Below are 70,594 nucleotides of genomic sequence, written 5' to 3' on the forward strand. Positions count from 1 at the left end.
AGCCTGGAATGGGATCAGGGCACTGAGCCGCGTCCCAGGTAGCCTGCGACCGTTACTCTGATTCCTTGGACAAACCCTGAGCCTCCACAAGGCCTGTATCCTGTGACTGTCATGTGGAGGTGTGGCTCCCATTACCGTTCTCTGGAAACACGGGCTAAGTGTTTCGTGCTAATCTCCCTCCTGGGAATACACAGGCAAAGTTCTTCCCTCTTCCCCCTTCTCCTCCCACTTCTTCTAGAAGAACCCTATGTATCCTTCAAGAAGGACTCAGCTGGGAAGCCCCCGGTGTTCCAGGAGTCTGAGGTGGGAGCCCTCTGTCCCCACCCGCTGCTGAGCACTGGGCCTGCTTCCACTGTGGTGCTGTGGACCAGTCGCTGGAGCTGAATGGAGAACTCCTTGCTGTCTAGGTGGGTCTTGCCCATCTCTGGACCCCAGGACCTCAGCAGGCCCCAGGACATGGTAGGCTTTCTAAAAGAACTTGTTGAACCAAACAAATCCTGAAGCTGAATTCCGTAATCCGAGCCATCTTTTCTTGTTTGCTCTCATATAGTGCACAGATCGTGCCTCCAGAAATAAACAAGTTCAGCAGTTACGAGATCACAGGGTTGGGTCAGAAAGCGGGCAAGGGGCAGGGGCTGCTGCCCGCCTACCGGGCCGGCCCCGACTCCTGCAGCCTCACCGCGCTCGGAAAGGGAGCGCCACCTTCGGTCCCTGGCCACCCTGGGAAAGGTCATGGCAAGACCCTGGGCCCTAATTTGCCCTCCTCAGACCACGCCAGCTTGTGGAATTTAGCCACAGGAAAATCGGTAAGTCCCAGAACAAAGTTAGAGGACAGAGTCCATGTGCACTGCGTGCCAAGTTCTGGGCTCCAGACCTGCAGAGTAACTGCTGGTCTCCCCTCTGCTCTGTGTACAGACGCCTCTGACGCAACGGTGACTTTTAGTTGCAGTGGTTTCAACATCTCAAGACTATGTTTTAAGTGGCAGAGACGAAATTCACTTGTGACCCCTCACGCTAGTGAGGTTTCTAAGAACCCAGGGACACTTCTGATGCTCAGCGTGTGAGCCTGGCACCCAGCAGGAGCACAAAGGTGACACCGTGCCTTGCCTTAAATGGCTTCTGCTCGGGAAGGGGACAGCTGAGGGCCTGACAGGAGCCATGCTGGGAAGTTCCACGGAAGAGCAGACCCATGCCTTCAAGCGCAGAGCCAAGTCTGACCGTGGACTTGATTCCATGGGCCATTAGAAACTGTGGGCATGATGGGAGGGACTTCAGTATGGACCCCGTGCTGGGGAAGCAAGGGACTGTTGTAGATTTCAAACCTGCCAACTGCAATACCACGACGTCTAATGATGCCCCGGCTTGTTAGAGATGCAAGATCGAGACTATAGAAACAAAATGACCTGATGTCGTCAAATAATTCAGGGGAATGCAGAGAGGGCAGGGAAGCCGGGTGGGGACCTGGACTGCGGGACCGTGGGCGCTAGGTGGGCGGAGCGCCAGCTCTGCTCTCAGGGGAATGCTGGCGAGGTTCACGACGTCAGAAGCCGAGAGTGAAAGGGAGACAGGATCTCGCAGGTGGAAAAGGACAGGATGTCATGGTGGGACAGCCCAAGGGGGCCCGAGGGGGTGGTGCCTGGACTTCCCAGCCCAGGAGCCCCAGGTGCCTCTTTACGGCCAAACTTCCAAACGTGTCCCCCAGGTAAGGAGGGCCACCTGTGCTGACCTGTTTCTCAAGGATGTGGTAAGTACTTCTGCACAAATAATGCAGAACTCTCCACAAATACCAGGGCCTGCACTCAGGCTGAGGGGCAGGGGCCGGATGGCTTCCGGAACAACCTGTTTGTTCTTAGCGTGCTGGCCCTGACCTCAAGGGCAGCCCCCGACACCCTCCACGGCTTGCCGAGGGTCCTGAGAGGCCACACCCCACTCCATGGTACCTCCAGGCCTGTGGTGGGTGGGCGGCTGGGGACGGAGCCCTTGCTGAAAGGTTCTACCACCTCACCCCTGGGCCTGATGGGCCTCTGGCTTCTCCAAGACCACGGAAACAATGAGCCTGGCCAAGTCCTCAGAGTGGCCTTGGGCTCACCTCTCAGAGTAACTGCCATCGACAACCGAGAGTCATTCAGAAATTGCCCGTGGCTCCCTGGGTGAGGAGGGCGGCTCCTCTCCGCAAGCTTATCTCCACTTCGCAGCCCTGGTGACCAACTGCCTTGGGTTGCAAAATCAGAGAGAAAATATTTACAATGAGAGTTGACCCCAAAAGACTTCAGCAGGGTCAGCTTGGCCCAACCTCTTCCAATGAGGTGACATAGGACCAGGGACGTAATCTCTCTGCACCTTAGGGAGAGGCAGGGCTGGACAGTGCAAAGAGCAGGGTCTGAGAGTCACACCCAGAACTGAATTTTTTTTTTTTTTTTTTTTTTTTTTTGTGGTGCTGGGGATCGAACCCAGGGCCTTGTGCTTGAGAGGCAAGCACGCTACAAACTGAGCTATCTCCCCAGCCCCAGAACTGAATTTTGATCCTCCCTCCCCACTTGCCTGTGAGCTTGGGCTACAGAGTCATTCTCAGGGCATTTTTGCCTTGTATTTTTCAGATTAAATGAGACTTAGGCACGTGAGATGCATGTCAAGAGGGAGGTGGGCTCACCTCCTCCTCCTGCTCCTCCTCCTCCTCCACGCCTGCCAGAGTCCTCCTCTTCTCATTGAGGAAGTCAGAGACCACCAAGACCACCTTCAGCTCAGACCTTCGGCTATCCTGTGAAACCACAGTAGTCAGCCACTCTCCTCCGCCCACCCAGTCCTGCGCCCTGGGCTTGACTGTTAGGCAAAGCCACGGGCAAGGAAGAAGCCCAGGGGGTGTCTGAGCCCCAGTCTCAGGTTTCCACACCCCCTGGCCCCTCTGCATGTCATGTGGCCCCCCTCCTCCCTAACTCTGCACTCCCCTGGCAGCTTCCAATTAGGTAGAAATGACTCCTCAGCAGCCTGGTGGGGAGGATGTGCCCTCAGTCAGACCCCAGGGAACTTACCCAGTCCTCACGGGCTGGAGGTTTGGGGCCCATCTGCTCCTCAATTTCCTCGCCTCTCAAATGACAGCCTGTCCATCCACCCTTGGACGGCAGGGTGGGATTTTCTGATGGGGTTGGGGGGTCTTGTGACAGAGTTTTGAAAAGTATGAAGCCCTAGAAATATAGGCGGTCTGGTGACGACTGCAGTTTGGGTCTCATGCACTCAGGAAGGGACCTTCTCCAGTCGAGTAGGCTCCTGCGGTCCTTCCCCTCTGCAGTCAGAAGCTGGGGCTATCTCCACCTGCATGCTGACACCTGGTGACTTGGCCTGGCAACCCTGCCTTGGGAAGCCACCTTATGGTCTATCCTTTATCACCCTCCCATGACGCCTCGGCAGGTGGCCCAACATCCCCTCTACCCAGTTTATTCCTGCCAGCCAGAGTGAGTGAGTGTTAAAGGCACCAACTTTCATGCTCAAAAAGGTCTCGCCTAAGAAATTGTGGTCACTGTACCCTAGGCCGAGTGGCACCTTGGTGGCCCTGCCACCTGACCACTCCAGGTCACCTGTGCATCAAGGTTGTGTCAGGGTGGTCAGGCCCCAGAGATGTGGGCTATGAAAGGGGCGTGGCTTTCGAGACGCTCTCCCTCCCTCCTTGGGGAGGGGACCCAGCTCCCCGGCACCTCTTCCATCCCTCTTCCATTTCCTTATTGGAAAGCTTCCTCTGCCAGTACCAGCGTGAGGCTGCCCTGCCTCCCCTCACCCAGAGCTGCCCTGGCCCGGCTGTGGCTCCCCAGGCCACGCACGAGCGCTTTCCTCTGAGGACAGTCTTGCCAGACAGACCCAGGGGCCTTCTCCAGGCTGGTTGTCTCGGAGTTGCCGCAGGAGGGCAGGGAAGCCTGAAGGAAGGCCAGGGAGGTTGGGGCGCAGGGGACAGGGGTGGGGACGTCCCTCCTCGGCTGGCGGTTCTGTGGCTTTCTCACTGGTTGGAGAAGGCGATAGCACACCCCGGGCACCCCTGCCCAGATCTGAAATCGCACTGCTTCCTCGGCTGTGCGCCTTAGGCACGTCCAGGGCAGAGCACTGGTCCCACCGGACTGCTGGGGAAACCTCCCTGCTGCCTCCCCGAGGGCACAAGGCAGACTCCAGGGAGGCTGGCCCTCCTCACCACCCCAACCTCCATCCTCGCTCAGAGTCTAGCACTCCACCATTATCACTCTGAACTAAGACAGAGCTGTAGCCCCGCAGAGTGGCAGCAACAGCAGGGCTGTTGCGAGTGGCCGTGCCCAGGCGCTGCCTGCGTTAGCACGAGCAGCCTCCCAGCCCTGGGCTGCAGGCTGCTTAGCAGGAGGACCTATCGCAACACATCACAGGGGAGGACACTGGCTCAGAGGGCTGTGTGGCAGGGCTGTGCCCAGAGTCACACGGCTACTGCGTGAAGGAGCCAGGACTTAAACCTGGGGTTCAACTTTCACGTTATCTGCTCTGGTGTGATGGCTTTCTGGCTCTGTAGCAGGTCATCTGATCCAGTGCTTCCCACCTGGACAACTGCCACCAGGAGACGCTGAGTTGCCACCTGACCTAAAGGGGTGGGATCAAATAAGTTTAAGAAATACTGAGAACCAGGACAGTGGTTCTCAAACCTTTTGCCCTCGGGAAACTTTTGCATGCTTGAGAATTATGGGGATTGCCTAAGAGCTCTCTCTACTGAATCAAAGTGGAAGTTTAAAAAAAGATGTATGAATTTGTTTTTAAATAACAATAATGAACTTACTATATGATAACATAAATAAGGTATTTTTATTTTTTAAAAAAATGACATTTCCCAATATAAACAGTGAAACAAAGGGTATTGTTGTTCACAAACCTCTTTGGTATATGGTGAACATCTGGACTCTCGTCTCTGCTCCTGGGTTCAGTCCCTTGAGCTGTTATGTAGTCTCTGGAAAATTCCACCGTGTGCTCGCGGCAGTGAGAGTGAAACAGTGCCTTGGTGCTGTTTTGGAAAGAGTCCTGACTTCCCAGGCCCCTTGAGGAGCCTCGGGACCCAGGGTTTCTGCTCTACTCCTGGAAACCTCCATTTTAGACACTCACAGGGCACTTGGACCCGCACAGACTCCAGGAAGTCCTGCGGGAAAGAGACCATGCCATCCAATGGCGGGCTTTGCAAACTTGTGTGTGGAATATTTTTGCTCCTTCAGGTACCTGGTGACAACTTGTAGAACAGCCTCCCAGTGATAAGCATGTGACAGTCACCCATCTGCCAGCCTCCCGCCTCAGGCAGGGGACCCCAGAGCTTCAGGAGACACTTGCAGTTCACTGCTCTTGTTGCCCCCAGCTTGAAACGCCACCTGAGGCAGAGCCACCGAGTGGAGTAGGGTGGCCATAGACGTGGGGGTTGAAAATGGCATCTGCCACCTAACTAACCCTATAGTCTTCGGAAACACTCATCTGTGAAATGGGAATAACACCTGAAAGTGAAGGTGTCACCACCTCTTCGTATCCTCAGTCTAGACAGATGTTACCTCCACCATGTACCAGACCTTTTGTCCCCGTGAATCTGTCACTGGATCTCTCTTGGCCGCTGTCCTTCCTGGACGCGTCTTGCCAGTCTTGTTCACTGGTTCATGTCGTTCCCACTATCCAAAATACCTTTCAGTCTCTGGCCTGGGAAACCTCTAAGCATCCTTCAAAACCCTGGCCCAAGTTCAACACTTCTAGAAGGCTCTGCTGACCCCTCACAGCAGGGCTTTGCACACACGCCACCCTCTGAGCTCAGGGCAGTGGATCCTCATGGGGGTGTCCCTTCTGCTGAGCCACCTTGCCACCACAGTCTCCCAGTCCCTAGAGCTGTCCCGCCTTGTCCTGCTTGGTGCAGACACAAGGTAAACCTTCAGTGTCCCTTGAGAGACCTTGTCCTTTCCTGAGGGACTGAGCCACCAGAAGCCCTCCAGCCTCTCTTCACGAGCCACCTCTGCCTCTTGCCCTCCCCTTCTGCCCTGGTCCCCACAGGTTCTTGGCCTGCCCTGCCCACCTGGACATGGTCATCAGGCCTGCCTGGACTGTGCCCTCAAATCCAGGACCAGGACCAGGCGAGCAGGGATTTGATGAGATGTCAGCCACAGGCACCAATCCCTGGGGACCAGCAGTAGTGTCACCTGACTTCTCTCAGTTCCTGTGTGTTCCTGGGGCCAAATGGAACAACCAGCAGGACCCACCACTGGTGGGTGCTGGCCCACCCACGCCTCACCTCAGCAGACCCAGGATGGTGGCTATGCAAGGACAAGGTAGCTGAAGGCCCCACTGCCACCCCTTGGCTTGTCAGGCTGGACTCTTCAGCCCCTTGCAGAGAGGCCTGTGGCCCCTGGCTCTGCATGAGCTTCGCCTGCAGATTCTGCGAAGCTGCCCACGGACATCAGGAGGGCACGGCCGTGTTTGCTGGAGCTTAGGGGTCGCAGAAGCTGGGCAGTAGCCCCTCTAGTCGAGGGGCACAGCAGTGAGAAGGATGGAGCCTCAAAAGACTTGTAGGACGGCGTGATCGTGCAGGGCGGCGCATTAGGAGGTCGCTCTTCAAATCACATGTGCTTGTTCTGCTGTGACTTTGGACGCTTTGCCCATAGGTCAAGGAGACAGGAGGAATTTGGAACTCTGTCGGGCTTTCTGATGAGGTGTGTATGACTATTCCCTAATCCAGAGGAAAGCGCGAAGGCCCGTCCTCAAGGACTGCCCCAGTTAAATATAAATAGAGCTCCGCTTGGCACACGCGCACGTGGCACCATGGAAGTCATAGCTGCCGCCGCAGCACACCCTTCACCCCCGGCCAGCGCTGATGGAGCGCCGTATGGCCTGGGTCAGATTCGGGGGCACATTCTGGGAGGACCCCCCAGCTCCCCCGCTTCGTGGGAGGAGAGGCCTAACCAGGCCATCACACACAGAGAACTCCACGGCACACGGCGCTTTAAAGCTCGGGGCCAGACACACAGGGAAAGGCATTCAGACGGGTTCGAGGGAGGCCAGGGGGCCCCTCCGAGGAATAGCAATTGGCACCAGGCAGGATAAGACGGTGGTCGGTATAGGGGACCTGGAGCAGATGGGAGGACCAGCTCTCCAGGCGAAAGGGACAGAGCATGAGGAGGGTCAGCAGGTCCGCCATGCAGTGGCACTGAAGGAAGGTGAGGTGGCTCCAGAGGGACGGGGCACAGACTGCTGGGAGGAGAGCAAGGGCCGGGCCACAGAGGACCTGGGAGACCAACCAAAGGGAGGGGAGCTTTGGAGTTGTTTTGGTCTGTTTTGGTCCCTTTGTGCAGTGAAAGCCCTGGAGGGCTGAGCAGAGTGTCACGTCCAGTTTTGTTTCAGCAAGGCACTTGCACAGGATGGACAAGGGAGAGAGGAGAGACAGGCAGGAGGGCAAAGGCTGGGGCCTGGACCAGAGACCAGCGGAGAAACTGAGTTCTGCAGCATGCTCCCTGGGACCAGGGGAGACGCCATGCCCACTGGGGCATGCACGTGCAGAGGAGGGGACCCTCTGGTATCACACAGAGGGACACGCTGTCAAGGACTCAAGGGGCAGTGCCTCTCTGGAAACATGGGCCACCAAGGACTGCACTGCCCTGGATTGTGCTCAAGACTGAGGAAGTGGGTTGGCCTGGCCCAGAGAGAGGGGACAGAGCAGGATGAACCAGGGTCTCCTGCTCCGCCATGCAGCCTCCAGCACCCTGAGGACCAGGACCCTGGACAGGATGTCAGGCTCGGCCCCCAGCCCCTGGAATGGCACAGCTGGGAGATTCCAAAGCCAGGCCGCGGGACCTGCACAGACCTGCCTGGGGAGTCTGCTGCAGAGACCCCTGAGGTTGCTGGCTGCCAAGGTGTCCCCTCATGTGTGGCCTCAGTGAGACCAGGAGGTACCAAGGGCTGGGACCTTGTTGGTTCTTTGTATGGTTTCAGAGAGCCTCACCTAAAGCCAGACTTAATGAACCTATGCCAGTAACCAGCCCAGCCTCCCAGGACCCCTTACCCAAGGATGATCAAGGGACACACTGAAGACTCCCCACAGGGAACCCCAGGACAGGTGTGTGCCCAAGGCCAGCTAGTCTTCCAGGCAGGCCACAGGCCAGGCAATACCCTGGGAATAGCACGTGCTGTCCCTCCCCTGAGCCAGCACCCTCAGCACCCCTCCTGTGCTTCCAGAGGATCAGCCACCCTTGGAGAACATCCCTGAGCGTCATTGACTGTTCTGAACCCCAAACCATGAAAACTCAGGAAGCAACAGTTTCAGAGAGGGACATAGACATGCAGCTGTCCTGCAGGGTGGCAGGCGTTCCAAGAGGATCACTTTGGTCAAAAGCAAAAGAGGCAAGATGGCCAGAGCAGGCCGGCCGAGCAGAGACCCGCTGGCCCACACCGTGGGAGGGCCCCAGAGCCAGGGAGTCGGGGGCTGAGGGCTGAGGGTCGAGGGCACAGTCCCCAGCAGGGTGGCAGGCACTGGCGGGAGCAGGAGCGCCTCCTTCCTGGGACTTCCCGGAGGCCCATTCCAAAGAGGAGACGGGGAGCCCGGGAGCCCCTCTACCTGCAGTGTTGGATGTTATGAGCGTTCTTGAAAAAAAGGCCACTGCCCTGGGCCCTGGGCAGTCACGTGGGCTGTTACTCCCGAGTCACCTGGTCCCTGAGCCTCTTGGGGCAGCGCCACGTTCTGAAGCACAGGCAGACCTTGGCAGAGAGGCAGCCTTGACTGTGAGATAGCCCCGCTATTTTTGGAAACTAGTTTAAAGGGAAGGATTGTAAATTACCTCTCTATCACTTGAAGGGCATCTCCAGGTCTTTCCAAGGAGGTTGTGAAATAAAACCTTGATGGTTTCCTCCTGGTTGGGAACTTGTGTCTCTTTTCCAAGCAAAGCAACATCAGCCACATCTAATCTAGCTCAGAGGAGATGTAGGAGCTGGCCTTGAACTGTGAATTAGTCAGGTGGTTCCACGCAATTAAGTCACCCCATCGTGCTGGGACCTGGGAGGCCAGCACACCACCCCCTCGGCGAATGCAGAAAGCTGCTGATCTTCACAGACCCCACTGAGAAACACAGACTCGAAGATGACGTCAACACTCTGCCCTCGCTCCTCCCCGGAGGAGCACTGAGTGGTTGGTTTCAGATAAGAGGCCAGCGACTGTGAGGCTCCTGGACACCGGTTCTGCCCATCACCAAGAACCTTGAGGTCACCCTGAACTCCAAGAAACCTTTCCCCTTTTATTTTGGTCGTGTTTTGATTCTGAGTTTCAGACGCTGGGAACCAAATGACATAATGCAAGGGTAAGATCCAAGCCCTTATTACCCCGGGCCCTGGTCCACCGGCAGATGTTGCATGGATGAAGTCATCCGCAGGGAGTCACGGGGAGGGAGATCACCCACTAAGAGTGGTGCGATTTACCAGTGGCGCAAGCACCATTCATGGACGTGAGACAGGTGACGACATTTCGACTTAAAGCTCCTGTAGCTTGCAGGTAATGACTCGAGGATGTTTGGCACATGGAAGCACGGGGGAAGACTGAGGATGGAGATGAACCCCTCAGCCCCCAAGCTCCTTTGGCCTCAACCTTCTCCCTTACAAATAGCAGCAGGAGTTACTACCAAAGGGGTGGGGCCGTGCTCCATAACCAAGACTTGCTTAGTCACAGGAAGCGTACATGCAAAAGCATCTCGCACCGGGTTCCTGGTCTTCCTTGTCATAAGACAAATATCTAAGTGTTTAATGGTTGAAAATTACCATAGAGGTGCCAGGTGAGGCTTAGACCAGTCCCCAGAGCTTAACGGAGGACAAGGCGAATCCAGGCGAGCTCAGCGTAGAGAAGACAGACTTGAGGGGCTGGAGGGAGCTGGACACAACTGTCTTAGGGGTCTGGGACAGGCAGCTCGGACCATGGGCCTCCGTGTCTCTCAACTAAGAAATCTCAGCCACGTGAAGTCACATGCCCTCATGCGTGGATTCTGAGAAGGAGCTCGTGAGAGGGAGCCGTGGGTTTAGGAGGGCAAAGAGTGTAAAGGGTGCACTCAGTCACCTCCTCACCTGAAGGGGATGTGTCCCAAGATGCACAGAGGATGCCTCAAACTGCAAAGGCCACCAAGGCCTCTGTAGACCAGGCTCTTCCTCATGCCTTCCCTCTGAATAAATTTAACTCAACAGTAAGAGATCAACATCGATAACTAATAATCAAATAAAACAAAGCAGCACGCTGTAATAAAAGCTGGAAGCGTGTGCTCTCCTTCTCAGAAGGCCTCCTGTGTCATAGTCACATTCTTCACTGATGCCTCTGTGATGAGATGTTGCGAGGTGAATGACTTGGTTCTGTGACAATAGTATTGGGTTACTGTGAAGGGTCATTTGAAAGCAAGCGACAGCAGTTGACCCAGTAACCAAGAGACAGCCCTAAGTGGTAACGGGCAGGTAGTGTATACTGCATGGGTACTCTGGACAGAGGGACGATTCGTGGCGGGGGTCGGGGTGGAACAGGGTCCCTCAAGATTTCATCATGCATTCAAAACCTATGACTTGTTTGTTTTTGTAATTTTCCATTTAGTATTTTCAGACCACAGTTGACCACTGACAACTGAAACCACAGAAATGGAAACCGTGAAAGAGGTGGGGATTCCTAAAGTCAGAAAGCACCCTGGGGGGCACAGGGGTGAAAGACAGGGGATGCATTTGGGAAAAAAGCAAAAAAGAGCAGAAGGAGATGAGAGAGGATAGCTAAGGAGAAGAGATAAAAGGACCGAAGCCCCAGGCCCTGACCAAACCAGGAAATGAGCTCAGTACCCAGACAAGCCCTTGACTGCACCCGAGTTTACCCAACTGCACCAAGGATCACTGAGGCCATGCTGAGTCCTCAGGGACTCATTCACTCTTGTCCCCGATGGGAACCCCAGTCCATGAGCGATCTGACCCACAGTCAGCATTGACGACGACACAGCCATATCCTACCTGCCGCCCTGTCATGTGGTTCCAGGGCCCCAGGTGAATTGACCCCAAAATACAGATCTTTCTGTGTCTTCGTATTTTCTAAAACTACTGAATCAAGACATCAAAATATTCTCCAAATGAAACCACCTTTGAAGCAATTCTAACGCCTCCCGAGGAGAGACCCCACCGGCCAGGGCCCCGTGCCTGTGGGAAGGGCGAGAGTCGGGTCAGCTGGAAGGAAGACCATTCCAGGGAGGTTGGGTCTCCCCAGCCTAGAGCCCGTGGTGCTCCCAGGCCTTCCTCCCAGCAGAGGGCATCAAATAAAGTGAACTGCAGGATGGTGGACTTCATGGTGGGGTGACAGACACATCTGCCACTGAGCATTTGCCCTTGGGAACTGCATAACGGCAGAGGCTGCATCCACCAACCTTCGAGGGAAGATGCAGAATTAGACTGTGGGTCAAAGGGACCTGAAAGAGCACCCAAGTCCAAGGGCCCCTTCCTCTGGGGAAGGGGAAGAAATCCAGCAAAGTCAAAAGACTACCAAAGGCCACAGAGCTGGCCTTCAATCAACCAGCAACCTGCCTCGTCCTAAGTCCAGACCTCGCCTTCCCCGGTGGGCGGCCTGAAAAACCCACAGCCCTGCTGTGCAATGTGGCCTCCGGGGACAGCGGGAGCACACACATCGGCTCTCGATCGAGTGCCCCAGCGTCATGGCACATTTTCGGGACCGCAGCCACCATCCAGCTACCAGACAAGGCAGGACCAGAAAGGGCACCTGGAGCCAGGCAGAGGAGGCTGAAGTGGTCCAGAGGGGTGGACAGAGCCAGGGGAGGCTCAGTCCATGCCAGTGGGTGGAAGAGGCCAGAGGCAGACAAGGGACCCTGTTTCACCACTTTCCTGGATCTCGAGAACAAGCGAAGCTAATCCAGGGTGATTGCCAGAGAACTGAGGGATGTGTCATTACTCCCTGGGCAGGGGAGGAGGTGACGAGGAGTTCTCCCCCTTGAACTGGGATGCGGCACCCGGCCAGGCCAAGGGGGCTGTGTGGTTAAGGTCTGCACGTCCTATTGTGTGTAGGTCATGCCTCCAAAAAATCCATGGGGGAAAAAACCAGAATAGATCAAACCAGCTGCGGCAGGAGGAGGTGGCTGCGGCCTGCCTCAGTGCACTTTCTGTTGCTACAGTGGAATCCACGGGCTGGCTAGGTTCTGAAGAGGGGGAAGCTTTCTCACCCCTCTGCGGGTGGAAGCCAGGGCGAGGTGCTGGCATCTGGAGGGTCCTGCTTGCCACCTCCCGTGGGGAAACAGGCCAAGCCCAGGTCCCTCTTCTCTTCTCGAAGATCCAGCAGGGCCATCATGGGGTCCCCCTCACAACCTCATCTCATCCTGACCACCTTCCAAAGGCCACAGCTCCAAACATCATCGCGTGTGAGTGTGGGATTCGCTTCCAACACAGGAACTTTTGGAGGGTCACATTCAACGGCAGCTTTGCACTTAGAAGCATCCAGACGTAGCTCTGTGACTGCTGAGTTGGGCTCGAGGGGGATTTGAGCATCAGAAGGGGACTGTGTGGCAGGACTTAAGGCCCCAGGAACCCTGTAGCCCTGGACTCTGGAGGAGCCTCATGCTCACGTGGCCAGTGGCATCTGGGCTCTGCCCAGGCAGGGTCTCTCCCTGGGTCTCCTGGGGATGGGGAGTGTTGCTACCTGCCTGTGTAGACGGCTCCCTCCCTCCCCTTGTGTAGACAGGCTTATTTAAACATGGATTCACATGCCTCTCACTCTCCCCAAACTCTGCCTTAAAAACAGTTGGTGAACGTCCTTGTCCTGAGAAGGACAGCTGTAAACCCCATTGTTCAGTTTGGTGACATAACCAAACACAGGTTCAAAGAACTCAGCTCCAAGGTCACTCCATTTGAGAAGCTGACTGATCAAGGATTTATTCATCATAAAGCTGAAGCGGAAGGACTCACAAAGAACAAACACGGTCGAGCAATAAATCAGGGATTAGAGAGACCAGTTCAGACCCGGGGATCCTCCAGGGGGCTGCCCCCAAGAGCTGAGGCGGACAGGACCCCTGCTGAGCTCCACCCTGCACACCTGTCTCCATGGACTCTGTCAGTCTTCACTCCCACCTGAGGAGGAGACAAATTCCCCACTGAGCAGATGGGGAAACTGAGGTCCCAGCCCCTGAAGGACAGCAGAAGGATGGTCGACTGAGAATCCAAAGGGGTTCAGAATACAACGTGAGGCCGAGAGGGTCACTCACACTTACCGCCCGAGTCCTGAGCGGCCTCTTTTCTGGTGTCCTGATAACTATCAGCAGTCACTGTGTTTGGGTACACTTCCGCCTCACAGAAACAATGGACAGGGAAAGCCCCCGTCCATTGCCATTTTAAATCTGAGGAAATCAAGACCCTGCGAGGTTCCAGGGGGTCACATAGCTGATGAGCAAAATGCTGATTTTGGCTTCCTGATGGTCGGTTGCCAGTCCCTTCCTGGAGAAGAGAGCCAGAGTGGAAAATGCCGTACCCCGGTGCCCAGTGAGACACCTGCATGAAGCAGATGCTCAGCAAGAACTGGCCGAATGAGCGGCTAGCTGGATCAGGACTTGAACCACCAGTCTGGTCCAGACCTCAGCTCACAGTTAAATAATAGTGCAAAATCAAATATCCACCCAGGAAAGGGATGCGAGAACCCCCGCAGGTAGACGTGAGGAAGGCCAGGAGGGCTGCGGACGCCCGTGGGGTAAGGACCTGAAATCCTCCTACCTGGAGCTCAGGACAAATTGAGGCCAGAGTCACCTCTTCACACCTCTCCCCGTATACGGGCACCAAAACTGTGCCTTGGCAGAGTAAAGGGGCAAGGCATTGGTCAGTCAGGGCCCCTCGAGCGCAAGGGGGCCCTGATTTCCAGAGCAAGCCCAGCGGGTGGGTGGTTCTCGCTGCTCCTGGGCCACTGGCCTCCATGCCGCAGGTGTGATGGAGTAGCCGCCCCAGCTGCCCCCAGAGCTGTGCGTGTGTGTCCAAAGTCTAAATCCCAGACTTTGTGGCTGAGAGCGTCCCCCAGGTGAGCATCCACGAGCCCGGCTGCTCCCGGGTCTGGAAGGAGCACCCTAGGCGAGCTTCCCCTCCTCCTCTGCAAGGACCTTGCAGACATCCAAAAGGTAGATGCTGACTCAGCCCATCTGGAACCTGGCATCTCTAGCAAGCCTCTGGGGGCCGCCCTGCTACTGGGCCGCACTTTGAGAAACTATTATGTAAATAATGCTACTTTTGTGGCACGTTTTTTTTTTTCCCCAAAAACTTATTCTTCAACTCATCTTAAAGAAATAAATAATCATACACAGGTACAATGACTGACCTTCCATGTGGAATTTATTGGGGTGCTCACTGCTAGGTGAAGACCTCCCGTGTGGCAGGGCTGGAGACAGACATCTACAGGGAGACGGCTCAACCGGCAATCCCGCACAGGGGGTCTGTGCCTGAGAGAGCTCCCGGAGGAAGTGCCACCAAGCTGGCGGCAGGCAGGGTGCGAGGGAGCCCCGGCCAGGCCTGCCTCAGCTGCCCTTTCCAAGCCCCCGTGTCCCCCGTCAGACCTCCAAAGAGGGCGCCCCCTCCGTGGTCAGGGCCCACGCAGGAAGTGATGACACGTGGGAGGGGAGTGGAGGGACAGCCCACAGCCAGAGGGCGAGGGGCCGCACCCTCTCCCCCAGGCCCACCCCAGCTCCCCATCCGAGGCCCTGCTAAACCCGCTCGGCAGGTCCCCCCCAGAGAGACCACAGGGACCGCCACAGGCCACGGGGAGTGCGCTTTCTGGTTTTCAAGTCACTTTCACGGACGTTTTGTCATTTGAGTCTCATTGAGTCACCCCAATGCACGGGTGAAAGTTGAGCCCCGAGATGACTCAGCAAGGCCCACAGGCCGAGGCTGCCGGCGCCCTGCGGGTCAGCCTGCCGACCGCACCCAGGGCGCCGGGGCTGGATTCAGAGGGAGATGGCGGGTGTGGAGGCAGGACCCTCCCTTCCCGGGAAAACAAACGGCCGCTTTCCGTTTCTCTTCGGTGCCCGAGAGTCCTCCTGCCCCCACGCTCCATGGTGCCCCGGGGATGCCTGAGACCTTGGCTTCTCCGTGAAGGCAGCACGAGCCCGGCGAGCGGAGCAGTGGACATCAGGAAGACGGACGCGGGACGTGGCAGACAGGCCTGGCTGCAAGCGGGCTGCTTCAGGCTCTCCAGACTCCTGCTCGGCAGCGGCAGCCACAGGAAGAGAGCGGACGCACGAGGCACCATGCATCAGCCGGTCCGGGCACCTGCATCAGCCGGGCTTGGAAGGAGGCCACTTCAGACCCTCGGGCTAAACAATGCTGCAGGATCGCTGTGTCCACGGAGTGTCCAGTGCAGGACAGCCGTCAGCAACTGAAGAGGCGGCGGGTCCAGGGCGTTCTGCTCCTGCAAGTGTTTACGAACATTCTACTGCTCTTTTCAGCAGGAGCAAAACGAAGGCATGTGCGACTGCTCCAAGGGCCCAGCGTTCCCGCTCCGTCTGTACCTTTGTGCTGCGCTCACGTCCAGAGTCCAAGCAGAGAAAACTGTGTTCTTAAGTACGTTCTTGAAGGAGGGCCTTCTAGGAAGCTTCCACCACCTGCTAGAAGGCTCCTTTCATCTCAGTCAGGGCTTTAATAGAATAAATGGCCACCAGTGGCTGTGGAGAGGGAAGGGCAGGCGCTCGCGTTTAATGGGGACCAAGTTTCAGTTTCGGAGGATGGAAAAGTTCTGGAGGTGGGTGGCGGTAACAGGTGCAGAACTACGCGAATGCCCTTGATGTTCCAGACCTATGCCCTTAAAACTAGTTAAAATGGCGTATTTTACGTTATGTATATTTGACCATAAAAAAAAAACACACACACACACACACACACACACAAAAAGAAGCTTCGATACAACTTTAAAAAAATAAAAAACTTGTCACCATGTGAAAAGAATCTAAAAGGTTTTACAAGTTCATTACGCTGCTCTGTTTGGTATTCAGGAACAGCCCATTTGATTTTACCTAATTATCAACTCCGCATTCAAAGCACCTGGCTTGCTGCCCACATGTGGAAATCATGGACACCTGGGATCAGCGCAGCTCACGTGCCCCCAGGCTGGGCCTGCGTATGAGCCGTCCTCTCTCTGTCCCCTTGTGCTTCTCCCAAAAGTGCTCTGCAGTACCCCGCAGAGTGCCCACGCCCTCACGTGGACACTGCATCTGCCACAAAGGGCTCACGTGCCCAGCACCCCGCATGCCGGCACAATCACATCTCCCTCGTCGCTGAGGCTCTGACCAGACCTCCATGGGGCGCCCCAGCGACAGGCAGCAGAGAGCGGAAGCAGACAGGGCGGCACAGAGGCTGCACCCTCCCACCCCCGGGGCAGCACCCCTGGAGAGGCACAGATCAGAGGCTCGTGTCTGCACCCGGAGGAGGATGGGACCCAAGGATCCTTTCGCCCTTCCTCTCGCCTCCAGTCCAGAAAACATCATCCAAGCCCAGCTGACAGATCCAGTCCAGACCTGCTGCCCTCCAAAGTTCGGAGTCTGTCTCGCGTCCCACTCGATCAAGGAAGCAGAAGGAGGCAAGGGAAACGCCTGGGACGAAGAGGTTTGCATCGTGTCTCTAATCCCGAGGTCTCAGCATTACTGGGCTTCAGAAGCCCTTGGTGCTGTGAACACAGATCCGAGGCGTCTCCCTACCTCCAGGGATCGGACTCAGCACGCGTGGACAGGGCCTGACCATTCCCATGGCTCACAAGTCCCCAGGTGATGCTGATGACACTGGTCCAGGGCATGAGAACCTTGCTCTGAATAACAGAAACATTCCTGCCAGATGCCTCCAGGCGCAGAGAATTCACGGCTCTGCTGTTCGCGCCCCTCCTGCCAAGCAGGATCCAGCATCCAGCTTTCCAGACCAGACTGCTGGGACTTGGGGTCTCAGTGACCTGCCTCGTGGGGCACAGCTAACACCTGGTGGACCTGAAACTTTAACTCAGGTTGGGGTGACTGGAAGCCCCCTGGTTCACCTCCCTTCTCATCTTATTTGGAGACTCTGGAGCAGGAGCAGGGTTCCTACAGAGCAGGGGCTTCAGCCTTGACACACACCGACAAAGCCAAGCAGCCCACAAGCTGGTAGAAAATCCAACCCCACAGCCCGTGGACAGGCCAGCACCCACTGCAGGGCAGGCAAAAGGCTCACAGGCATTCTGGTCCCTTGGCACTCACTGACACAGGCCATGCACTGAGCTGGGCTGCAGAGAATCAGATGACAGGTGGACCCTGACATGAGACTTGTCCTCAAAGAGCAGCTGGGTTCATTTGAATCGCACCGCAGCTGGCTGTCCTTTCCTCCGGGTGCAAAGGACACTTGGCATGTGGTAGACAGTTATGTGCTCTGGGGTGGGGTTGGGTTGCCTGTGGCCCTCTGCCAACTCAGAGGAGATGGAGGGAAAGAAACCGCCATTGAGGGCAAACCCTATGAGCCGGACTCTGCCTCATTCCAACCATCCGTGTTAGGGAAGGCCGTTACAGTACAGAGAGGGTAGTACCTCGTCCTAGCCTGCACAGCAACAAGAAATTGGGAGATGGGACTTGACTTAGGTCTCCTGAAAGACAAGGTTTTAACTACACTCTGACTGCCCTCCCAGAACCTCAGGGTCAGTGTGGACCCTACAAGCCTCTGGTCCAGCTCCCCTTTAGGCAGAAGCGACAGGCTGCCTCGTGAATACTAGCATAGGCATGAGGCTCCCCTCTCCACACAGCACAGATGCCCTCCAGCCTGCAATCCCACCTGGGCCTCCTCCTCCAGAGGGCTCTCTCTGGGCATGCCAGAATGTTCCTGATACCCTGACACCTTCCCACCAAGAAGGAACTCAGCAAGGCAGGGCTCCCACCTGACCCACGTGGCTCTGAGCTGGCCGCCAACAGCCACACATGAAGGTCTCCCTCCCCTGCCACCTGCTTTCCTTGCTGGGGCAGAAGCAAGTGCTTTCCCACCCAGGGAGAGAGGGCTTTTCAGGAGGCACCTGCGCCCAGGTAACCTGAGCTGCAACTCCACTCGACCTAACTTGTGACAGCAGAGAACCTCCCGGAGTCACAAAGCACAGGTCCACGGGAAGCAGCAGAGCAAACAGGCGCACCTGCCCCCACCCCCAGCACCACTGCACATTCATCATCAGGTGCCTGCGGGAGGACGGCTCCCACCTGCAAAAGCCAGAGGCCATCCCGGCCCACGGCCTGCCCTGTCCCAGTCACTTGTTTATGCAACGGGGCTGCCCCCACCATCCCACGTTTGCAACAGCTGGGACCAGAGAAGCCCTCCAGGGCAAACTGGGCTCAGCCTGGACTTGCCCAGCGTCTGGAGGAATAATCTACCCAGCAGCAGCACGACAAAGGCTTCCGCCTGTGGTCCAGAGAGACATCTCTTAAACCCTGTGCTGTCCAGCCACCCAGGACACAAGGCACTGTCACACGTCACCATGGTGGCCCCAGGACCAGGGCACAGCTGGAGAAGACACTGTTCTCTCTGTGGTGGGCGTCGTGTCTGGCCTTGTCTGAGAGCAAGATGTGATGTGTCTCCACGCAAATGCCATGTGGGCAGCTCCGGCTGGGGCAGCAGCATTTACAGTCATGAGCGCGCACGGCCTCGCTCGCAGCTCACTGCTGCCGCACAGTCGGGAGCCGCCCTCCCAGGGCCTCAATCTGTCTGCACGGCTGCCACTGCCACTAATGGGAGCGAAGCCAGAACGCCAGGGAGACCAAGTCCCAGCATGCAGCGCTAAACGAAGTCAAGCAATTGTCCAAGGTGAAATATTGAATGGAAAGGAACCTGCTGTTTCTGGAGAAGACGTTTTTGGCTTAGGTCATTTAAGAATAAAATCCAACCCACACATCTGTGAAAGCCGAGGAAGGAGGATCCTGGAGAGGCCAGCCCACAGCGCCATCCTGCACGTGACCTAGATGGACCTGACTCCCCTGGGCCCAGATCTCAGTCTGTGGCGGTCAGGGAACCGTGGATGTTGTTACACTGCGTGTTTCACTGGGAGAGGATTGGAACTTCTCCAGAGTGACCAGAGAGGCCCTGGGCCAGCCCTCCCCCTGCCAGCTGTCTGTGGAAATCCTCCTGGTGACCCCTCGGTTACATGCACCCCCAACCAGCGTATCCCGGGGCTGACAGTGGACTCGTGCACTCGTTTCTAAAATGGTTGCTTGCATGCTCACCGTGCCTGAGAGTACCTGTCTCGGTCAGTCAGACCCCAGGGCCAGGCACTCCAGCTCATCTCCATACGTTCGCCCTGTTTCTGAGAAGTGAGAGACAGGGCGACTCTGGCCAGCCAGGAGAGAATCGGGAATCCAGCTGAAGTTGTCAGGCTGTGGACCAACTGACGGAGCTCAGGATCTGAGGGCAAAGCACACAAAATAGGAAGGGCGACAGGAACAGAGGAGTGAGGGTCAGACATGGCTCAGACCCGGTGAGGACCAAGCCCAGCCTTGAGCCAGCACCTGGGCAGCACCTCTGAGCGGCGCGCCTGCTCACAAGGCCTAACCCACAGCTCGTGCCTCCACCAAAGCCCACACTTCCCCCAGGCCCGCTGCTGACCCTTTACTTCAGCTCCCGCTCTGCACCGCCCGAGACTGGCCAGGACTAGAAAGACCCCAGGGCAGCTGGGCCTCGCTGAACTTCCTTCTGTCCAAAGAGGATGGCTGGTCCAGAACCTGAGCCCACAGAGCTGGGTAAGTCGCACCAGAAGGCAAGAGGAGCCACCCCGAGCTGGGAATGAGTGCTTGGCCTCCCAGAAGCCTCCAGCAAAGGCCGCCTGTCCTGAGTCCCCAGGTCCGGGCCACTCCACCCCCACAGGACAAAGCATCATTTTATTACTGGTCCCATGGTCCCTCTGTCACCTGGGGTCCAGTGCCACAGGCAGGGAAAGCCTCATTCTTAAGCCTAAGCATCCTTCCCCATAACTGTCCGCTCAGGTCCCACGAAATGCATCTCCCGAACGACTCCTCGGTTTATGCCTGGTCTTCAAGGACCGCCTCCAGGTACTTCCGAGCTCTGCGGTCATGCCAGGATGGCCGATGTCACCGGGGACAGCGGCCCAGGAGGGGAGATGGGCAGCTAACCCAACGTAGGAAGGAAGAAAGACAGGAGCACTTGGCCTCTCGCTGGACGGCAGGAAGGAGCAAGTGTTGCTCGCACAGCCCGGCCGTCCAGGGGAGCTGCTGCTCTTCCCAGGGTCCTATCCTGGAGATCCTGGAAGTCACGTGCGTGGGAGCAACTGCAGGGGCAGTGAGGAGCAGGGGGCGGCGTCCCACAGCGTCCTCGATTCCTGCACTGGGAGCGGTGGGGGTCCAAGACCAGACAGGGGCTATCGATTCATGTTGGTGGCTGGGTGGAACCAGATGCTAGAGTTGAGAGGTGTGCTTTACAAGGATGCATAGTAAGAGTTCATTTATTTTCATAAACTTACATTTAAAATTCAGTTTTAGCAGAATAATTTTCATTTACCTCTTGGACATTTATTCACTCTAATTTGTACTTTTGCCTTTCTGGTTTAAATATTTTATAAGACAAAATAACTTGCTTTGAAAATATATGTGAGAAAACACATTTTTGATGTTTTTGCATGTACTTTCACATTTGTGATGAAAATTTATTTAAATTGTGCATATTTCAAATACATTAACATTTTTAAAATCCCTTAGCTCATTGTTATAAATAGAACAAAATTATGTGAAGATGTTCATTTTAATGACAGGATTTGTGGTTATGATGAAATGAAGGCGAAAAATTAATTTAGAGAACTACAAAGTAATTATAAATTATGTGTATCTCTATCTTGTTAGTCATTCAAACAGAACAAAAGGACATTTAAATGTGCAGTAATAATTAATTCAGTCATCTTTGATATCTGCCAGCTGTGGGTCATGTGAAAACTATAGCTTTACACATTTTTCAATTTTGTCTTGAAATATATGAAAAAAAATATGTGACTATAGAGTTTTCAAAGTATGAGGACAGAACATATTTTGTTTAACTGCTTGTGGGCTTGGTTTGTGTTCCTGAGTATGAGCGTCAGAGGCAGATGCTACAGGCAGGCTCTGTGGTCTGGAAAGAATCGGTCCGATCACCCTCACAGGCGCGTTCTCTTCCAAATACGCACCTGTAGGCAACTTGGAAACACCTGCAGCTTTTATTCAAGAAATGTCCCTGGGCCTTGGCGGGAACTCCCCTCACTGGCCTGCACGCCCCACACAGAGACGCTGAGGCCATTCTGTTCACATTTGTTAAAGACCCTGGTCTGCCCCACACTTCTGCTCCTGGGAACGCCTCCTCCCATGTTGGGAGAGAACACGGAGCCCCAGCAAAAAGAAGCCTGCACTGTTTCTTCAGTAGCTGCCGAGACCCCAGCAGGTCTGTCCAGCTTGGACGTCACAGGGTCACATCCACCAACTTCAGCAAACAGCCACCCCGCCCCCCAGGCAGTGTGTCCCCAGAGACAGAGGCCAGACACTCTTCCTATGCCTCTTAGATGGTGCTGAGGCCACCGAGCCTTCCTGTGCTTTAGGAGGAAGAGAAGACCCAGGGGACAGCGACAGCCACTGTGAGCCCTTCACAGCAAGAGAGCCCAGAGGAAACAGCTCAGAGAAGCAGCCGAGCTTCCGTCGCCAGGGAAGGAGAGAGGTCTAACCACCTTCTTATCTGCACATAACACATCCACTTCTCCCAAACGGCCAGGTACGGTCTTGTCTTTGTCCCTGGGGGCCAGTTCTCCTGGACCTTTTGAAAAGGGCACACACACAAACTCATATTTATGGGGCACACTAGGGGGCATGGGTGACGGGGCTCCAACACACTGACCCCTGAGCACACCAAGCACCCACACCAGCCTGCGAGTTGAGAAGCTCTGTGACCAGAAGTTGCCTCCACTGACAGAGGCCCAGGAAGGCACCAGGAGAGGCCCGGGTAGCCTGGGACATACGACTTACCCGGAGAAGGAAGGCAGGCCTGCCCCCAGGACCAAGGAACCCGGGTCCTAGGAGGAGGGGCGAGCCCCTGGTCCTCCCTCTCCACACCTTTCCAGCAGGCGTGCTGCTCCTTCAGCGGACACCCTGCCTCCCAAGAAGCTGCCGCTACCACACTGGTATCTTCAGTCTCTCATCTCTAGAATAAGAGAGGTTTTTCCCCAGGAATTGCAGGATCAGGAAGTGGGAAGGTTCCTGTGGTGAGAAAAGAGAACAATACATCCCCTGTGGGAGGAACGAAGTGGGAGCTCCTGAAATCACTCAAAACCTTCCAGAATGGTCCAAGGCCACTGATTTGCTAGTGTTGATTAGACCATCTCTTCAGGCACTTCAATTAAAATAAGGCCCAAAAACATTTTCAAATATTGACTAGAAGTGAGCAGCACACAGCACGTCAACACCTGGAGCAGCCACTGCATGCACCCTGTGTGGAAAATTACTCACCCAGGAACCATAGCCAGAAAGAGCCATTGCGTTCCGCGTGTTCTTTAGCTTTCGAATAAACAATTGACAATTTAGAAAGAAAGGTAGATGCCAGTGTTAACAACATCAATAAGATAATGTATGAACCAAAACTTGCATTTACCAGACAAAAATGCTGCACCTCACAAGTCATACTCTGCTTCCCTGAGTTAAATTTTTAATGTAAACAAAATCTCCAAGCAGTGCCATAGAATGACAGAATTGATGCGGTCCATGTCTTTGTCTTTGCAATCCTGTGCTGTCACTCTCCCTTCCAAGTCTGCAAAATCGTTCATCTGTCCTTAGAGAGACTTTCCTTGTGCACAAATCACTTGTGTGCATACGTGTGTACATATGCACATAAATGCTGCCTTTTTAAATATTTTAAGTGTTCTGAGAATTGCTTACTTCCCTTAACGCTGCATGTTGGACATTGTACTATATGCCCCATATTAAGTCAGTATACTGATCTAACTTCTTATTGTTGATAGCTGCGTAACATTCCATTCAATTGATACAGCACTTTAAAAAAAATACGTTGTATTGAGGAGTTGGACGGGTGAACGACCTATAAAGTGAGGAGGGAGAGTTCCAGTCTTTTATGAATTTACTCTCAAAATGACCCCATCACTGGGCAAGCATGTACGGGGAGCCAGCTGCTTTTCAGAGAATGAAATGGCTCCTGAAGGATAAGTAATAAAAAGGCACCAGGAGGCTCACTCATGTTGTTAAAGCTCAGCAGTAACTGTATCAATTGTTGAGAACTTAGAACAAATGATTTCTCTCGGAGAGGGAGATCCTCTGCAGACACGGACACCTCCTTGCCCGGTGATGTAAAAAGTAGCCCCGGTGCGTGGCTGGCTGATTTCGCTCATCTTTAAGTTCTCTACACCGTGGGAAGACATGCCCGACCGCCCAGCACCGGCCCGCCCTCTCCCACTGTCTAAAGCACAAGCGCTCACCAAAGCTGTCCGGTCAACTCCCTATTTTGAACCGAGGAGACCAGAATGAAGTGCGGGGTTTCTCTGTAACACAGTCGAGTCTCCTGGGTATTCCTCCACCCGCTCAGTCCAGCAGCATGTCCCTGGAAGGCCAAAGGAACATCGTGTGGACGGCGGCACCCCAGGTCCTGCACAGGGGCGCTGGCCGCTCGCCCACCACTGATCCCACGAAGCTGCAGATACAGATAAGAAAACTGAGGTTCAGCAAGTCAAGTGAAGTGCCGGGGGCCCCATGGCCAGGAAGCAGCAAATCCTGCTCTCAACCCAGCTGGCTCAGCTCTGGACCTGCACCCCGGACCACTTGAAGTCGTGTGTGACCATTAAGTCCCCGACACTCCAGGATGGGTACACTTCTCAAGTTTATTGGCTTTTTCTCCCTTACTTGAGGGATTTGAGCAGCAAAATAGCACTAAGACTCTGGCAAGAAAGGTGGACTTTCCGTTCTCTTCATGACACCCACCTAAGAATGCGTCAGAAGGGGGCCCAGGGAGCAAGAGGCGCCGCTCTCCTCCTGGCCAGGCGACGTCCATGCGCCCTCTCCACACACACTCTGAGCACCAAGCGCTACTCGGGGAACTCCCCGCTTCCATTCTTACAGAGCCACCAAGGAAAACGTCCCCACCAAGAGGCAGTGGGACACACGTGGCCTCACTGGGGCCTTTGATGGACTAACTGGCCTTCTATGTGGACAACACCTGGCTGTCCCCACAAGCAGGAGATCTCCTCCAGGTATGCCCTGCTTCCTCCTCTTCCCAGCCAGATGCACCCGGTCTGGGGTTTGTCCACCTCTGACAACGCTGGCCGCTGGCTCTTCTGTGGAGTTGGCCCTGACCTAACTCTTCTATTTCCTCGACTGTTCACCCCAAAGCACAGCCACCTCCAGAAAGATTGGCAAAGTACAAAATCACAATTTCTGAAGCCGTCTGGTGGGTCCGGCACTCAAATTCCCCGACCAGCACCGCGGGCGTGTCTTCGGCTGCCCGCTGGACACTCACGTGTTCTGGAGACTGGAACCTCGAGCTGTGGAACTCAGACCTGTCCCCTCCGGTTCCAAGCTGGCCTCCAGCACAGCCTCCTCCCACAGGGCCCCTGGCAGGAGCAGCCCAGGGCTCCAGGACCAGATGCCGCGTGAAAACTGCCCAAAAGCCCTCGGCCGTCGCCTGGGTGAATGCAGGCCAAGAACGCTTCAGGTGAGGCCTCAACTGGAAAGCTGGGGCCTTAAAGGGTCTCAGGACTTTTTTCTTCCCTTCCCCTCAAGGGATCCATGGATGGCGGAGATTTCCCCCCTCCTGGGCGGCTGCTTCTATATTTTGTGCTCCATTCACTCAGAGCCCCTTGCAGACCCCAGAGCACCGTAGGAGCTTCTCTGAGAAGAGGAAAAGCAAAGTCCCCTCTGCAGCTGCCTTCTGGGTGACACGCGCTCTATCCTGCCCCCTGTGGTGACCGCCCTTCCCTCCTTCAAGCTCTGAGGTCACTTTCTCCAAGGCCAGACTTTCCTGGCCAGGAACCTTGACTGGAAGTCCTTGCTGCATTAATGGTCCAAGAACAACGTCCCCCCTCTGGTGCCTCCATGGAGCCTGCAGCCTCTGTCCCCCAGCACCCAGGTCATCAGAGCTGGTCCAGGAGCCCCTTTGCAACCCTGGTGAGGCTGCAAATCAGCTCATTTGAAGACTGGCTCTGTGCCCACCAGGCTGCTCTCAGTGGGCTTCCTGAGGAATCGGAGGTGTGGAGAGATGAAATGGCTTAGCCGGGGCCCCTGGGACAGCACAGGTGGAAAGCCAGTCCCGGGCACTCCTGGCCTCTTTGTTGCATGCCACCACACCTCAGGGCCGAGGTCGCGAGGAACCTGCATCTTAGACAAGGAGCCTACCTGTACTGAGAAGGTGGCAGGGCAGGGTGGGCGCTTTGGAGTCTTCACAGAAGCACCCTCAGCTTGGCCTCTACCCACAGCCCTTCACCAACACACCTTTCCCCTCCCTCAGGGTGCTTGTCCCACAGCAGTCTCTACCCCCAAGTCACTTAGGGGACTAAGAAACAGCATGCCCCACGAATAGCAGAGCCCTGCGCCCAGCAAATGCTGCGAAACTGCTCCTGAGAAGGATTCCTCACCTCAGCCTCCCAGCAGAGCCCCCGTGAGACCCGTCCAGGACCTCCCACCCTTCCAGGACTTCACGTGCCCGTCCAGTACCGAAGCCACTCACCACAGTGACTATCAAGCACATGGTTCAAACTGAGACCTGCCCTAAGAGCAAAATACCAGATTCCAAAGACAACCAGGGGGAAAAGAATGTCGAACGTTCTTAGTAATAAGTTTTATGTTGACTACTAAGGAAAAATGGCAATATTTGGATTCATAGTTTTAAAGACAAATAGCAAAATTAATTTCACCAGCTTCTTTTTTTTAATGTGGCTAGTAGAGAATCTGAAAATGCTTCTGTGGCGTGGGTTCCGTTGCTCCTGGACAGGGCTGTGAGGAGTGTTTGCACTCTACAAGAAGTGGGGACCACGGCCCATCAGCCAGCAGACGCTCGCTAAGCACGCAGGATAAAGCCAGCATGTCTTGCTGGCTCTCAGGCAGACAGGCTCCTGCTCCTGGGGGCTTTCATTGTCCAGGGACCGTCGGCTCCTACAGAGCCAGAGAAGAGCTGCCACTGAGGCAAAACCACTTGCTTTGGGATATATTGAAGAGGCAGGTTGGGAGGACTTCGCGGAGGAGAAAGAGTGTTCCAGATATCAGATTGGGGTCTCTAACCTGGTCTATAACCCAAAAGAAGAGTGGCATTTGAGAGCAAGAACCATGCTTCTCTGAGATGATTGCTCGACTCCTGAGAAGGATTCCTCGCCTCAGCCTCCCAGCGGAGCCCCCGAGAGACCCGGGGACTCTGTGGCAAGTGCCACCAATCCCAGGACCCAGGCACCTTCCAGCTACTTACTCTGCCAAGAAACCAAGTCCTGACACCAACTGCACAGCGCTGCCAGCAAGAAAGGCGGGAGGAGCAGTCCCCAGTCACATTGCTCCACCTGTCAGGGAGGAAGGCTCTCACTTTCAGGGTGTGCCCAAAGAAACCTCGGGGGCTTGGGGACCTTCAGAATCAGGGGAGCGCAGACATGGTGTCAGCTCGCGTTCTCTGCCCCTGAGGCGGACCTCGGTCGATGGAGAGAATCTCGTGGGTGGAGCGGGGGAAAGGTGCCGGGCTGCCAGGCCTCAGCGGGACCGGACCGGGAGCTGGCGTGCCGAGGGTGTGTGAGGAAGCCGTCCGGGAGGGAGAGTGGGGGCCCCTGGAATGTCTTCTTACAGCCCGGGAAGGTCTGGCTTCCTGAGCTGCTTCTCCAAGGCCCCAGGAACATGGAGGGCAAAGTCAGGGGCCAGAGGGCACGAAGCCCCTGAGCCTACGTGGGAAAGGGCAGAGGGGAAGATTTCTCCTGAGTGAAAGAGAGGCTGCCAAGCCTGGGCACCACAGAGACACCCCAGCCAGGAACAGGCTGGATGGTGGAGAAGACCGGAATTGCCGTCTCCCTGCCTGCCTGCTCCCGTCTCTGAGCCCCTGCTATGCCTACAGACTGACGTGACCGGTGCGTTTCCTGTCTCTCCCTCTCGCTAGAATGTGACCTGGACTGGGGCTTGCTCTGCCGACTCTTGCATCCCCAGCCCGTTGAACACAGCAGGCACTCAATAAATATTTTAGATGAATAAATGAATGATCAGCATCTACGATATAGCAATTTGGTAGCATCCACGAGGTACCTGGGAGTATGATGCTCTGGTGATAAATTATACCAAGATTGACCACAGACACAGCGATAATAGCAATCGCTGTACAAAACGTCCCCATTGGCCTGTGTTCTTAGCGGGACTTTCTCCATTGGCCTACGAAGGCACTGACCTCAGCCAAGCTGTTTCATCCCAGGTCACCAGGGGAGGAAGAAACAAAGCCAGAATTCACACACAGGTCTTCCAGCTCCACAGCTCCTGTTCTTTCTACCCAGTCTCTGGACTCTGGGTCAATCTCTCAGCTATGGATAAGCCCACAGCAGAAGCTGCAAGGTCACTGCTGCAGGTGATGAGATAGTCCATCCTCCTAAGGAGAAAGACAAGCTGGTCTTGACTGAGTCCTGAGCAGGTGCCAGGTATCATAGGTGCTTTCTGTCTGCTCCCCCCCTTTCATCTTCACGGTGACCCCACGAGATTGGGACTATCATTTAGTTCCATACAGAAGTTGGTAGAATTCTGAAATTGCAAATTTGCTTTTCTCTGGATGCCAGATCACTGAACCATCAGAAAGGAATCGGGTAACCCTAATTAGGAGCTAGAGGGGAGCAGCTGAAATAAGAGCGAGGCAGACGTGTGCCAGCCAAGAAAACACCTGTGGTGGCTAAACAATGCTGGGTCTCTACGGTAGGGGATTTAATGTCTCCTTATGCATTTTTCTTATTTAAAGAATGGTTTCAGCACTAACCCCTCCGACATCAGTGGCACGGTATGCATACTGTGCTGACATCTGGAAATAGTTGGTGGTATTACAAACAAATAGTTAAGGAGTTCACCCAGATAATCAGAGACAAATTTGACTCTAACCCAGATTCAAAACAGCACATATCCAGAGTGAGCACTGAGCTCCAGACTACACTACCCTCCTCTGTAACGAAACAAACATGGCGGGTTCGGGTTCCTGGGCCTGGAAGAGGTTGTGGGTCCTCAGCCTTTTCCCACTGGCTGGCTCAGTGGAATTCAGCAGAAGTGAGGCCACAGGAGCCCAGGCTGGGCAGGATTCTGCAGACAGGGCGATGACCTAGAAAAGCTGGAGGATGCTCTGTCCAGGAGCAGGGGCAGTGGGAGGGCAGCTGGGGACAAGCGTTAGGAAAGGGCCAGGACTGAAGGCAGTCCCAAGGACTAGGCCTACAGGGTTGGTGCTGGGTCATCAAGAGGACCGGCAACTGCTCAATGGCTGGGTCTTTGGAAGCACAGAAAACCACAGTCAGGACACAGGCCAGGCTCCAACGCCAGGTCAGGCCCTTGCTCTCAGGTGCCGGTGCAGTGGAGCTAGACAGGAGCACTGCATGCAACCACACAGGGCTGGAGTCCCGTGCCACAGCCTGGGGCCTCCTTGCCTACTGTGGCTGGACTGTCCCCTTCCCCGAGCGTCCCTCCAGAAGCCCAAGCTCATCCCACGCATCATCTGCTCCTTGCTCCAGCTCACACCAATGCGTCTCATCTGTCATTTCCAGGGTGGACAGAGATCTCAGAGTCTCTGGGGCACTCCCATTGCTACTGTCAAACTGACCCCAAGGGACACACTTGTCATGTCCAAAGCCCAGTGGTACCAAGGCAGCAGGATGGGTTGGTGAGAGACCAAAGAAACGGGTGCTGCTGCTCTTTGCCACGTCATTCTCTATAAGGCAGAAGATTCCGACCGTGGCTCCTCCTCTCTGGGGCTTGGCAAACAAATAGGCAAAAGCCAACAGGCCAAGGTGACCAAGAGCAGAGCTGGTGGTGGAACCTCACAGGGCAGAACTTGGGACCCCAGATACCCTCTGAGGAGGTGCATGCTTCCCTCTCTGACCCAGAGCCAAAGGGCTACTATTGTCTTGGCAAAAGCAAGACAGAAAAACTGGGGCTGGCTCAGCTAAGGACCTTCACCAACCACAGGGACTGGGTGTAAGGCAAGAGGGGCTGGCCCCGCAGGCTCACATGTGGCCTGTGGAGATGACGATGGGGACATTGCACTGCTACTCTCCTCTGAGCGCCATTGGGCTGGGCCTTGCAGGGCTGGGACTGGTTTGTTTAGCTGCCCGCCTGTGCGAGGAGCATCGTCCTGCCCTGCACAATGCCTGCTGGTGACGATGCCAGCTGCTCCCCTCTTGGCTGCCCCACCCTGGCCCCGCCCCCATCACACAAGGATCAGCAGACAAATCACTCAGGGCCCCAGCTCCCTCCCCTCACCCCAGAGGCCAGAACACAGCCCTGCCTTCCGTGGCTGTCTCCATGCCCAGGCCTGTGTGTTCAGGACTGGAACACTGGACCTCTGGACACAGGGCGGCCACTCTTGCTTTGAACGAGTTCACTCCACTGGTGGATTTGCACAGTGTTCCTGCATTTGCCTCGCTGGCCCGCCACACACGTGAGGGCTTAGAAAGAAGCAGATGCAGCTAAATAAGCCAACCCCAGCCCTGCAAGGCCCAGCCCAACGGTGCACGCTTGTGCGTGCCAGGTCCTGTGCAGTGGCAGAAATGGAAGACGGAGTGGACTTGAATAAACACCAGCATTTCACTTTCAAGTGGCATCTGCTCAGACAAGAGCACAGTGCCCCTCCTTTACCCAGCAGCCTCTGCTTCTCCACCCCACCCACCCCACAGGGACCACCTGAGTCCAGAAGCCAGAGAGGCCCAGAGCTGGGAAGGTCCTCGTTGGCATCCTGCTGGCCGTGCTCTGCAGAGGAGTTTGGCTCTCCGCATTCTCGAGTCCACAGCATGAGAACAGGAGGAAACGTTCAGCCGGCCTTCTTTAATAAAACAAAATAGACTCAGCCACCAGGAGTTTGGAAACTGCTCTCTGGGGAGCTGTCGCCCGCCTCTGACAGGCTCTCTGGAGACTCGTGTTTAAAAAAGGAGATTTAAAATCCACCGATAGTAAATGCACTCTTCAATCACATGGCCACAGACTCGCCAGACAGCTGCCACAACAGACCCAGGGCCCTGCCAGGGGTCTCCTCCCTTCCCACCGTGGCCCCTAAATCTTATCAGCTTCCTCGGGTGTAGGGTGACTGCTGGCTTGTTTGGCTCGGGTTTTCCCAGGGCATTTCAGTGACTCCTGCACTTGTTCCTGTGCATCGTGGACAGGCTCCTGCAGTTCAGCACAAGTAACCCAGTCACAAAGCACTGCTACCCACCTGCCCCACTTCTAGAAAGAGCTAAGGTAGACCAGCCTCCCCACCCTGATCCCATCCCACTCTGCCTGCGAAGGGGGGTGAGAAGAAAGACACGGGCCTTTTCTGTGGTAAAGACTGCTGGTGTCCAACCAAGCCAGGCTGCTGCTCCCCACAGCAAGCCCTTCTCCCCAGGGAAAAGGCCACCCGGAGCAAAGATGGCATTCCCAGCCTCCAGGTGGCGGGGAGAGACACAGAAGGTCCTATGGCTGTGCGTTGAGCTTCTTCTTCGTCAGCCCCTTCCTCTGGCCTGAAAGCTGGTGTCTCCGTCATGGCCCACAAGGACGAGGCCACTCGTTGGGTGGGCAGAGCAGTGTGGAAGGAGCTTGGCCCCGAGGCCTCAGTGGGTGCTCTGGACTTGGTCTGTGAGGAAATCAACTCCTCACGTGCTTATTTTGGGTTATACTGGGCCATCCGTACCTTGGAATCAAATCCCCCTTAACTTCAACCGTTCCGTCCCAAGACAAAGTCACCATTGAAGATGGTTAGACCCCGGCACGTCTAAAGTGAGAACCTAAATGTGCAAGTCACCTCCAGTCAGAACCTGAGTGACTTTAGGAAAGCAGAGCCGGTTCACCGCTCCTCCTGTCAATCGTGAGGACTCTGCGCCAGGCTCCCGGCTAGATCCTAGTGACACTGCCGTCAATCGGGGTCTGTCCTCCCAGGGGAAGCTCGCAGCTCACAGGGAAGAGACACCAGGAACAGGTGGGCGAGGTGAAGGAGCCCCAGGCAGCACGGGGTGCCGAGGGGGCAGAGCCAGGGCCTCGCCTGGAGCACTGTGCATGCCTGTGTCCACCCTCCTGCCCCTACCGGCCCCTCACCGGGGGGCAGAGGAGTTTGTGGGACGCGCAAGGGCACGCGCAGGGGCACGCGCAGGGACACGCACAGGGACACACGCAGGGGCAGGCGCAGGGGCACACGCAAGGGCACGTGCAGGGACACACGCAGGGGCAGGCGCAGGGGCACGCGCAGACGGAGGCAGAGGCATGCACAGGAAGCAGCAGTGCAGAGGCCCCACGGCCCTCGGAGGCGCTCACACCGCTGTCGGCTGGGGCTCCACTCCGGGCTCCGCACCTCCTCCTCACCTCATTCAAGAGCTGGGCCAGGCACGGGCAGCTCCCTGTGGAGGGCAGCACATCTCCTGTGGCAGACATGGTCACTGTGTCCCCATGGGCACCACCTCGCCTTGTCCTCCCACCCCCAGCTGCTCACCTGCAGTGCCACATGCAGGCCCAGCCCGTGACAGGAGCAGGGGCCTCCTCTGACTTCTCCCAGGGTCCACGCCTTCCTCCTCACCTCAGGCCCCCTCCGGAGCCTGACCTGTGCTCCCCCACGCATCCCCGAGGTCAGTCGCCATTCCTTTGCTCCCGGTCACTCTGCTTCCCACTTAAGATCCTCGCCGGTCCCAGAATCAACGCTGTGAAATTCCGAGGCAGGCTATGGATTGTCCCAGATGAGAGGAGACTAAAGAGCCAGGACAAGTGAGTGCCCTGGGACCAGGTGGCCCCGGGACATCTAGTTTCCACCTGGGGGACTGTGACACCTACAGCTGGACCTCAAGCTGCGCAGACAAATCTACAAGTGACATCTGCATCCAAAGGAGGAGGGAGCAGGCACCTCCAGGAGGTCCTGCAGCTTCCCTGAGGCACGACTCTTCCAACGCAGAGAGCAAAGGAAAAAGGAGACGATCATAAAACAGAGAAAGTAAGAAGGCGCCCAGGGCCAGGCACGAAGGTGACGCTGGAGGGGGCCTGCGGTCTCCGGCTGCTGCCCCGTCACAGCGGCTCACTAACTGTGTGTGCCTGCCACTTGTCCTGCAGCACTGGAGACCGCAGGGTGAGCCACAAGAACTGCATACACCCTTTTAACTTTTATCTCATGACAGGGTCTCGCTAAGTTGCTGGGGCCAGCCTCGAGCTTGCCCTCCTCCTGCCTCAGCCTCCGCAGTCACTGGGATCACGGGTGTGGCCACCAGGCCTGGCTCATGTGCCTGCTATTTACGGAGCAGTCGCTCCCCACAGGAGGCTCTGAAGTGGACACATTAGAGGAGCAGCCGGTGCCTCGCAGGAGCCCAACAGAGCATCTGTTTCCAAACAGCCCGTAAATGCCCTGCGGTCACATTTGCATGAAACAGGCCTGGTTCCAGAGCTGGCCTCTCCTGCTGGTGTGCCTGCACCTCAGGGGACGTGGCCCATGCAGAGGCAACCCTTCAGCCTGCAGGTGAGAGACCCATAAAAGACAGGGTGAGGACTGAGAAGGGCTCAGGTGTCCCGGGTCTCGGCTCCTCCACCTGTGCGAACAAGACCGAGCCAGCACTACGCACCATGTGCCCTGGGGAGGCTCCCTGTGTCCTTGCTTAGTGGAGAGTGCTCCCCCTGTCCCTTCTTATGAGGGCACCAGTCCTGTTTGATCAGGGCTCACCCGAGTGACCTCCTTTATCCCTGATCACCATGACGAAGGCCCTATCTCCAAATACAGCCACAGGGGGGTGGAGGTGAAGGGGTCACAAACATTCAGTCCTTGACAAGGGACACCCCTGCCTTCCCCCAGGTCCCTGAGCCCTTCCTTCACCCCCTCCTTTCAGCCACCCTTGGTCCCCAGACCCTCATCTCCTCATTGCCAAATGAAGTCCGTGGTGCTGCCTCCTGCCCAGGGGACGGGAGCCAGGCCAAGGCAGGAAAGGCGTGGGGCGTTGGAGCCCCGGCCCCCACAGTGCGGCCCCGAGGGCACAGACTGAGTGTGAAGGCCACACCTCTCGGCCGCCATGGGAGCACCCCGGGCCCCTTGGCTGCGCACTCCAGGATTCCACGGGGCTGCTCCTTGCACCCTGCCTTGCGCGTGAGTACCGTGAGTACCGTTCAGCTTTTCCGTCCCGTCCATTGTTGAACACCGACAATCGGGACTGTTCCCTTGGACCCGCCGGCGACCCGTCACGCTGCACTTCCTTTGTACTGAACGAGTGCTGCTTAACGGACAGCCTTGATTGTTCTGGAGACAGGCGCCTCCTGGAAGGGGCATGTGAGCCTGATTACATTGGCCTGCGTCCGTTATTATTTCTGGAAGCTCCTTCCTCCCGAGTGTAGGTGGGAAGTCTCACAGAACCACAGTGGGCGCATGTGAGACCCTTGCCCCGGCCAGCCTCTGGGCACCCTAGTGAGGCTGGCACCTGGGGTCCTGGAGGAGGCCATGGGGCGGGGGGAGGGCAGAGGCCGGGCTCCTGGGAAAGCCACAGCGGTGACACCCTGGGGAGCCTGCTGGCAGCCTGAAGCTCTGGAGACCCATGTATCGAGTTCCAAATGAAATTCCAGGGGCCTCTTGCCTTCCTCTGGCCGGGGCAGGCTCTGGCCCCTTCCTTCCTGTCCCCCGAATGGCCCTCCCCCTCCTGGCAGGCCCTTCCTCTCTCAGGGCATGTCAGCCTTCAATGGAAGAATGACCATTGTTCCCTCCCAGGGAAAGGAGGCCTTCCTCCGCCCGCCCCTCCACATCCTGTTGCTGCCCCAGGTCCCTCTGCAGAGTAGCAGCCGTTCCCCCACCTGAGAGCTGGAGCACTTCCCACCCACACTTCTTTCCACTCTCTTTGTTCTGGAGTCCTCTGGCCTCCCTTGCTGGCCTCCCTCCCTGGCCTCCCATCTCCTGCCTGCCCGGCACTAGACTTCCTTGTGCCCTCCGCCCTGCCCAGCCTCACCTCAGGCGCTCTGCCTTCTCCTTCCTCACCTTCACCCTCGCTGCTCTCTGGGCATGTTTCCCTCATCCTCCTGGCAGGCGTCACCCAGGGCCCAGGCCACAGAGGACCCCCAGGACTCCAGCAGGGCTCCAGCACGGACGCCCAAGGCCCCTCCCTGCGTGGACTTCCGCCCTGGGTCCGGCTTGGTTCCTCCCACCACGGCCCAGGAGCAGCCCTGCAGACCTGAAAGCGGGGTCCAGAGCACCCTTCACCCCAGAAACCCGCTTCCCCTCACCTCCTGGGAGCTCCGCCACCTTGAACCCCTGAAAAAGTCCACTGGGATCGTTTCCCCGCACAGAAAGGCCTTCGCACTGAAGCTGGACCCGAACCCCCGTAGAAGAGCAGCCGCGGGGTGCCCGGGGCCACGCTCCTCCTCAGCGCTCCGTCCTGCAGCCTCTCTTCCTGGCCTTGCAGTAAGCGCACTCACAGAAGGTGGGGACGGAGCTGTGGCCATCACTGCCTCCGCCCCGTCCACCACGCCCCGTCTCCAGGAAGAGCAGAGCCACCCGCCGGCCTCCGGGAGGTGGTCATTTCGTATCCCTGGGGTTGAGAAATGTCCTAACAACCCAGGCTCTACCTGCCTCAGAGGAGCGTCAGGAGTGGTCTGTGCCTCGGTGCACAGGTGGCCTGGGAGGAGGTGGTGTCCTTGCACGGTCCCCAGCAACATGGCTGCCACCCTGCTCCTGGGGCCTGGAGGCAGGGGCTCGCGCCTCGCCCAGCCGTTCCGCCGTCAGGGGCACTCCCACCTGCCCGCCGGCCAGGTCCCTCGAGGGGCTGCCCCTTCTCCTTGCTGCTGCCGCAGCACCTCCACCCTCCCAGAGCCCACCCGGAGCCACCGTCCTCCCCGCTCCTTCGGCACTGCTGAGCCTGCGGCAGCCCGGGAAGAGGCCTCTGCCTGCTTCTGCCCCTGAAGCTGAGCAGCTGGGGAGGGGGATCTTCACCCCTGGATTCATGGGGGCCCCTCCCAGATGGGGGCCAGAGTAGGTGCCACCCGCTTCCCAAGACAGAGCAACACTGTGGGCAGCAAGGCAGTGGCTCAGGGGCCATCTGAGACCATCTCCTTTCAGCCCCAGGGGTTCGGTCACCTTCTACTTCTGCATCAGAAGTCCAGCATGGACGCCCAGGTGCCAGGTCCCGTGGTCTCTGGGAAGGCAGGTGGGTCCCTGAGACCTGTGGGCCTCCCGTCCCAGTCCTGTGGAGCCTGATCCAGCTTCCGACCACACACGCTGGCTCCCGCCTGCACTCGTAAATGACCACCCCTGGGGGGACAGCAGTGTCACCTTGTGGGCTGCAGTGAGCATTGAGTGACACAGTAACCACGTGGAACGGAGGCAGGTGGCAGGTGCAGGCAGGTGAGCCCCTGGTACGGGGCACAGCCGCCATTGCTCCTGCCGAGGTCGTGGCAGGACACAGAGACGACCACTGAGCGCCAAAGCGCCCACGAAGCCTCAAGCGCTCTCTGGCTGTTGCCGGCCAGTGACTAACCACCCAGCGAGGGCAGGAGACCGAGGAGGTGGAGCAGATGCTGACGTCTTGCTGAGTCCCTGGATCCACCAGGTTAGGACATTCTTTTTTTCCCCACAGTCTTAATTTCTTTTTTTTATTTGAATTTTTATTTTTACAGACTGCACTTTGGTTCATTGTACACAAATGGGGTACTATGGTTGTACACAATGTAGATCCACACCATTCATGTAATCACACATGTACACGGGTGCTGCTGTCCATCTCATATCTTTCCTTCCCCTCCCCCTCCAGCCCCATGTTCCTCTACACCATCCAAAGTTCCTTCATTCTTCTCTTCCACTCACGCCAATCCCCCCATCCCCCATTATGTATCGTTATCCACTTATCAGAGAAAACATTCGGTCTTTGGTTTTTGGGGCTTGGCCTATTTCACTTAGCATGATATTCTCCAACTCCATCCATGTACCTGCAAATGCCATAATTTTATTCTTCTTTGTGACTGAATAATATTCCATTGTGTATATATACCACAGTTGCTTTATCCACTCATTAATTGAAGGGCGTCTTGGTTAGTTCCACAATCTAACTATTGTGAATTGAGCAGCTATAAACATTAATGTGACCGCATCACTGTAGTATGCTGATTTTAAGTCCTTTGGGTATAAATTGAGAAGTAGGATAGCTGGGTCAAATGGTGGTTCCATTCCAAGTTTTCTGAGGAATCTCCACACTGCTTTCCAGAGTGGCTACACCAGTTTGCAACTCCACCAGCAATGTATGAGTGTGCTAGGACATTCTTTTCAAGAGCAAACCCCAAAGTCAGATGGTCAGGCATTGCCTTATTAGTGAGGCTCAGTGACATGAAGTTTTTGCATCTTTTGCACTTTGACCCTCCAGTCCCTAAAAGGGATAAAAGTCCACTCACTCTCCATACTCAGGTCCCTGGGATCCCCTCACCCACTAACCCACCCCTGTTCTTTTTCCTTTCCACCTAAGCAAGGGTGTGGGTTGTGATACCGGAACTTCCTAGGGGACCTGGCATGTGCCTGCATACCCAAAGAGTGTGTGCACGTCTCTGGGCTCTCTCCTGCCCACAGCCCAGAGCCATGGCTGGCCCCATCAGGTCTATGTGAGCCAGAGGCCTCGGGACCCAGCCCCAGGTCAGAGAATACAGTGGCCAGAAGACATCTTAGGAGAATGAGCCAGGGGCCTCTCTACCAGCCAGGGCCGAGGGAAGAATGGGGATTCACGGGAGAGCCAGGAGGTCTCCTCGTTATGAGATGGGGCTGGACAGGTGCAGACCTCCAGCAGGTACAGGGCACACAAGACACGTGACTGTCCACACTAGCTCCGGGGTGGCACCTGGGGCAGAGCAGGTAGAGTGGGAAGGAGGCCAGGTGGGCTGGGCTGCCCACAGCCGCCCGTCACACACCCAACACTGCTCTTAGGTTTCTCAGGAAAATTTGTTCTAAAAAAACAAAGTTTGCCCCTGGGTTATGTTTTTCCAAATTTTCTGATCCGGTCTCCTCTGGTTGTTTCCCTTGGCTTTATTTTATTTTTATTTACTTATTTCATTTTTTTTAAGTGGGATATAATCGTTTTATTCCCTGTAATCTGACAATTGCATCATGTCCATCCCTTGGTCTTAAATTTCCTCTTTAGCTTCGTTAGTTCTCTGCTTCCTACATACACGAGGACTTAGCCACTATCTGACTTCAAAACATCCACAACCAGTTGCACAAACTCCAACGGCAAAACTTTATCAAAACAAGGGACGCAGGTTCCAGCCTCTGCCTAGAAACATCAGTCAGGCCGCTACCTTTGCAGAATGGCTTCAAACAACCTGCGGCTCCGAGGCTGAGGCAGCTGCAGGAAGCAGATGCCCACTGCCCACTTTGGCAGAGGCAAGGCCAGTGCCCGTGTGCCCAGAGCTCAGCACTGCTGGGCAGGGTGCTTCTCCCTTCGTGGAAGCTCCTTGCAGACTGGCCTTAGGTCTTGAGTGAGTTCTTTGTGTCTATATACATGAAGTGCCTAATAAATACTTAGGAAAATAGGTGAGAGGAGAAAGAAGGAGAAAAGGGAGGAGGGAAGGAAAGGAGGGGGCGGAAAAGCAACAGAATGGAAGGGAAAGGGCCCATGCCCTGGGGGTGGTTGTGAGGTGTGCACGTCTCCGTGGGTGCAGCTGGGGTGTGAACCCTCAGCACAGCCGGAGCCCCAGCGTCTTCATGGAATAACTGGGGGTGTAAACTGAGTCAGCACCGTCTGCCAGGCTCCAGGAGGAAGACAAAAGCAAGAATATGTTCCTATCCTTCAGGAGCTCAGAGGGAAAATCTGGGCAGTAAGAAATGGGCCGAGCCCAGCCCAGTGGCACACGCCTGTAATCCCAGCCGCTCGGAAGGTCGAGGCAGGGGGAGCATGAGTTCAAAACCAGCCTCAGCAAAAGTGAGGCGCTAAGCAACTCAGTGAGGCCCTGTCTCTAAATAAAATACAAAACAGAACCAGGGATGGGGCTCAGTGGTTGAGGGCCCCTGCGTTCAATCCCCGGTACCCCAAAACAAACAAACAAACAAAAAAAGAAATGGGCCAAATCCAACCAGCCTCTGCTTTGTCCATAAAGTTTTATTGGAACACCAGGGCATTCACCTGTGGCTATAGCGACCACATAGGCAGTTAGGAGAGACTACGGCCCACCGGTGGGAAATACTTACTGACTTCACAGAGGACACGCCAATGCCGTGCCCCCGGTGGTGGGCCCCAGGAGGTCAGGCCTCTGCCCTGTGCACCGTCAGCACCAGGCTGGACCCTTCGGTGAGTCCTCAAGGCCCAGAAACTGCGGTCGGGCTCCCCGGAGGTGAGGATCACTCCCTGACCTAGTGTGTGACTTTTCCTCCAGGCAAACGCAGCTGGTAGCCAGGAAGAGGCAGCAACAGGTCCAGCAGGACCAGTGACCTCCGCATAGACCCCCAGGACTCATTTCTGGGTTCAGCCTGGACACAGAGCTCTCCATCCTGTGTCCTCGTGACATGCGGTCCAACTCAGAGGCAGAAGCCACTGTGGGACTCTCTCAAGAAGTGGGGCAGGCTTCCTGTGTGACGTCACATGTGGCATCCACACCATGAGGCCCTACCTCATCCTCAGCTTCCTCCAGAGGAGATGTCACCCTTCAGCTGGGCGGGGAGAGCTTCGTGTGTCCAGACCGCCTCAAAGTCCTTTTGTTCTGCTGCTCTGGACTCTTAGTGATCATCAGGGGAACAGAAGCCCAAGGACAGAGGCTTGCACAGGGCGGCCCTGGACGGTCACTAAAGTAGGAGGACACACTCTCTGAAGGTGCCAGAGCCCCAGCCCATGGCTCCTCAGCCTAAGGCCTTCCCTACAATGCTTCTCTCACATGGAGAACTGTGTGAGCACTCACCCAAACCTCCCCTCGCCAACTGCGCGCCTGCCGCTCCTGCCGCTGTGGGCACTGTGCGGGCCAGCTACTCCCGGGGCGCTGCCTGGCTCTGGGAGCGCCTGGCGGAGCTTGCTCAGCTCTTAACCAGTGTGTGTCCTGGTGCTTCTGTTCCCTGTGAGTGTGAGTGTGAGGTGGATCCGTAAATCAACCGTCAGCGTGGTCGAGGGAGCAGGCGCTCACAGGGGGCGGGAAGCTGGGTCTTTCCGTTGACAGAAGTGCCAGGCGAAGGAAACAGTTCCTTCTGGCCACCGGAAGCGCTCGGGGACAGAAGCTTGCTGTGTCCAGGGCTGGTGCTGTCATGGTCCCCCGAGGAGCGGGGTCAGTTGCTTGGGAGAGGGGGACCTCCAAGCACACGGCCACGGCGCTCCGAGCCTCTTCCTCTCCTCTGGAGTTTCTGGAATAACCTATTCATTTAGTTGGAAGAGATCTTGTGCAGGGGCATCATGTCACTCCCCACCTGCCCAGCCATCTTTATTCTCCAGCCCAGACATGCAACGGCAGCTGGGGTGCACCCTGAAAATTCAGCGTCCTGAGAGCACTTGTTTATGAGTCTGTGATGACAGAAATACAAATCCTGATCTCCAGTTATGTATAAAGTGTCAAAATGCATTCTACTGTCTACCGTCGTGTACAACTAATTAGAACAAAGGAGGAGGGGGAAGGGGGGAGGGGGGGAAGAAGGGGGGAGGGGGAGGAGGGGGGGGAAGGAAGGAGGGAGGAGGGGGAGGAGGGGGGGGAGGGGGAGGAGGAGGAAGGGGGGAGGGGGAGGAGTAGGAAGGAGGGAGGAGGGGAAGGGGAAGGGGGAACTATAAACCCCTGGAACCACATGGGAAATCTCCAGCCAGGTTCAGGGCCCGTCTACGGGCCAGTAGGCCTGGGGACAGTGTCAGGGGAGGATGGGGTGGTGTCAAGACCCCTCTGAGTCCTGAGAGGAGTGCAGAAGGCCAGTGCTTTGGGGCGCTGGCTCCCGCTCTGCTACCTGGAGAGGGCTTTCGGTTTCCATCGCACTGACTGTTTTCATGAAAACTCCTTTCAGAACTGAAATCGGCGGGCGGAACAAGGAGAAACCCCCAGCCCGCCACACAGGTGCAGACGTCCCGGCCCAGGACCAGCTCGGCAGAGACGCTTCAGTGCAGGGGCAGGGTGGCCTCCCCCTGGGCCTTCCCCGGGGCCACTGCTCTGCTCCCGCCAGGTGCCCTCCCGGAGGCCACCCCCCTGCAGCTCCCCTCCCACAGGGTCGCCCTGCCCAGATCCCAGAAGTCGCCACAGTCCTGACCACTCTGCTGCCTCCATTCCCCGAGGCCCAGCCGTCTACTGAACGTCACCCCCCTGCAGCGCCACCAGTGCTGCCCGACAGGGACCCCTCCAGGCTTCCCCACTCCTGTCCAAGTCTGGTCGGCTTCCCACCAGCAGACCTGGAGCTCGGTGGACACCTTCAAGGGTCAGTTCTAGACATGGTGATTCCCCTGCAGGAGGCCGCCCCTCAGACCTCCTCCCCCGCCTGCCCTCTGCAGTCCACCATGTTGGTCCCCGACCCAGGAGGGCCTCCGTCCCAGCATCTGCCCCTGTCCTCTGGCACCTCATCTCCTCCTGCCCCAGCTTCCCTCTGGAATGTGGCTCCCTCCTCCTGGAGCCCAGCACCACACCCCAGCCCTCCCCTCAGTCGGCTCCCCAGGACTCCACACCCACCAGCCACCTCTCCAACCTCCTCTTTCTCATGCTCCAACCCAAAGCCTCAGCCATCAGACTGGCCCCGGCCACTCTGTGAACACCTTTGTCTCACCCCTTCGGTCCCCCTGACTGCACGTGGAGATGCCTCTCTCTCTAGGCAGCCTGGTCAGCACCTCCTCTCGGCCAATTCTAGGCCCACCTCCTGACAGCACTTCTGACTCCCCAGGGGCCGTCTCTGCCCTCCGGAAATCCCAGCGCTCGCTGCATTTGGTAGCAGGGCGGTAGTCTGAGGCAGGAGGAGGTGGCTGCTTCCTGGACTCCCCAGACCCACTGTCCAGGCCTCCACACCGGCTCATTCGCAAACTCAGAAAAGTCTCCCCTTCCTCAAATCGCCACGGCTCAGGTGATTGTCCGCGTAGTCACAGCATGTTTATGAGATGAACGGTGGCCCCCAGGACAAGGACTGCCAACCTGACTGGGCCCTGCCGTTCAGGGGACAGGATTGCGTCCCACTCGCCGAACACAGCAAGCTCCGTGTGGATTTGTCTGCCTCCAGCTGAAGCAGCCTGAAGAAAGCCAGAGGGCTTTTGATTTGCAAAACCAGGCTGTATGGAGAGAGATTTCTCCCAGAATTCCAAAGGATGAAACTCGCACACCAAGGGCCAACCTGGAGCGGTGGTTTATGCCCTGAAACTCGGGGGTTGTCAAATGGTGACAGAGAAGAGTTATTTACCCACCCCAGAGCAGATGAGGGATCACCAGTGGGCAGGAACTGAGGAATGCACGGAGAATCAGGAACGTTCCCCCAGCTGTCCCCCTGTGCCCTGGTGGAAGTACCAGGAAGTCCCAGGAAGCCCAGGCCGGGACTGGCGGAGCAAGAAGGGCTGACACAGAATATCACTGGCCCCCCGAGATTTCTTCCTTCAGGAGAGGCGCCTCCACAACCAGCCCAGAGCCAGCCCCCAGGCCACACGCGCACACGCTGCTCCAGCCCCGGCTGCTCTGCCACATCCGCACGGCTCCGTCGTAGTACATGCGCCCTCCTAACCAACAGGGCCTGGTCCACGTACCAACCTGGGACGCACAGGGCACTGGGCCCTGCTTGTAGGTAGGGAGGCAGCATAAGAGGGGCTGCCACGTCTCACAGGAGGGTAGCAGGGCGAGCCGGCACACAGGGCGTAAGAAGCGGGACGGCCTCCTGGAAGAGGTGGCTCTTGTCTGGTTCCCTGAGAACGAAAGAGGGCGGGATGTTGCTTCTTCATTCTCAGCCTTCCTGTGGCCGAGAAAAGGGAGAGAAGAATCCTGAACAGGATGAGCAAATCTTCTCTCGGGACCCCCATCCCAATGCCCTGCCCTACGGAGCCCTGGTCACAGCAGTTGCTGATCTTGGCCACTCCAGCTAGAAAGGAGTCCCCTGGGAGGGGATGGGGCGCGACATCTGCACCACCCTAGGGGACACTCCAACTGGCCGCTGGCCCACCAGGCAGCATCTTCACCTCTCTGAGCCAGTTCCTCCTCTGCTGGCAGGGTTTCTATGAGAATTGAGTGAAACGCAGAACGGGGTCTTAGGGCATCCCTTCCACTATGGTCCGGATGTTTGTGTCACCCCAAAATTCCTGTGTTGAAACCCTGGCCTCTCCCGACGTGATGGTATTAGGAGGTGAGGTCTTTGGGAAGGAGTCAGGTCACAAGGGTGGGACCCTAAAATAGGACCAGCGCCTTCCAAAAACGAACCCGGAGAGCAACCCTGCTCACCTTCACCATGAGAGGACTCGGCGAGAAGGCGCCACCTACATCCCAAGAAAGGTCCCTCACAGCACCCAGTCCTGCTGGCCTCCTGGCCTTGGACATCCAGCCTCCAGATCTGTGAGAACTAAGTGCCTGTCATGCAAGCCACCCGGTCTCCAGCACCTCGTCACAGCAGCCGGAACTGACTCGCCCTCCTTTAATAGGGCCAGCGGAGACAGAAAGCTTGGGAGACCCGTGGGACTCAGGCTTCGACAGCCTTTGACTTCTGGGGTGTTGGGCCAGGGGCTCCCTACACCCTCAGGCCCCTGGCAGGTGATCCTCACCAGGCTCTTGCAGGCCTGGCCATGGCCCTCGTGCCCACTCGGCCCCGGAGCTTGCAGTAGGGTTACGGTCCTCCCCAGGCCAACCCAGAAATGGCCCAGGTGTACCAGGTGGGAGGCGCCAACCCCGCCGTGGCCATGGCTCACTGCAGCCTGCTGGAGCAACACCTCCGGCAGCCCTCCCCGCCCAGCTGACCTGCTGATAGCCCTCTGGCCACCATGCTCACCACAACACAGGAGCTGGGGCTGCAGCCTCCAGATCCCTGACTGCCTTTGGGATGAGAGTCACATCATGAGGGCGAGTGTGTGGTAAGGATCCCTCTCCGTCTCCCTGCTGGGCTTTCCCTGGACATTCCTACCAGGGGTGACCGTGGCCCTGTGGAGACTGTGGCCTCCAAGAGCACCTCAGCCTTTCCACGGTTGCTAGCAGCCAGGTCCCCGTGCAACAAACCGGAAAGGCACACGGGGGCCCAGGAGGCGGGAAGTGATGTGGCACCAGTGCTGATTTGGGCACCACGCCGGGTCTTCCTAGGAGCCCGCACTCGAGTGGAGGGAAGGGCTCTGCCTTCCCCGTCATAGGATCCACAGCCCCGGTCAGTGGAAACTGCGGGCGTGAGTCCACACAGGCCTGGCTGACCCCAGGAGAGGACCCAAGGTGTGCACCGACTGGCCCTGGTCCCTGAGGGCGCCAGGCCAGCAGCAGCCCCCCCACACGGCGTCCCCCTCCACCACTTCTCAGCCCAGTCGGGCTCAGGGCCCAGGAGCCTGCAGCGCCCCCAGGGGGTGGGGCATGGAAGTCAGCCTCCAGCCCAGAAGCCAGGGAGGTGCAACGCAGGGTCAGGACCCGAGCCTGTCAGAGGAGCTGCCGGAGGCCGCCTCCCACGTCAGCACCGACCCCAAACCCAGGTGAGTGCACATGAGTGGCGTTGTGGTCTTAGAAACTGAACTTCCTTTGGGACAACAGAAACTGGGAAAGCGGTGGTGAGCAAGGAGTCTACACTAAGGAGCCTCGAAGAAGGACGAGTTCTGTGTCTCCCACGCACGCAGGGCACACGCAGGGCACACGCAGGGCGCACACAGGGCACACGCAGGGCACACGCAGGCCAGCTCCAAAGGTCAGGCCCCCATCGCTGAGTCAGACCCACGTTCCCAACCAGTGATTCTCTCAGGTCTGTCGAAAGCAGCCCAGGGGTTTGGATCCCTGAAAAAGCAAAGAACATGTTGCAGCCACTTCTATTTTTAACTCAGTAAATAGGATGGTTATTTCAAACTTCTCCCTGCCACAGGGAACTGCTGGAGAAGGTTCTACTGTGTGAGGGACGGGGGCATGCTCGTGACTCACCCACACATCCCCAGGAGCCCTCTGTGGACCTGCCTGTGTCTGACTGGCGTTGTTTTATTCTCTGCCCTCTGGTTTGTTCCGCATCCTCAGCGGAGTGTGGCTGAGGACAAGAAGACAGGAGCAAGAAACCCAGAACCCAGCAGGAAGCACGAGATGGTGAAGACGCTGTGACTCCCTCTCCAGACTGATCTCTGGGACTTGAACCGCAAGCTGAGAAAAAACAGGCATATAGTGGTGGGCTTTTACTCAGCGGGGAAAAAAAACACATACTGCAATGTATTGCGAAAAGAACAGCTGAAATCTCCTGTCTTATCTTGTCCATTAGAAAGAAAACATCAAAAAGTATAAAAATAGATTAGCGTAAGTGCAAAATGTAAGCATTCCAAATCTCAGGAAAATAAAAACAGTTTTGCCAATTTCTTGTGTTACAACATAAAACATACCACATAGATGTATATTTAGGAACTAAAATCAAAGCATTTTGCCTTTTTTCTTTATTCACTGTGAACCAAGCTTGTCTTATGTAATGCATCCCGAATCCAAGTGGCAGAATGTGTCATGTATGGAAAGAGATACAGGAGATTGCACAAGACCAACCTTCAGTACAAAGCTAAAAGAGATGCTGATCTATATGATGTTTATGAAAAACCACTTCTTTTTCCTGGAGCACTCAAAAAAGGGAAAGCATTTTGTCATTCATAGGAAACTCCAAGAGATTACATGTTAATCGAAATGTGGAAGGAAACTCACTGTCACTGGGACCCATCAGATCCTTGTTCAGTTTTGAGGTTTCTTTTTGAGTAGTTCAATCTATTTTGTAAGGACAAATATGATTTGACTTCTACTCTTCCCCAGAAATTTCCCCAAAAAAAAGGAATAATCACTAATTTTTCTTATTAGAATGTTGCAACCACTACGTGAATCCGTTAGACCCTTTTGTACATCTGAGCTACATTTGAGGATCTTAAGGGGTTTTTTGTTTGTTTTTTGTTTGTTTGTTTGTTTGTTTTGGTACCAGGGATTGAACCCACAGACATTTAACCACTGAGCGAGACCCCCAGGTCTATTTTATTTTATTTTATTTTATTTTATTTTATTTTATTTTATTTTATTTTATTTTATTTTACTTTGATACAGGGCCTCACAAAGTTGCTGAGGCTGGCTTTGAACTTGTGATCCTACTGCTTCGGACTCCTAAGCCACTGGGATTTACAGGCGTGGGCTGCCACTCTAAGCTTAGGGTCCTTATTTTACCTATTTCTTGAAATGTTCTTGCTATTTCGTTAGTATTCATGAACTACTGCAAATCATTCTCAAAGAAACAGTGAGGCAGTGGAGGGAGAAGAGAGCCAGGCACCTGCCTCAAGAGCGAGCCCTTCCCTTTACGAAGGAGTGAAAGATCCCATCCCTCTAGCCAGCTCTTAGCTTGCGTTGAGCACAGTTGGAAATTCTGAATTTTTTACTTTCAGTTTATAAGGACAAAGAGAAAAAATAAAGGAAGCTGTTTCACAAATCTTAGATAAACCAGCTGGGCTCAAGGAGACAGCAGGTGCCTGGCCTCCAGTAACAGTGGTGAAATCGATCACGTAGGGTAATCTCAGACCAGAAACCCACACGTGACTTGCGGAGTTTTTCCAACTCAAAATCTGACAGGTGAATAATAAATTTCTGTGGATCTAAAGCAAGTACAGTGCTGGTCATCCAACTCGAAGGGCCGTGTCATGCCGATCTTTGTCCAGAGCCTGGACCATGCCGTTTGCTGAAAGGGCACGTGGGGTATTTCTTCCTCTTACGACATGTACACCCTGAAATCTACTTGATATGTTTTGTAGCAAAGGTTGCAGGCAGGTGTGCATACAAAGGGGACTGGAAGGAAACAAGTCACAGTGGGTTGATGATCTCAATCAGTGTTTATAGACCTAAAAAGGAAAATGCTTTGCAATTATGAAGCAAAGATGACTGTCTTCCTGTCAAGAAAACTATGTTATGGAAGACTTCAAATGACTCCCACATGCTTTCACAGTTCAGGTAGCTGGAGAGGCAGAAGTGAGGGCCCACTAGAGATTACTGGAAGGCTGAGTCAGTATTTACATGTGGGTGTTCCAGACTCGGGACAGCTGATGGGCAGCTGATTGCACTCAGAGCCTGGCCCACTTAGGCTTGTGCTCCTTCAAATCCAGGAAAAGACAGAGTAGAAAACTGAACTTTGTTTCAATTCTAGTGTCAAAATTCCTAGTAGAGCTGTTTTTCACTCTCCTTTCATTCTTACTTCAGATTATTTGTAAAATGACTAAAAACATTTTTAAAGGCCCTTTGGATCAGGTGGTAAATGAAAATGACTGTATTTCTTGGTGAACTGGCTATACAAGCAGAAATCTCTCAAAAAATATTCTGGCAGGCATTGTTTGGGAGTCAAAAATGTTTGAGGAACTCTGGATAAGGCAGAGATAAATGGGTTTTTAGTTGCAGGACTTTTTGAACCTTTAATATGCAAGATGTCCAAAACTGTTTCCACGGTACGGGGTTGTGGGGGACAGGATATTTTGTGGGACTAGGGGACTATGCATACTCCAGAAAAAAATGCTCTATAAAGTAAAAATATTGTGTGCATGTACTAATTGTAACAACAAATTTCCCTATTATGTACAACTATAACATATCAATAAAAATGTGGAGAAAAAGATGACTCCTAAGAAAAATTATAAAACTTTTTAAAAAGTGAGCAAACCAAATCGTTATATTAGTTAGGGTTAAACTTAGGTTGTGTTTTTCTCTCTCTTTCTTAGGAAAAATTCGTGTGAGAAAACTTGGTCACTGGGAGAGACCCTGTAAGGATACTGGGGCAAGAGGGAATTCTGAGGGGCCCCCCAAAAGTGCAGAGTGAGGTGCCCGTGGACTCTGACGAGAGGCCTGGAAAGGGCTCTGTTGGTAGCTTTATTTCAAAGAGTAGCAGCAAGAAGGAGCCTATCATCCCAGGGACAGGGATGACATCAGGCCCCTGGTCTTTGAAGGGTTAGACAGAAAGACTCCCCATGCCCTGCAGAATCCCAAGGGTGGGTGGTGGTGGAAGAAAGGCATGCAGGGGTTCTTGACCCTCAACAAAGACACATCTTCAAAACAAATGTGTCTGAAGCTGGAAGCACCTTCCCAGGAGTCAAAGGGTGTCACGCCCTCACGGTGGGGGCCCCATCCCTGGCCTCCTCAGCTGGCCACAGCGTACACTCTGACGTCCCTGGATACAGCGGGAGATGGCCCCACTCACTCGAGTCCACACCAGCTCCTCAAGGACACCTCACCTGCCACAGCCCTGTTCTTCCCAGATCCCACCCCGTCTCCAGCAACCAAGCCGTTTCCAGGCTTCCTTCCAGTGGGAGACTTCTCCCAAGAGCTGCGGAGATGGCCGTCCCTGCCCTCTTCCCCCAGTCTCTCTTCCTGCTGATCCAAATATTTGTGGCCCCTCGTCCCTGCCTAGGTCTCCAACAGCCACCAGGAGCCCGGCTGACACTGTCTTCATCTCGTTCACACTCGATCCCTCCCTTCTGGAAACCCCTACTGCAGGTGACTTACGTGATCCTCCTGCACCTGGTTCTTCTCCCACCCCTTCCCGTGCTCTCTCGGTTCCTGTCCACACTGGATCTCTGGCTTTCATTCTAGTCCCCTGGATGCTGACATCGCCTGTTCCCGCTTCCATATCCATTCTCTCCTGTAGCCTCAACGACTATCACCCATGTGTAGGTGACTTTCCCATGTGCCTACTCCCTGTGCCTACTTCTCCCTAAAGCCCTCGACAGGTACAGCCCAACTGCCTGACTCAGCACCTCCAAACGGCATCTCTAACTTGGCACAAGCAAGCCATCATTCTCCCTCCCAGCTCAGGTCCCCAAGCGGCAGCCCCATAAATCATGACAGATGTGTAGATCGCAAGCCCGATCCAGAGCCTTCCCACCACATCCACCCCAGGGGTAAAACCAAGCTCTACCTCCCAGCACACCTTGGACCCCAGAGCTGCCCAGTACTGCTGCATCTGAGCCACTGCATCTGAGACCTTGACCACTGTAACCCCTGCCTGCTGCCCTGGGCTTGGCCTCTGGAGTTCACCTCTGGACACAGCCTGAATGATCTTTCTGCAGCACTAATCAGATCACACCACTCCTACATTCAGGAAGTGCCCCAAACCAGGTGGTACGAAAAAGCAGCTTATCCTCAGGAGGCAGGAAGTCCAGAATCCAGGCATCAGCCAGGTTGACTCCTTCTGGAGACACCCCGGGGAATGACGACCGCAGGGCTCCCTGGGTGTTCCTGGGCTTACAGACATATCGCTTCCTCCTCTGCCTCCATGATCAGGTCACCTCCTGTGTGTGACTCAGTGTATTCTTTTCTGTCTCTCATGAGGACCCTCTCCAGGGATTCAGAGCCCACCCTAACCAGGATGATCTCATCTCCATCCTCACCTTAATTGCATCACAAAGACTCCATTTCCAGATGAGGGTGCATGCTGAGGCTCCCAGTGGACAGGAGTCTGGAGGGCACCGTCCAGCTCACTGTGGCTCCCCTGCTTAAGACTTCCTGGTCGCCAGTCCCCAGGAGGGCTCCACACAAAGACAGCAGGCTCAGGTCAGCAGACCCGGCACAGCTCTTGCCCTCCAGTACCGTGATCCCCAACTTTTGGGAAGACAACCTTACAATGGTGCCAGGGTGGTATGTATTCAGGAGAAGCCACAATTCACATTTTGAATTCTGAGCTTTTCCTGGACCAGTGCTATCAAGATGCTGGGAGCAGAGTGAGCTCCCGGTTGGCCTCTGAACCTCAAGGGTGAGCCACGTGCTCCTGGTTCTGTCGCTAGGACACGCACAGAGGTGGCGAGGTGTGTTACCGCTTGTTTCTCATAGGACATTTTCAACTGGAGATGGGTTAACTGAGTCCTGACCCCAGGGTAAGTCCAGAAACAAAAGCACAACAGTTCATATGATTGCCCCATTCAATGCATCTGGCAAATAAATATATTTGCTTTATGCCTCAGAGAGTTGTTTGATAAATAAATAATAACAATAAAAACAAAAAGGCTAAGAACCAGATTGTGTAAACCTGTCATATCTCAGCATAAACAAGTTTTTTAAAACTCATTATTTTGGTTGAACGGTCTCTCATCGTAGATACAACTGTAGGAGTTTGCCTTTTCTGAAAATAAATGATTTCTCTCAGATTTAAAACAAAACAAACTTCCTAGTGACTTCCTGTTGCAACAAGAAGACAATCCAGAGTCTTGTAAAGTCCTGGGACCCCACACCTGCCCCCACCGTGGCCCCATCTCCCTCCCTCCGGCTTCCTTCTCTCCTGGAGCAGGCCAGGGACTCCTGCTGGGCCGTGGCACCTCTGTCCTCTGCTCCTGGAGCACCAGCTCCCGCCCTCCTCATGACTGCCACTTCGACACAAGGGATGGACCCTTTCTGACCACTCTGGATTCAGCCGCCATCGCTCCACCATTACCGCATCGCACGACCTTGTCTTCGGTGTGACGCTGTCTGAAAGGACCTCGCTTGTCGTGGACTTGCCGCGACTCCCGGGAGAAGCTCAGCCCGTCCTGTGAGGGGCCCTGTCCTGTTTTGCTCAGAGCGCTGCTTTGTGCATAGTAAGCGTGCGTGTTAGGACACGTGGTTGGTGCGCTCAACATCCGTGGCATCGGGACACCAACACCCATCGCCATGGGAAGCCGCCCATCCGTGGTGCAGAAGCCAGAACACCAAACACCACGTTTCCCAGACTCCCCTGCAGCCAAAGTCCCAGCTGCAATTTAAATTCCTCAAGTGATGGGCCATCACGGAAGATCTGAATTTAGACCTGGCTCAGTGGGGAGAGAGGTGGGGCTGAGGCATCCACTTTGGGGGTGTCGGGCAGACCAGAAGAGGTGTCGGGCAGCTTTGCAGGTGAGTGGCCAACTTCCTGGTGGTGGCAGGAGCAGCGGCTCTTGATGGCCTCGTCCCTGGAAACCCAACCTAGAACCTGTCTTGGCAACAGTGTTACTGGCCATGTGATGCCCCCTCTATTTTCTTTGATGAGTGTACCTGCGATGGCGTTTATGGACCCAGAAAATCCAGAATTGTCTCCCATCTGAAGAGTATTAACTTAATCATATCTGCAAAACCCTTTTTATCCAAACAAGCTAAAGGGCTTCATCCTTTAACAAACTCATAAACTGGGTGGCCTATCAGCAACAGAAATTCACTTCTCACAGTCTTGGAGTCAAGGTGCAGGAAGGTTTGGTTCTGCTGAAGGCCTGCTTCCTGGTTCCAGATGGTGCTCTCTTGCTCTGTCCTCCCCTGGTAGGAAGGACAGCTCTCCAGGTCTCTTTCAGGAGACGCTCTGCCTCATTTCCCCCCATCTCCTGACATCGCCACCTTAAGGACTTAGGATTTCAAAATATGAATGGGGTGGGGGCATTTGGCAGTAATACCTACAGGTTTCAAGGACTTGGGGGCAATTGTCCAGCCTGCCGCACAAGCCTTGAGGGGAAAACTTTGTTCTGAGCCCCTTCCCAGCAATTCCACACCGCTGGCCACTGTGCACGCCCACACCTAGCCTCACCTCCATTTACTCCTCCTAGTGAGGAAAGGGGAGGAGGATAAGAGCTCACATTCTGTGGCTGCCAGACGCCATCTGCCAGGGGAACTAAAAGTGGGTGAGCCAAGCTATGGCCAGGTGGCCCATACTCAGCTGAGAGCAGAAAATGAATATCCAAATTGCTGGGGCACCTGCAGAAGGTACCCGGCTGTCTGATAGCCCAAGAGGGAGATGAGTGCTTGGCGCGCCCACCTCAGTGGACAGGTGCCTTGGGCCTGATGCACTCTTGGAAAAGGGCCACTTCCCAGCTGTGGGCTGGTGTTTCAGGACAACTGCAGCCAGACTCACCTGCTTTTAAGACCAAGGAGGAGGAAAGAAGGTTCAGTGGAAAAATGAGTGGTGGCAGGAACAGATGGCTGCCTGCATCCCATGGGTTTCAATGATTAAGTGCTTGGGCCCAAGGGAGCACCTGTAATCCCAGCCACTCAGGAGGCTGAGGCAGGAGGCCTGCAAGTTCAAAGCCAGCCTCAGCAATTTAGGGAGGACCTGAGCAACTTAATAAGACCCTGTCTCAAAAAAAAAAAAATTAGAAGGGCTGGGGATGTGGCTCAGAAGCTAAGAGTCCCTGGGTTCAATCCCCAATACAAGAAACAGAGAGAGAAGTGGAGAGATGGAGCAATTTTCTGGATAGATTAAGCAAAATCCAAAAGAGGTGATAGGACTTGAGAACCTTCTAGCCCAGGGCAGTTGTCTACACATGAAACCCCCTGGACGATCACTGAAGCCTCTGGCACGTGGGAAAGCAAAAGCAAACAGAGAGTGGGTGGGTCTGGGGCCAGGGTCACTTCCCATCTTAGCAACCACCTGATATCAAGCCAACTGGAGGAGACAAAATCAGATGTCCTGTGGTGGTGCCTAAATCAGGTGACATTCACCTAAAGGGAATGAAATGCCAACATCAGCACATGCCGCTTGGCAAGCTGGGCAGCATTCATTCATCCATTTGCCCACCACTAATGCGGCACCCGGGGACGTGCAGACTAATCAAAAACAAACCTCACCCGAGGAGCTTACAGACCAGCAAAATAAATGGGACACATTCACAAATGACTCATTCGGCCTCAGCAATGCGCCCATGGCTTGGGTGCTACCACTTTACGCACAAAAAACCCAGGTTCGCAGTGTTCGAACACCTTCTACAGAGTCACAGTGACAGAGACTCTGTTTGAACCACGTCTGTCACTGCTGAAATCCACACTTTTTTTTTAAAAACAGGACTCAAAGGTTTTCTTAAAGAGGACGCCTTGAATCAGTCCTTCAAAGCCTTTTGGGATTTGAACGAGAGATCAAAGGTAGGCGCTTGGCCAGGAGGGAAGAAAGGGGAGCAGGGACGTGGTCATGACATTAGCAGACATGGGCGACGAGAAGAAGGAAGTCTGTGGACGGAAAGTGTGAGCTCAACCTTCGAAAATGTCTTCTGAAGGTCCTGAAGGTCATGCGGACAGAAAAAGCCAGCAGTCATTCAGAAATGCAAAACTGAGACCCTGGCAAGAGGCCTGAGCCAGATATTTAGATCTGGGCGTCCGCATACAAAAGGAGCCGTGGAAGCCACCAATTCACAAAAGCAGGGGGTCTGGAAGGAGGAGCAGCGAGAAGAGGAAAGAAGAGCACCCGGAAGCAGGAAACTCCACCTTTAGGACGCAGGAGAGAGGGACAGAAGGTGGGAACGAACGAAGGGGCAGGGAGGAGGCCCGGAAAGCCGAGCACCCTGGAAGCGAAGCGAGGAGAGAGTTCCAGAGAAAGCAGCACAGGACACAGCCGTGACGAACTCTGCCAAAGACAAGGAGAGCGGGGACTGAGAAAATCCCACCAGATGCCGTGTCGTCAGTGACTTTTAAATCAGAGTGCACATCAGAGTAAAATTGCTGAAAATGAGAGCGAAGGGAAACATCTTAAGTAAGAGGAGAAGAGGCAGCTTGTGGTCACAGGAGCCACAAGCAGACTGACAGCTGGTTTCTCAAACAGTTACATCTAGAAGATAACAGGAAAGTCTTAACATGCTGAAAGTAAATGACTGTCAACCTGAAATTTCATGCCCCCCCAATTCTTCAAGAATGAAAATGATTTAAAGCAATGTACAAAACCCCAACTCAGCAGATTTATCACTCACACTACAGGGAAGACTATTTTTCAAGACCAAGGAAAATAGTCCCAGTTGGAAAGTGAGAGACACAAGAAAGAAATACATTTTTTTAAAAAGCAAGTATAGAACTGGGTGTGGTGGCACACACCTGTAGTCCCAGCTACTCGGGAGGCCGAGGCAGGAGGAGGATCGCCTGAGTCCAGGAATTTGAGGTCAGCCTGGGCAACATTGCAAGATCCTGTCTCCAAAAAAAAATCTAAATTTGCCTTGTGATTCCCTATTCTTAAATGTCAATAACTAAATCAAAGGTAGGGGAAAATGTATATTATGCTAATCCAAAGAAAATCGAAATACCTATATAAATTATCAGTCAAAATGGAACTTAAAGCAAAAAAAAAAAAATTAGAGATAAAGAAGAGCATTTCTTAGTAATAAAAGTTCCAATTTCTCAGTTATGACATTATAAAATTATATATGCTTCAAAATACATAAAGCAATAAACAGCACATCTACATGATGATAAATTCTTGGTGACAATAAGAGAATTAACTCACCTCTTTCAATTGCCTAACATAATAGGCAGACAAATCAGTAGATAGAGAAGACTCAGAACACACAATCAGCAACCATGACCCAATGGACCTCTACAAAACACTGAACTCACAACTACTAACCAAATGTTCAGTTTCAGCACACAGAGAACCATTTCAAAAATCAACCATCTGTTGAGTCATAAAGCCTATCTTGGTGAATATCAAAAAACTGAAATGATACAAAATATATTTGAAATACATTATAAGTAAGCTAGAAATTGATGACAAAAATGATTAGAAAACTTTCATGTAAGAAGTGATTAGAAAACTTTCATGTATTTGAAAATCCAAAAATTCTGTTAAATGACCCATGAAAAATCAAAATGAAAAGGTAAATATATTTTAATGGAATAATAGTGAAAACATTAAATATCAAAAGTTGTGGAACAAGTCTACTGCTGAGGCGACTATAATTTTAATCGCATATACTAGATTATAAGAAAGGTTTAAGATCAATGAACTAAGCAGCCATCTCAAAGAGCTAGAAAAAGCACAGAAAACTAAACCCAAAGAAAAAGAAGAAAGATAAATATAGAATTTAATAATATAAAGAATGAACAGGAAATATGAACAAAACCAAAAGTTGGATTCTTTGGAAAGAGTAGTAAAATTGATTTTCAAAAACTCCTAGCAACATGGATGAAGGGGAAAAAGAGATAAAAATCATCAACATAGACACCTAACGAGACGTTGCAACAGAACCCACCTTTATTAAAGATCACAGGAAGATACCAGGAACAGTCTATGCCAATAATTTGAAAACTTAGATACATGGTAAATCCTTAAAAAATAAAATTCATTAAAAAATGACATAGAAAAATATGACTCAATAACTATTAAGGAAGTTGCACTGATGATTTAAGACTTTTCCACATAGAAAACTCTAGACTTGGAAGCATCACCTGGAAGTGCTCGCAGGCACGGGTAACAACCCAAGGATGTTGGCGGCAGCAGCATTCCTAGTGGCCTGCCTGGACACAACCCCAGCGTCCATTAGGAGCAGAAGAGCAGGTTGTGCCAGGTTTGAAAACGCGGTCCTTTGCAGGGATCACCACCTGGGTGGACTCCACAGTGGGCGAAGGCAGTACAGTCGCATTTACGGGAAGTGGTCAATGGCAGAGCGGAACTGCAGCATTGAAGGACGTGGCTTCGTACGAGTCTGTTTTTGAAGCAGTTTTAGGTTCCCAGCGAGGTGGGAGGTAGCAGAGCCTGCCCACCTAGCTCCCACCTGAGCCGCACACCCTCCTCTTGCCCTCACCTCCCACCAGGGCCTGCGTTCGCCATGGCTGGTGCTCCACACTGGACACCAGCTCAGCCCACAGTCCCCTAGGTTCCCTCCTGCGTTGCACACTCTGCTTGACAAACGTGAAATTCGGTGGACGGCCACAGCATCCTACGGAGTAGCTCCACTGCCCGAAGAATTCTCCCTCCTCGCTTCTATTAACCTTGAAACCACCAATCCATTTACTATCTCCAGAGTTCTGTCTTTTCCAAAACGTCACGTAGTTTGGCACCTTTTCTGATCGGTTTCCTTCACTTGGCAGAATGCATTTGCAGGTCCTCCACGTCTTTGTTATCGTGGTGGTGATGGTACTGGGGATTGAACCCAGGGGCTCGTGCATGCTAGCCATGCACTCTATCACTGAGCAACATCCCTGGCACTTTCTTATTTTGAGACAGGGTATCTATAGGTTTCCCAGGCTGGCCTTGAACTTGCGACCCTCCTGCCTCTGGTCTCCCAGATAACTGGGATTACAGGTGCGCACCACGATGCCCAGCGCCCCTGTCTTTTCGTGGCTTGGTAGTTCATTTCTTTTGGCTGTGAGTGCTGTTCATTGTCTGGGTGGACCTCAGTCTTCTTACTCATTCTCCTACCGCTGGGGTATCAGTGCCTCCAAGTTTTAGCAATTATGAAGAAAGCTGTAATAAACCTTCATGTACACATTTTGATGATAAAATGATAAAGAAAATTTAGGACTTTTCACCATGAGATCTGGGTACTGTCCCCCCGGGGGGCAGGCAGGCCAGGGAGCCCAGAGTGCACACACTAAGGGCAGTTGTGTTTCTTAACCTGGCTGGTAATGACCCCCACAGCACTGACTTTCTGATAAGTCACTGAGCTGGACAGCCTGGTCTTCCACACTTTTCCATAGTGCATTTTATTTTATACTTTAAAATATGATGACGGAAAAATGCAGAAAGAGGGCAGAGGGAGGGAGGGAGGAAGAAAAACAGAGAGCCAGAGTAGGAGGGGAAGGAGGTTGAGGCATGGGGACACACCTCGTGTGGTCTCCACCTTTCCAACAATGGAGGAGGCCCGGCCTTCTGGAGGGCTTACGGGCCTCCATAAGATTTTCAGTGACTCACTGAGCAGCATGGTAGGCTGGAGTCCACTAGAGACTGGGAGTGATTGCTGAGACGCTCCACTGAACCAGGGCCACCTAAAACGTCCAGCAGAGTCCAGCAGGCACTTCCTGAACGAGGGGCTCAGGAGCGAGAGGCGGACAAGCCACGTGGTCAGTGGCAGCTAACTCTCAGTCTCTGAGTCCAGGCAGACACGTCCTGCCATTGTAGGGATGTGGCAGTCCACCCAGTGCCATGGGGCAGGGGTGGCTCTTGGTTCTGGCCAATGGCTACTCAAGATTGAGCAAAGACCTCACCCTGCTGGCTCCCCAGCTTTGCAAGTTGAGCCAAAAAAATCTAAATCTATCTTAAGATCTCCTATTCTTAAATGTCAATAACTAAATCAAATGATTTTAAACATTCTTCAGGCCAATCAAAACCCACTCTACGTCCCAGATGAAGTTGGTGGGGTTGAGAAACCTGGGTGCACCAGCGGGGCTGCTGTGGATCCAGCGGCCACAGCCACTCAATCAGCCACACCATCAGCTAGATTTGGGGTGTGGCATGCTGGGTAGCAGAAGCAAAAGAGGGTCAGAAAGCCAAGGAAGGGCTCACCCCAAGATCCAGAAATCCGGAAAGGCCTAAGGGCCCAGGCCCAGGGAGAGGTCAGGGATGCAAGGTCCTGGCGGGGGCCAAGAGCACAGAAGTGGGAGGGGCAAGGGGGTGCCAAGTCGGAGGAGGCTCAGGGCCCAGGGCTCCAAACGTCCGCCTCTCCCTGCATCGCCTGTCTCTATTCAGTTGGTTCCCATAAGCATGCTAGGCACCCAGAGGTGCAAGGCCAGCAAAGCCACGGGACTTCGGGAGCCTCACTGCCCACCCTGCGTCAGGCCCACACGCCGCCTTGGTCCCCGCGCCCTGGTGGCAGAGTCAGACCCTGCAGGCCAAGGCCACCCGCGGCCGGGCTTGTGCTCCATTTGCCTGGTCCCACGTGGCTGTCTTCCAAGAAGAGCTGGAACAGCGAAAGCAGCCCGCAGTGTGCACAGGAAGTGGTCAGCACTCGGGAGCAGCTGGAGGGAGGAGGGTCCGAGAACAAACATCAGAGTCTGGGAAATAGCGCTCTGGTCGAACAAAGTTCACTGTTGTTTTCCAAGAAAGCAGAGCCCGGGCGAGTCACCCCAGAGAACAGGGAGAGAAGTGGCTGGACTGAAAGTTGCCCCACACCCCTAGGCCTGGCACGCTGGCCACCCAACAGTGGCCGGGGCTATTGTTCCCCTGGGGACAGAGGGCAGGCAGCAGCTCAGGGCAAAAAAAGACTGACAGGCAGTCACAACAGGACCCAGGCACAGCCACGGAGGCCAGGATGAGAGGGAAGGAGCGCCAAGGGCTCTGTCCCTCGCAGGAGCTCTGCAGGTCCTAAGCGAGGTCCCATTCACCACTCCGTGGCAAACACCAGGCTGCTCACCTGGGCAGCGCCTACCTGTGGAGGTAGAGTCCTGCGTCCCCAGCAGAGCTGGAGCAGAAGCCCATCCGTTACCTACCAGGAATGCCATCGGGAGGCCCGGCTGGCCGCCTTCAGTTCCCAGGACGTCAATCTTTAGAACTGGACGATCCCTGGCAAATCCTGCCCTCCTGAGAACGCGGGCTGTGAAAGGCACTCGCGCACAACAGGCTGTTTGCAGATAGGCCTGATTATGTGCGGATGAGCCGGCTGAAGGCTTCCAGGTTCATAGCAGGGTTTGTTTTAAGAAATTAAGTGAATTTAAGTAGCAGTTGTATTAAAAAGCAACAAGTTTCCCAAGTGATTAGAAATAAGACAGCTTCCCATTTGTCCTAATTCCACTCATTTTTTTCAAGTTGTACCTAACAAACCAACTATTAAGACTCTTTTGTAAGATACTTAAATAGCCTTGGAAGTCATTATTGCTTTTAACTCAATAGAAGTTGTTTTGTTTTTTTTTTTTTTTTTAACATAAGTGATAGCATGTTGATTCCCATGAGACTGAGCTGGGGCTCAGCGGTAGAGCGCTTGCCTGGCCCGCATGAGACACTGGATTCCATTCTCAGCACCACGTATAAATAAATAAAATAAAGGTTCATCAACAACTAAAAAAAAAAATCTTAAAAATTCCCATGCTTGACACGTTTGGACCCCTGCCACACCCAACCCAACACCTGGAAGCTACAGGGGCTCAGTCAGTGCTTGCAAATGAACCAGCTGCAAAGACCAAGCGTGTAAATTGGCCACTTCTGCAGCTTAGGGGTGAAAGAGCATCCTGAACACTTACAACGTGCCAACAACTGGGCCAAACGAATCCTTCACTCATCCCCAGCCCGTCCACACAGCTGCCCTACCACAGGGTCGCTGGGTGCAATGCTTCAGCTCTGGGGTGCACCCCCAAGATCCAGGTGCTGAAGGCTTGGTCGTTGGCATCTCCCTGCCAGGAGCGTGGGGAACCTGTAGAAGGTGGGACCCGGTGGGAGGTCCTGAGGTACAGGGGACTTGCTCTTGAAGAGGCTGTGGGAACCCAGCCCTTTCCTCTTCTCCTCTCTCACTTTTGGGCCATGACGTGAGTGGGTTGACTCCACCGCACGCTGCCACCATGATGTGCTGCCTCACCACAGGCCCAAAACAGCAGGACCCATCCGTCATGGCCGGGGCCTCCAAAACTGTAAGCCAAAACAAGTGACCTTTTCTCTGCACACATCGATTATCTGAGGTGTTTGGTACAGTAACAGAAAGTCGACTACCACGCTGATTATCCCCATGTCCCAGACGAGTCAGCTGAGGCTGGCAACTGGCAGAACCAAGGTTGAAGGCCGGCCCCTCCAACTCTTGGACAAAGCTCTCAGGCGGAGTGGTAAATTGAATCCTATCCTCTGCCCAATCTCTGTATTTTTAAGTGCTCTGTGCAGTGTGTTTGACAGACGAAAACTCCCATGGGGTGCGTGTGCAGGCGGTGCCTGCGCCCCCAGGGTGCACACAGCCCCTCCCCAACTGCGCCTGCTCCTGGCCTTGACCTTGAGTCCTCCCCTCCCCCAGGCCCTAAATCATCCCTAGGCCCTTTGTTCCTCCCCACAGCTGCTCAGCAAAGCCTGGATGCTACTTAAAATAATTCCACCAAATGCTCCGCCTCTCTGCCTTGATGAATAGAATGGAAGAAAATTTCCTACAAGAAAAAAAATTAAGAATTCACTTTGTCCAAGATTTAAAAAAAAAAAAAAAGCATGGCTACATACGCAGCATTTGTTTGGAAACTCTGTCCCCAGGAAGCTGGCCAATGCTGGACCCTCGGAGCCCTGGGTGAGGAGGGAGAGCAGGCTGCTGGCTGGTGCGACCCGCTGCCTACGCGGGAGCAGAGGTCAGGCACATGTGTTGTGCTTAAGCCGCGTCGGGGGATGTGGAGACCCTGGGTGTCCAGTTCCGATTTCCTGGTCCAGCCCGGAGCAGTTCCGCTCCCCTTCACTGCCCTCCATGCCACGCCACACAGAGCACCCGCAGGCGCTGCGTGGGCCTGGGCGGCCCAGGCCCGTCTTCCTTCTCCAAGCTCGTGCGCTGCTGAGCCCAGAGTCCCCGCTCTGAGCGGGGCAGGCATGACTGTCAGCACCTTGGTCACCTGAGGTGCACTGGACGCTCACTCCCTGGGCACCCAGTCCCTGGGCTGGCAGAGCCTGCCCAAAGCCTGCCCAAAGCCCTGCGCTCACCCTGTCTTCCGCTCGGGCTTCCGTCCCAGGGACCCAGGGTTCAGGCCATGAGGAGCTGAAGCAAGGCTCGTCCACGGCACCAGATCCCACCTTAGCAGGCAGACTCCATGGAGGACCTGTCCCCCATTTCCTGAAGCTTCCTCTGGGCTTGACCCCTGAGCAGCAGGCGGGGAGAGATGAGCCAGTCCCCAACAGAGATGGTGGCAAAATCTCTCTCCAGTGCTCCCAACCAAAACACGGGGCCCCGAGGAGGCCCTTGGCCAGCTAGGCCCCAGGGTCCAGCCTGCCTCAGAACAGAATTGCAGGAATCAATAAGACGTGTGCCTCAAGGGCCACTGTAAACACAAACCTCTGCAAAAGTAAGCCCTGCCTCTCCACAAAGCATTCAGCAAAAACCAGCCCTTCTGGAAACTGTCTATTTAGAACTTTTGCCTGTCCGGCCCTGTGAGCTTGGAGGCCACTGGAAGGTGGATCGTGAGCTGGGCTGAATCATGATAAGCTGGCCTCATCATGCCTGGGGATCTGTGCCTCCCCTGAAAAGGTCAGTGGGCCCTACCCAGGCCTCTGAGGCCTTTGAGCACAGAGAGGTGTAAGGTCAGGAGACTGGAGTCATGGAGTCCAGACCCACCACCTCCCAGAGAAGCTCCCTGCTCCTTTCTGGGCCTTGACTTCCTCCCCTGTTAAATTTGGGCATGACTCTGTCAGTCTCACCAGGGGTTTTGAGGCTGCAAGGAACGTGCCCTGTGGGTAGGCAGAAGTCTTTCGGACCATTGTCACCAGAGTGACAGGGAGGAGAACCCGTGAGTGGTCAGGACGGAGGCAGAGGCGTGGTCCCGGGGCTGCTACCATTCCCTCACCGCACCTCCAGGCCCTCTGCCTGGCTGCAGACCCCCAGAGGGAAAGTGCCGGCCCAGCATCGGCTCCCTTAGCACCCGCCCGCTCTTCTTCTGACCCCTGAGAACCCTGAGCACCTGTCTTCTCCAGGCTCTTTTGTTAGAAAGAGGGGAGAAAACCCCAGGTCCCTTTGTCTTTGGCGCACACTGTCTCCTTCGTACCCCACTCACCCAGGGCGCACCAAGAGTGAGCAGGAGCACTGGCCGCCCCAGGAGAGGAGTCTGCATCACCGAGCTTGTTTGGATTTACCGGTGCACGGCCATCAAAACTGCAAAGAGCTGCCTGAGCTTCGAGCCCACTGATCCTTGTCTTTAGCCGCTCTAGCGACACATGCACCTTTCACCAGCAGCACCTGGGCAGACCAAGCCGGCACCTCTGTGGCACTGTGCACCCAGAGTGACCCTCCTGGGGACCCGCTCCTTCCCCTGATGCCCCTGCCACAGAGGGGACTTTGCACGCTGGCTCGCCACAGCAGCACTCGGGAGCCAGGCCACTGGAACCCCACCCCCGCCCCCCGCAAGCCCTGGGCCCCAGTGAGCCAGCAAAGAGAGAACCCGGCTGAGGGCCACTGGGCTCCTGAGAAGGGCCACAGTGCCTCCCTTTCTTCTCAGCTTTCTCCTCCTTTGCAGACGGCTGCATGTAATGAGGAAATGCTGTCAGCAGAAGGGAAGGAAGCTTGGCCCCAGCCCCAGGACCCACGTCCTCTGGGGGTGAGGCCAGAGCACACCTTCCCGCTAACCCTTGAAGGGCAGCTCCGTCCACCCACGTGGACCCAAATAGGAAAAGTGAGAGGAAAGGAGCACACATCCACCTCACGCAGGTGACAGCCTGGGGAAAGTTCTGGAAAGAGAAAACAGAAGTTGTACCCCACACAACAACGATAACCTAGGAAAGAACCCTGAGAGATGCTGCGCCTAGTCTCTACTGCATCCCACGCTCCCATTCGCCCACCGCCCGTCTCCCGAGGACCCTGTGAGCGTGTTGCTATTGTGGAATCTTCCCTCACTTCACAGATGAGGAAACTGAGGTCAAAAAAAGTGGAGGCACCGTAAGGGACAGAGCCAGGACCCAGCCAGGCCTGTCCACAGTCAAGGTCACCTTTATTTCACCTCACAGGCCCTTCAGGCGCTCCAATGGTGCTGTGACCCTGAGCCACTAAGGAGGCCAGAATACCTCGAGGACTGAGGGTCATCACCTCTGGCACACAGGGAACCCTGGCTTCTGGAGACAAGTCCCTTTCCAAACCTAGGGTTAATGATAAAGCTGAACAACGTAAAGATTCGCTGTCCCTCTCCTCCTTTATCAATATGTGACTTGGAGTTGAATGCCAAGTCAAACCTCTCCAGAGCCACATCCTCAGTGGTGACTTATTAAAGAGTAAATCAAAGTTTGCTCAAAGAGAAAAGTAAACATCCCCAACTGTCCATGCAAGGCTGGACCCCGAGCTCACTTCCCGGTCTCTCTGTTGACTCAAGCTGTGATCCTAGATAAGTGACTACACACTTACCACCCAGGCCCAAAGTGCAAAACGGGCAAGAGCCCCTGCACCCGCCTGCCCGGGACACTGGAACTGGCAGGCACGGGCTCAGGGAACCTGCGGGCCTCGGTGAGGAACACAGACAAAGGCAGCCCGATACAAAGCTCCGCACGCAGGTGGCAGCTGCGTGTCCTGTGCCTCCCATTGTGAGGAAGTGGGTCACTCGTTTGTCACATTACCGAGAACCCCCGCCACCCTTCGTCTCTGTGCTGGCCCAGGATTACTGGGCGTGAGGAGGGCAGGGCCCACTTTGGAACTCAGACTGCGGGGAGGAATAAGAAGAGTCAGCCCTCATCACACAGGGAGCGTTTTCAAAGAAACAAATAAAAATAGCCAGAAGTGGGTCAGCACTTACAGTGAGGTTAGAGGCAGGAAACTGGGGCAGAAGTTTGATTTCATAAATCCCAACTCATGCTCTCTCCCCAACCGGAGTCCCTGTGGTTTCTTTTCCCTTTTTCTTCTCCCGTCTTCTGGATGCACGAGAATGGTGTCAAATCCTGGTTCCATCTAATTGCCAGGCTCTTTGCCCTGAGGCTGAAAGGAACTGACTGGAAGGCTGGCGGGAAGGAGGAAGGCCCATGCCGGCCATCTGCCTATCTCTGCAACCTGGGCGTGTGGCTTCAGGGGCAAGGGCAGGACCAGGTGAGACGTAGGAGTCCTCAGGCTTACCTGCTCCGGAGCAGGCCCACCCCACACCAGCTCCCTCCTGCCCACGGGTCTCTGGCACCTGGGATGCCTGCCACACACACAGGTACACTTGTAACACGCAGGACACACGCTTACAAAGCATATACGCCCAGCACACACCCGCAGAGTCCAAACCCAGACCTGACGGACACAGCTGTAGACACGGTTCTCATGCGCACACTCAGCACCCGTGCACACACACGGTGCACACACCTGGCACCCATGCGACGCGCGGTATAGGGGCCCTCCCCACTGTGATCCAGCCAGCTTCCGCGGGGGGAGAAGATCGAGTCCTACACAGACAGGCCTTCCCCCGCCGTTATTTCCTAAACCATGCGGCGTAGCAGCCACTGCCCTGGCAGGCGCACGGTGTGAGGTATGGGAAGCAACCCGGAGATGACTTGAAGTACATGGGAGAAGCACGTGGACTACATGCAAATACCACTGCATTTTATGCAAGGGCCTTGTGCATCTGCAGCTCCTGACCACCTCTGTGGGGTCGTCAACACTGTCCCCTGGGACAGTGGACGCAGGGTAGCCACTCACGGCCCTCCTGGACCTGAGAAGTCAGGAATTGGCTCCTGCTCTCTCTGTACCCTTGACCTTGGCAGTTCTCCTGAGCGCCCACATTTGGCAGGATTACATTTCCTTGTGGCCTTGGTGACGTGATGGGGGCAGATTTATTGGGCTTATCAAAAAAAAGAGAGAGGGCGAGAGCAAACTCTGCCTTGCAACCAACTCAGCCCTCGGTTTCAGGCTGCAGGTCTTCGGGGCCAAGACAGAAGAAGAGTAAGGCGGGGTGGTTTGGTGGGCCCAGGCGTCCGACCCGTGACTTGCTGGAGCTGGGAAACGTGCACTGCTCCCGAATGTCATCTTCTTTGAATTCAGAAAAGTAAAAGAAATTCTGCAGTCGGGCCCAATGACACAGCAGCACCCGCAGGCCTGCGTGCGTACCTGAGACACGCAGGCTCAGGGCAGGCGGCACAGAGCGCAGGCTGGGGACCTGGAGGAATGGTGTGGAAAGGCCTCCGCCCAGAGCCCAGCGGGCAGCACTCACCCAGGCCTTCAGGGGTTCGGGGTATGCTCAGGGCCACAGCCCTGCACCTCCTGCCAGCGGGTTTTGGGGTGGGCAGTCAGTTGAACCACGCGGGAGTGGTGTTCACTTTCACTTATCCACGCTCTAGGGATGGTCCTGGGAGCCTTGATCAGCAGAGCTGCCTCTTGGCTGTGAGAAGGTCAGGATTCCAGAAAGGCAAGGCCTCTGCTGTGGTCAGCTCCCGAAGGCCAACAAGGGGGACAGGTCTCCAAGTGTTTCTTAAAAATCATGCCTTTTAAAAAGCTCTGCTGGGGCTGAGGCTGGGGCTCAGTGGTACAGCACTTGCCTGGCATGTGTGAGGCACTGGGTTCGATTCTTGGCACCACATAGAAATAAATAAACAAAATAAAGGTCTGTTAACAACTAAAAAGTATTTTTAAAAAATGATAAAAAAAAAAAAGAAAGAAAGAAAGAAACTCTACTGGCTGTGAATCCGGCCTAAAAGTGAGTAACCCAACAAACACAGACCCACTGCACAAACTCTGCAAGGAGAGAGGATTTTTTTTTTTTTTTTTTTTAAATCTTGGGGCTTTCAGGGTGGGATTTTGGGGCAGTGAAAGGAAGCTACTCAACAAGATAAACTTAACACCATGGTCAAAATTCCCTTTCTACTACTAGCTTTTTTTTTTTTTTTTTTTTTTTTTTTTTTAATGACAAAGTCACACAAGAGAGGAAATGAAAAGGGAAATTTTTAGACTTCTCATCTGTCCAGAAAGCCCCGGCTGTTTCAGAGCCCGCCAGGGTAACCGTCGGGCCTGCGGTCACACTCTGCCATCCCAGGAGCCCTTGCGCGGCCACTCTATCAATAAGGAAGTGCCATCACCAAACCACAAGCCAGCTTTTTGTCCTCAGCCCACATGTTGCTCTACAGGGTTTTAAAACAAGAGACTTTCCTGTTTTTGAAACCTGTGAATCCTCAGGACTTCCAGGTTACCCAAATTATCTCATCCCTTGCAGCAACCACGGGTGCAGATTGCAAAACTGCCTCACCGGCCCTCCCTCCCCAGGCTGTGGACATCCACTCGCCCATTGGATCCTTATTTACAGCATCAAGTTTTCAACTGCTGACAGAGGGAAGAAAACACCAGTTATACATTAATCTTCACAGTGCAGCATCTGTGCCAGATGCTGTCCCAAGGCATTTACTCACTGACCCGGAGGCGGAGGACCACACCGCCGAGCACGCAGCCGAAACTGCTCTGTGGTCAGCGCAGTGCTCCTTGGGAGCGCCTGGCTACTGGTCACGCGGATGCCCACACACTTGCAAAGGTAGCATAAGGAGTCTCCACAATTCTAGGGAAGCTATTCTATCTATCACAGAACGTGCATCAAACGTGGTGGAAAATTTCTAAGCACAACCAAATGGCAACTCAAACCCCTATGAGTTGTTGTTCAGGCTGCTGGAAAAGCAGCGTAGAAAAGCGTAGGTAGAGGATTCTGCGGAGCCACGGGTGAACCGTGTGAACTGTCCAAGCTAAATCCTCAGTGGTATGCAAGTCAGTCTCGTTTCCCATGGAGCAAATCGAAAAACGCAGATGAAAGAGTGCACTGAGAAGCGATGAGACAGGCCACAGGCTTCTCCTTCCTGCTCAGCTCAGCAGGTCGAGAACCACGTGCCAGACCCAACAACTGCGTCTGATGGCCATCTTCTGCTTCACTTCCGCCCTGCCCAGTGGCCACTTGGCCTTGCTTAAGCGGTGCCTGCGGACCTCATCATGTTCTCCCTCGCTGGAAGCAGCTGCCCTCCCCAGGCAGATCTGAACTCACAGAGGACTTCCGGAAGGTAGTTCACATTCTGTTTTCAGTAGCTGCCCAATCAGAGTGAGGATAAACCACGGGTGAACTTTATTCTGCAGCTCCCGCCAGTGACCTCTAAGTCCACTTTACAGAATCCACACAGCAATAATGAGCCGAGCAGACACTTATCTAACCTCACAGTTTTTGTTCTTTTTGGGTTAGAATGAACACTTAGCTCATCAACACACACACGCACGCACACACACGCCTTCCAGAAAAGAATCTGTTCTCGGTTTGAGCACATGGGTATTCTGTTTATCTTCTTTTCTTCATTCCAGCAAACCTGCCAGCACTAAGAGCTGAGCCACACTCCCCTGGCCCCGTGCTGTGACTTCTGTAACTGAGGCTGGGTTCTCTCGGAGCAGCCCCAAGCCCCTCTCTGGTTGAGTGTGGAGTGCGAGTCAGGCCAGAGCAAGGAGCCCCAGGAGCAGACCTGAGGATTTCGCCCAGCCTACTGTGGCATACATGATGCACCCTCGGGGAAAAGCAGAAGCCAAAGAATTCCAGAGAATTCCAGACTTCCCACACAGACCCAGCAGTTATTTTTAATCATAGTCCTCATTGGCAGACAATCTGCTCTGTTTGCATGGAAAGCATCCTGTTCTTCCACCAGGTTTTTAAATAACCACGTTTCCTCTCCTTCAGAAAAAGCCCAGCAACAAACTAACGTGAAGTAAACAGGGAACTGCCGTCCGACCCTCCGATGGGGCGATTGGGCCTTGGACCTGCACTTCCTGCCCGACTTCAGAGGGTTTAGTGCCCTGGTGCCCGACCCCCGTCTCACTCTGGCAGCATGGACCCTGACTCTTGCCTCTCTCCAGGGTTAGTGTCCCCCAGTGAAGAAGCCAATTCTCCCTTTGATGCCACTACTAGCCACACACCCAGGCCATGCTGAAGGACTGCAGGCTGCATGCCCCGACTCTCCTGGGCCAGCTCCAGGGCAAGCAGGGACACTGGGCAGGGCTGCTTCTAGTGAAGACCTTTGCAGTAGGCCTGTCCGTCATTTGTGGGACCTCTGCATCTGGTCATCATCGCTCTGTTTTCTTAGACCAGCAAAGCACAGAGGAAGACAGGACGTAGGGCTGGATCCGGGATGTTGCCTTAGATTTGTGTACGTAAAGAATGCCTTGATTTCTTTATTTAATATAACAAAAAATCCGAAAGGAATTTACTCAATGCTAGTTTGGGATGTTTGTAGAGATCTCCTGGAAGAAGAGTTTTTGTTTTTTTAATATGAAGAATTATAAGCATTCTCGTCTTGAAGGCCCGACCTCTGATTGCCAGGGTTGCTACTATAAGCCCGTCTTTTCAAACTCATGTAAAACTTTTACTGTGTAAATTTCCAAACACATTGAAGAAGAATGTATCCATAATGCAGTTCCATATATCCATCACTGGGGTCAACACTTGCCAGAATTTTTCCATGTTTGCTTCCTTTTTTTGATTTTTACCTTTTCTCTTTGTTGACATCATTTAAAGAAAACCCCAGACCTCAGGTCCATTCACCTCTTCATACTTTAATATGCACCCTTAAAATTCCTGAACCTTTCCTGAGGTAGACAAAATCCCATGAAGTTCCTTTACAAAAACAGCACAAGAAGTCAGCTTTGTGGGGATCTCAAATAGCTCACAGAGAATAAGGAGTGAGATAACTTTTCCAACAACCACAGTCCACAGACTCAAAAAGTACTAAATCTCAAGGAGCAAAACAGGCAGTATTTTCAAACACACACATTTATGCCTGCAATTCTACATGTACATGTGATTAAATCAATGGATTAAATTTTATAATGCAAAATTTGATTTGCATCATTAAAAGTTGATATATCCAAGCTGGCCAAAAAAGACCAAAACTTTTGTAACCTGCCCATTGGGAAATGGGGCGTTGCTTCATGTCTGGGGTTGCAGATGGGGCACCAGCCCCTACCAAGCTTGAGTTTTCTAGAGCGTCCCCGAGATGCCAGGCAGTATGGCAAGCTCTGAGAAGAAACGTCCTTCTGTGCATGCTGATCCTGTGAGGAACGTCCTACGGTCCCCTCATGTCCTCAGGGGAGAAAACCGAGGCTTCGAAAAAGTGAGTTATTTTCTCAAGGAAATAAATGGAGCTCAGGTCTGATTTATTTTGCCTGCTGCCCCTGCACGCTTTCACTCTCCCTTCCCCCAAGTAACCGCCAAGACCCACCCTAAACCATGTGGCAATACCCAGGTTTCTATTACTCACTTGAGTAAGAACTGGGCGGCTGGGGAGGGCATCTGCCTGAGCCCAGCGGAGCCAGCGCTTCACGCTGTCATGGCCAATCGTGTCTCTGGCTACAGAGTGCCCCGATGGACGAGAGATGACATCACCAACGTGGCTCGACTCTGCTAAGAGCAAACAGCTTAGGCACTTGGGGAAGGCCTGGTGGGGGCAGCCCGTGGACTTGGGTGTTGTTCAGGGCCCACGTGTGTGGATACGTGGTCACACTGGGTTCCTAAGTCCTCACCACCTCCTCTAATATCAACTGACCAGAAAGTGAGGGAACGTAGCACATCAAACTCAGCCCTGCTCGGGTCCAGCCCCCAGGTTGGAGTTTCCTGCAAAAGGAAAAGAACAACATGGCTCCTCGTCCCCGAGCAGCCACATCATCCCCAGCAAGCCATCTAACTTTCCTTTACTGCAGTTCCTTCATCATCAAAATGCAACGTCTGAAGACCAAAGCTGAAGTAGCCAAATAGCATTACCCAAGTAAGGGGAGCGCCATTGAACCGCCCCAGGGGCTGGGGCTTAAGCAGCCACATATGGTTCCATGGAACGCGCTCCAGTGCCTGAGCTAGCAGTAAAAGCACGCAGAGTGAAATGATCTGGCTGGAAATGAACTGCAAATTGATAAACATTTAGTTGCTAATGCAGTGTTTATTATTTTTTACTAGGCTAAAAATTAACTTGTATGGCCCTGGCCAGGCAACAGAGTGAACTCCACCATCTGGGTAGCGGCATCGGTGTTTCTGTAGCCTCAGGTTGCAGGGGATTGTTGCCAGCTCCAATTTTATTTGTAAATAGGCTCTGGATGTCCGGAGAACAGAACCGGGAAGCACAATCAAACATGCCAATGCACCCAAGGGGGACCCAAGAAATAAGGCCACACCCGACATCCTCAGGATCCTGCTTTTCCCCAGAAAGAGGTTCCACACACACAGAATTGCCTTCACCCTGCAAGGCCAACCAGACTACAAGGCAGCAGCGCCTCTCAAGGGAACCAGAGAATTGGGGGCACAAGAGGGGCCTCAGGACGAGCCCGAGCAAGTTCAGCCAGGCCCTGTGACAGCAGGAACAGAGGCCCCAGCTGCAGAGCCGACCTCCCCGGGGCCCTCTTCCATCGGCTTTGCAAGCAGCTGGATCAATTTACTCTAGCTGCAGCGCCCTGCACAAGCAGGGACTGAATTATGACTCATGGAAATCCCCTCTGTTGCGGGGAATCAGGTAGCTTTCAAACTCCCAACAATTAATGGCCCCTTTGGTCAAAGGAGAATAGGAAAAAAGAAAGGGGGGGAAAAAAAAAACAGACTGCAAGGCCAAGGCTTCAAAACAGGCTCTTTGGTTTCTAGTAAATTAGAGGGAGTGGGTGGTGAGGTACAAGTAATGTTATCCTGTAGAATGTGGTCTTCTTTGACGTCAGCAGAATGTTTCTCTCGCCCTTTCTCCTTCCTTCCCTCCTCTCTCTCTCTCTCCCATATCTCCTCCCTCCTCCTTCCCTCTTTGTGCCAAAGAGACAGATGACTAGGTGGCTCTGGAAGAGGACTCACGGTCCAAGGCCACAGCTCAGGGTCTCAGGAGACTCCCACCTAAGCCTGGGGCTATGGTAAGAGGTGGGCAAATCAGCTCACCAAAAATGCACGGGATTCTGCAGGAAGAGGGGCCAGCCCTGGAAGGCCAGCAGCCCCTGCTGGCCAGCCGTGCGTTCCTCTGGCTGAGGAGCAGTGTTGTCTGAGGGAACATTCTTCCCGTGGCATAGAACACACACTGGTCTCCAGCCGGCCTGAAATAGTATCCTGGAGAGCATGCGCCCTGCTCTGTGGTCACCTTCCTGGCAGCCAGCAGGGCTGCCGGGCCAGGGTTTCTCCTGCTCCCCGCTCCCTCCACCCGAGCTGTTTTCTCCACTCGGCAGACAGCGATGGCTGCCCCATGTTAGCCCAGAGCCTTGGAGAGCAAAGGCTCCAAGCTGGTGGAGCGCTCAGGTCTGGCCCTGCCTGCACTTCCCCTCTGAAGCCCCTCTGTTTCAACAAGGGCAGGAGCTCAGACCCCTGGGAGCCCAGCCAGGCAGCAACTCGGTCATCTCTGTAGACAGGCCACTTCCTCCGTGGCTCTCAGTTGCCACATGGCCTCAGCAGGGCCCCTTGGTCTCTGGAGTACCGTGACATTGCAGGAATGCTTTGCGAAGGCAGCTCTGCGAGCAGGAACCCACCGAGCCCTCGGTTCTGCAGGCCGGAGGAGCAGGAGCAGGCCTGGGCACCCTCCCTCTCCCTCCTCTGACCCGCACAGCAAGCCATCGAGGGCCTCAGAACAAGGAGTGCTGTGTAAGCCAAGGCCTCCCAGCGCTCTGCGGGCACCAGGCCCACGGGAAAGGCACCCTGGCCATGAGAAAGCACATGAGGGGAAAACAGCGCCCTCACACGGGTCTGTCCAGAGCTTGGAACCGGAAAAGGAGCTGCGTGTGTGTGTGTGTGTGTGTGTGTGTGTGTGTGTGTGTGTGTGCATGTGAGTGTGTGTGTAAGTGTGTGTGTGTTGTGTGTATGTGGGAGTGTGTTGTGTTTGTGTGTGTTGTGTGAGTGTGCGTGTGTGTGACTGTGTTGTGTGTGTGTGACTGGGTTGTGTGTGTGTGACTTGTTGAGTGTGTTGTGTGAGTGTATGCATTGTGTGTGTGTCTGTGTGACTGTGTTGTGTGAATGTGTGTGAGTATGTGTGTTGTGTGTTTGTGAGTGTGTTGTGTGAGTGTGTATGTGACTATTGTGTGTGTGTGACTGTGTTGTGTGTGTCGCTGTTGTGTGAGTGTATGTGTGTGTTGCATGAGTGTGTTGTGTATATGTGAGTGTTGTGAGTGTGTATGTGACTATTGTGTGTGTGACTGTGTTGTGTGTGTCACTGT

The 70,594-nt window shown here is 54.5% G+C and overlaps 2 long non-coding RNA genes across 2 annotated transcripts; both read right to left on the minus strand.

Moving 5' to 3' along the window:
• Nucleotides 1-19,086: 19,086 nt before the first annotated feature.
• Nucleotides 19,087-20,450, minus strand: LOC124962009 (uncharacterized). The gene is made up of 3 exons (XR_007104409.1): nt 19,887-20,450; nt 19,585-19,700; nt 19,087-19,383 (listed from the first exon to the last, which is right to left on the minus strand). It is a non-coding gene; the product is annotated as an uncharacterized LOC124962009 (long non-coding RNA).
• A 494-nt stretch (nt 20,451-20,944) lies between these two features.
• Nucleotides 20,945-30,290, minus strand: LOC124962008 (uncharacterized). The gene is made up of 4 exons (XR_007104408.1): nt 29,835-30,290; nt 27,358-27,552; nt 23,435-23,556; nt 20,945-22,205 (listed from the first exon to the last, which is right to left on the minus strand). It is a non-coding gene; the product is annotated as an uncharacterized LOC124962008 (long non-coding RNA).
• Nucleotides 30,291-70,594: the final 40,304 nt, after the last annotated feature.

Source organism: Sciurus carolinensis, chromosome 12 (assembly GCF_902686445.1).
Source record: "Sciurus carolinensis chromosome 12, mSciCar1.2, whole genome shotgun sequence".
In the NCBI taxonomy this organism is placed as follows: Eukaryota; Metazoa; Chordata; class Mammalia; order Rodentia; family Sciuridae; genus Sciurus; species Sciurus carolinensis.